This window comes from Garra rufa, chromosome 8 (genome assembly GCF_049309525.1).
Source record: "Garra rufa chromosome 8, GarRuf1.0, whole genome shotgun sequence".
Taxonomy (NCBI): domain Eukaryota; kingdom Metazoa; phylum Chordata; class Actinopteri; order Cypriniformes; family Cyprinidae; genus Garra; species Garra rufa.
In genome coordinates this window covers 37883747-37954345 of record NC_133368.1, presented here as the reverse complement: position 1 = coordinate 37954345, position 70599 = coordinate 37883747, and the positions used below count along the sequence as shown (strand labels likewise).

At 36.7% G+C, this 70599-nt stretch overlaps 8 protein-coding genes across 8 annotated transcripts; 1 reads left to right on the top strand and 7 right to left on the bottom strand.

Annotated features, from left to right (window-relative positions):
- Positions 1 to 10181: 10181 nt before the first annotated feature.
- On the bottom strand, positions 10182 to 15596 carry dnajb11 (DnaJ heat shock protein family (Hsp40) member B11). Its single transcript, XM_073845922.1, has 10 exons — positions 15447 to 15596; positions 14826 to 14982; positions 13987 to 14084; positions 13633 to 13765; positions 13312 to 13454; positions 13140 to 13222; positions 12016 to 12073; positions 11806 to 11917; positions 11375 to 11534; positions 10182 to 11255 (listed from the first exon to the last, which is right to left on the bottom strand). Exons 1-10 carry the CDS (start codon positions 15518 to 15520, stop codon positions 11191 to 11193), a joined length of 1083 nt encoding a protein of 360 aa, XP_073702023.1. The 5' UTR covers positions 15521 to 15596; the 3' UTR covers positions 10182 to 11190.
- A 411-nt stretch (positions 15597 to 16007) lies between these two features.
- Positions 16008 to 18752, top strand: rabl3 (RAB, member of RAS oncogene family-like 3). Its single transcript, XM_073846199.1, has 8 exons — positions 16008 to 16073; positions 16356 to 16447; positions 16949 to 17078; positions 17197 to 17311; positions 17416 to 17566; positions 17707 to 17778; positions 17888 to 17926; positions 18120 to 18752. Exons 1-8 carry the CDS (start codon positions 16028 to 16030, stop codon positions 18174 to 18176), a joined length of 702 nt encoding a protein of 233 aa, XP_073702300.1. The 5' UTR covers positions 16008 to 16027; the 3' UTR covers positions 18177 to 18752.
- Positions 18753 to 20365: 1613 nt separating this feature from the next.
- On the bottom strand, positions 20366 to 22653 carry LOC141340175 (granzyme B-like). Its single transcript, XM_073845101.1, has 5 exons — positions 22608 to 22653; positions 21581 to 21728; positions 21269 to 21437; positions 20930 to 21193; positions 20366 to 20800 (listed from the first exon to the last, which is right to left on the bottom strand). Exons 1-5 carry the CDS (start codon positions 22651 to 22653, stop codon positions 20642 to 20644), a joined length of 786 nt encoding a protein of 261 aa, XP_073701202.1. The 3' UTR covers positions 20366 to 20641.
- Positions 22654 to 26820: 4167 nt separating this feature from the next.
- On the bottom strand, positions 26821 to 28158 carry LOC141341022 (granzyme B-like). The gene is made up of 5 exons (XM_073846152.1): positions 28113 to 28158; positions 27781 to 27928; positions 27449 to 27617; positions 27115 to 27375; positions 26821 to 26993 (listed from the first exon to the last, which is right to left on the bottom strand). The coding sequence occupies exons 1-5, from the start codon at positions 28156 to 28158 to the stop codon at positions 26844 to 26846; spliced, it is 774 nt and encodes a 257-aa protein (XP_073702253.1). The 3' UTR covers positions 26821 to 26843.
- A 3782-nt stretch (positions 28159 to 31940) lies between these two features.
- LOC141340173 (granzyme B-like) lies at positions 31941 to 33362 on the bottom strand. The gene is made up of 5 exons (XM_073845100.1): positions 33317 to 33362; positions 32942 to 33095; positions 32610 to 32778; positions 32272 to 32532; positions 31941 to 32127 (listed from the first exon to the last, which is right to left on the bottom strand). Exons 1-5 carry the CDS (start codon positions 33360 to 33362, stop codon positions 31978 to 31980), a joined length of 780 nt encoding a protein of 259 aa, XP_073701201.1. The 3' UTR covers positions 31941 to 31977.
- A 625-nt stretch (positions 33363 to 33987) lies between these two features.
- LOC141340172 (granzyme B(G,H)-like) lies at positions 33988 to 36158 on the bottom strand. Its single transcript, XM_073845099.1, has 6 exons — positions 36128 to 36158; positions 35174 to 35233; positions 34881 to 35028; positions 34597 to 34741; positions 34242 to 34499; positions 33988 to 34140 (listed from the first exon to the last, which is right to left on the bottom strand). The coding sequence occupies exons 1-6, from the start codon at positions 36156 to 36158 to the stop codon at positions 33988 to 33990; spliced, it is 795 nt and encodes a 264-aa protein (XP_073701200.1).
- A 2168-nt stretch (positions 36159 to 38326) lies between these two features.
- Positions 38327 to 39647, bottom strand: LOC141340171 (granzyme B-like). Its single transcript, XM_073845098.1, has 5 exons — positions 39602 to 39647; positions 39280 to 39427; positions 38961 to 39126; positions 38623 to 38883; positions 38327 to 38485 (listed from the first exon to the last, which is right to left on the bottom strand). Exons 1-5 carry the CDS (start codon positions 39645 to 39647, stop codon positions 38327 to 38329), a joined length of 780 nt encoding a protein of 259 aa, XP_073701199.1.
- A 2731-nt stretch (positions 39648 to 42378) lies between these two features.
- Positions 42379 to 48815, bottom strand: ercc1 (excision repair cross-complementation group 1). The gene is made up of 9 exons (XM_073846036.1): positions 48680 to 48815; positions 46638 to 47015; positions 46304 to 46407; positions 44441 to 44540; positions 43913 to 43989; positions 43719 to 43818; positions 43533 to 43604; positions 42885 to 42953; positions 42379 to 42739 (listed from the first exon to the last, which is right to left on the bottom strand). Exons 1-9 carry the CDS (start codon positions 48740 to 48742, stop codon positions 42677 to 42679), a joined length of 1026 nt encoding a protein of 341 aa, XP_073702137.1. The 5' UTR covers positions 48743 to 48815; the 3' UTR covers positions 42379 to 42676.
- Between the last annotated feature and the right edge of the window lie 21784 nt (positions 48816 to 70599).

The following is a 70599-nucleotide window of genomic DNA, read 5'->3' as shown; positions in this document are numbered from 1 at the left end:
CTAAATATAATTTCTTTTCCATTTAGTACTTTCCGTCAGAACTACAGAAGATACTTACATGTTCCCCAGAAGACAAAATAAGTTAAATGTCCTTCAGAAGCATCAGTGAGCGTTTGAACCTTCTGTAATAGTTGCATATGAGTCCCTTAATTGCCCTCGGTGTGAAAAGATGGATCTCATACAATCATTGTTGGAGGTTCAAATACACAAAATGCTGAAAAACCAAAGAATTTGTGGGACCTGAAGGATTTTTCTGAAGAACAGCGGGCAGCTTAACTGTTGAGGACAAACAAGGAACTCATGAACAACTATCACTAAACAGAAAAAAACACAGCTGTGGATCTGTGGTAACAACACAGTATTAAGAATCCAGTGTAAGGAAACTTTTGAACAGAGTCATTTTAATAAATACAACTATTACTTTCTCTTGTGGGCTATATGTAAATTTCTTTTATGTGAAATATCTAATTCAGGTCAGTACTAAATAAAAAATAACATGCTTTTTGTATGATCCCTCTTATTTTGGTCAAATAATTAACATTTTGCAGATTCTGCAAGGTGTATGTAAACTTTTGACTTCAACTGTATAATAACTTTTAATTTTAATTTCTAGTTGCAAAATGTATCCAGTATCCATTTCACACGGGCTATTCAACAGACAAAACATCATGTTCTCATAACTTGGAGTTGTCGTAAATAATTGGCTATTTGTTAAACCGAGCTGGACCTTTTCCACGTTATAATTTTCACAGTGCAATTTTGACATCTCTGAAGTGATTTCCAAATAAAGCCTGTCGGTTTGAAACTGGAAAGCAAGAAATTGAAAAATCAAGTGGAAAGGTGATAGTGCAAATGATCCAAGTAGTGGGAAATGGCGTACCATATCCAGGGGTGAAAGGAGAAGAACAGTCAACACTATTTCAGCCTCTGTAGCACCTGGTTTCTCTCAGGAAGAGTGTGTGGGGAGAGGAGAGGGGAATGCTGGTGAGCTCAGGGGTCTTGTCAGGGACAAGGCCAAAGCTGTCTCTGCTTTGTGCAGCTCTAGGTGGAATCAGAGCTGCAAGGTGGCTTGTGTTTGCAGGCTTGGGGGTCTGGCTAGAAGCAGTGTTTGGGGCTTTCTAACTGATTGGGATCTAATTTGTTGGCCTGACTGCAGGGAACTTTTTCCAGCCTCCACCCAAGGGAGTCTGATACAGGAGCCCTGGAGCACGCTGACTGACAGCCTGTGCAGCATTAACCAATGAAGCGATCTGGGAAAAGGGGCTGCGAAAAGGTGTGCGAGGGATCAATGAGCTATGATCGATGAGACGAAAATATTACACTTTTCTTAGACCGATGAAATGGGCCAAAAGCTATTTAGGGAACACTTGCTCAATCACACACTTTTACTCATGCTAAATTCTATATTTAAATTCTGTTAAAAAGCAACACACTGTGGTATTGTGGGCACTGTTGACATGCTTTCCAAACCTCAGCAACTGTACAGATAAAGTCTAGCTTTTTTAACACAAAGAAGTCACCTTGTTATCTGTACCAGGATCAGATGCTATTAGGAACGGGACCGAGCAAACAGCTGAAGGCCAGGTATCCCTGTCTTCATGCATCTTTATCTAATCTACACACTTGAGGATGAGCTGGACTTTGAATCCTAAACAGACAGCAAATATATAGCTTGCTTTGCTTGACTACAAAATAAAAGCCATTTGAGTCAGGTTTTCCTCATCGGGAGGTCCTTGTAAATGTCGGCCAAAGTATCAGCTCACACTGGTGAGAAACGCAACAGAACAGCTAGTTAGCATTTTGCATTTTCTGCCATTATCTACTTTTTCTGTTTGCTTTAAATTGAAATGTACATATATACAGTTGAAGTCAAAAGTTTACATACACCTTGCGGAATCTGCAAATGCATACAAAATTCATGTTATTTTTTTATTTATGAATATGATATTTCACATAAAAGACGTTTACATATAGTCCACAAGAGAAAAATAAAATGCCCCAGTTCAAAACTTTACATACACTTAATTCTTAATACTGTGTTGTTACCTGAATGATCAACAGCTGTGTTTTTTTGTTTAGTGATAGTTGTTCACGAGTCTCTTGTTTGTCCTGAACAGTTAAACTGTCCACTGTTCTTCAGAAAAATCCTTTAGGTCCCACAAATCTTTTGGTTTTTCAGCATTTTTGTGTATTTGAACCCTTTCTAACAGTGGCTGTATGATTTTGAGATACATATTTTCACACAGAGGAAAACTGAGGGACTCATATGCAACTATTACAGAAGGTTCAAACACTCACTGATGCTTCAGAAGGTAACACAATGCATTATAAGCAAACTTTTTGAATTTGAAGATCAGGGTAAATTTAACTTATTTTGTCTTCTAGGAAACATTTAAGTATCTTCTGTAGCTTCTGAAGGGCAGTACTAAATGAAAAAATATGATATGATATTTAGGCAAAATAAGAAAAATGTATATCTTCATTCTGTTCAAAAGTTATTCTTATTGCATCATTTTCCTTCTGGAGCATCAGTGAGGATTTCAACCTTTAAAATATGGTAAAAATGATTTGGCTAGAGAATGACATTTTGTACCATATTATGTAGATACAGTAGCATTTTTACTATTTTCCCACAAAATTACAAAACATTTTTTTAATTCATATTCATATTTGTATCATAATGTTTAAAAGCAATCAGTAAAAGTAGCCTGTTGTAGAAAATGCTAAATGCTAGCATTAGCAAGACTCATCACAACTCATCCTAAACTCAAAAAGAAATTGTAAGATGGAAATAGAGCTATCATCTCAACACCTTCACATGCAATTTTTTTCTCCTCTGGTTTAAGGTCAAGATACTAGTGTATGCATGGGCACTCTCACACACACACACACACACACACACACACACACACACACACACACACACACACACACACACACACACACACACACACACACACACACACACACTCGGCTAGAGGAAGCTCTGTTCGTAGGTCCTGCCTGCCCAGCATCAGGCTAAGTGCTCTTGACAGCCAACCACACAGTTATTAACTGTGATCCGCCACCACAGGGCCCGGGCACCGCGGTTGCGGGGAGGGCGTAGGATGGGCTCCACACCCACACAAAGACTGCTTTCAGCACTCCAGTCCTAAAGCATCTCTAATACACACTTACTGTACTTTCACATACATACATTCGGCCTCATTTAAAAAAAATCCAGCTGAACTTGCTTTTTTGAAATTCGAAAGTGAGTTAATCCACCAACAACTCATGCACAGGCAACCGAATACCCTTACAAAAAAATACTGTGGCATACCATGGTACACTGATGGTATCAAACAGTGTTACCAATGGTCATTTTGTATATATCATGGTAAAGAACGATTAGCATATTCATGTACCATGGTATTTACATATTACTTCAAAAGCATGTCACTGGCGATAAAAGCTGAGGGAGGTAAAATGGGACAGAGTGCCTCACTCAGTTCCAGTTGAACGCAAACCATTATGGGATATTAGTACAACATGACCCTGTAAATTTCTGTACAGTAGCCCGTACGTGCCTGGAGGCAACAAATGCTTTGCTTAACTTTGCGTCAAACGCACTCAGAGCCCTTTTAATCAAGGACGGTGGTCTAAGCGCTGTTTGTGTCTCTGGCTTCACATGACTACCACCTCTTCCTGAGGATGTGGATGTCGAAGTCCAGTTTCAGCCCCCACAGCGTCACATTAGCCTGTGAAATAGGGATGCAGTATATTTGAGACATTCTGAGGAGAGCGTCCATAATGACAGTTGTCTATGTTTAGCCCTGAAAATATTTCAATAAACAGCATCTCGTCCTTACAAACAGAGGGACTGAAAAACCCCAAGCCACATTTTCCTGCCTGCGTTTCCCATAATTAGAGCCCACAACTCGCTGTTAAATAGTTGAGGTTTTTTGCCTTTGAATCGACAGTCTTTTATATAGTAGCACGGCGTACACAGGCTCCTCGCGCCGTGGGACGCTGCTGGCCGTCCATGGCCGCCTTCAAAGCAGCAGTGGGCTGAAGACAACTGACATGTATTATTCTACACAAGTGCTGCCTTTTGTTCATTTCAGGCTTCCGGCCACAAAATAGCCGGATTTGTCCATCAAGTACTGCTATTTTGGATACCCTGTGCTTCCCCACTATGTGTTTTCTATATGTTGTTGAAGTACTGATAACCACATGCAGCTAAACATGACACACATTGTTATAGCTGAGCCCATGGCCGTACTATGGTACCATATTCTATTCACCTTGCATAGTATGTACACTTTGCGTTATACTGTTTTTTTTTTTTTTTTTACTCAAATTTGGTTGTTTTTAATATTTTACCCAGGTACTGGGTAGTTGTTATGTACTCTAAAAAAAATGCTAGGTTATTTTTTTAAACCCAAATACTGCAGGTTTAGCCTGCTGGGTCATTTTATTGGGTTATTTTTAATTTTTTTTTTTTTATCCAGGTGTTGGGTAGTTTTTCTTTTACTAAGCTGCTGTGTCATTTTTAATGCTGGGTTATTTTTTCTACCCAACCGCTGGGTTAAGCCTGTCTTCGACAAAACAACCCAGCTGTTGAGTTATAGTCAGAGGGTAGGCTTTTTGTGTCCTCTACAAGCGAGAGTGGTTCTCAGCGCCACTGTGTACTACATCAGTGAAATAAAGGTTTGTATGCATTTTATTTAATTTAGTCTTTACTGTGCTATTATCAGTCAGCTGTGTTAGTAGCGGTCATTCCATTTGCATGATGGAAACGCCTTTGCCTTGCATAACACAAACTGAATTTATTTGTTATAATACTAAATTTAATTCAATTTAATGTTCAAATATGTTCTCTAATCTCAGTATTGTTCATTTATGGGCAGGTTATGGAATCGGTCACAGCATCTTTCACCTACGAGTTAAAAGCAAGGCGGTGGTCTAAGGTTCGCAGTTCCCCCGGTGAACAGCAGCCTATCACTGGCTTAGATTTCGGCTACACACTGGCATGAGAATTAGCAATATTTCAGTGAAAAGTGATTACAGAGAATGGTTTAATAAACTTAAATTAAAACGCTACTTTAAAATGTTAAATTTCTAAAATGATTGTTAAATGAGTTTAATGGTATGTATTTTGTAAACGATGCTGTATTCACTCAAATAAATTCAATTTGTCTTATATTTTTGTCTGTGGGTGTTCTTGCTTAATAATAAATGTTCATCGTTTGAGTATTGCTGTTGCCTCTATGATTTTGTGTGTGATTTTTAATTCCCTGCCCATTTTATGCCAGCAATGTAAACATTTTTAAACAATAGTTATCAATAGCTGATAAAACAGCATGTTGAGTAAAACATTTAACCCAACCAGCTGGGCCAAAATAACCCAGCATTTGTTCTGTCCAATATTTACCCAGCACTGGGTTGCCAAATAACCCATGTTGGGGTTCTTTTTAAGTATTCCAAGGTACTAAAAATACATAAAATAAAATGATATTACCATAATATGTGCAAAATTAAAAAGCATTAAAAAACTGAATTGGCAAATATATAAATTGTCTAAAGAATTCATGTTGTTCAAATCTAATAATAATAATAATAATAATAATAATAATAATAATAATAATAATTAACAACAATAAAGGTTTGTTATTAATAATATTATTATTATTAACAACAACAACAGTAATAATAGTAGTAGTAGTAACAGTAATAATAATAATAATAATAATAATAATAATAAACATGTATTTAACCTAGTTAAATGGGTTTTGTTCCGCTTAAACCATTAACTAAATAAAAACTTATTTAGTAAAGACTAATATGCATATTAGAGTTTGCTCCATTCAAATTAAAAACATATTTTTCCTAGTTTACACCAAAAAACAAAACAATAAAATTTGTCAAATTAAACCAATTATAAAAATAAAATTATTAAAATTATTAAAAGACATACAGCAAAGCCACAATAAGGGGAAGGGTTTTGATTCAGCACCACCAGGAAGCCTTTCTAATTGTGTGATTAAAATGATAGCTATAGATAGATAGCTAGATATTAATAAAAATCAAAGAAAACATGCCTTGTGACCGTCTTAATGAGTGATGTCCATCTCAAAACCCACTAGAGCCTCTACCAGAAAGATGGCGATATTGTCACCTCTGCGCTCAAACACTGGATACCTGGATAAGAAGAAATTTACATCACTCTTTGAGACAGAAAATAAGTAGAGGTGCTTTAACTTAAATGATATTAAACATACAGTACATAGATAGATAGATAGATAGATAGATAGATAGATAGATAGATAGATAGATAGATAGATAGATAGATAGATAGATAGATAGATAGATAGATAGATAGATAGATAGATAGATAGATAGATAATGTGTTAGCTCATTAAAATAGAACACGTCCTTATTCTGGTTCAGACTGAAAATTAAACATTTACAACAATAATTCATTAACTAGGCATACAGCAAACTCGGGGTAAGCAGAAGTGCTCAGTGGCTATGACCCAGCACAGCTAGGAAGTCTCTGCAATTGTGCCATTAAAATCTACGGCCTGACAGGATTGTTTTGAACCTCAAGGATCCGTTCAGAAAGTGTTCCCAAAATCAGTGTGTTCAGGCGTGTTCCCAGACCTCAACTCAGTGGCACACATCCCAACTATGTGTGACAGATGGTTTCTGCATTACCATTGTAAAGAGAACACTGCCCTCATGAGGAAACTATCGTACTTCTGTTACGAAAATATAAGGACAGACTAAACCAAGTATTCGATCATCAATTAATTAATAAAACTTCTCCAAACCTGTATGACTGCATATAGCCGTTTTTTTTTTTTTTTTTGTAAATGTGAAGGATTTCCGGTTCATTAGCCGCTGTAGGGAAATAAAGACACGAATAAAATGGAGTAAACGGTAAAACTGTTTGCACTGCAAACCAGTGTGTTCATAATTAAGACAATATATTAAAATAATATGGTAAAACACCAGTTTGCAATATAAAAATAGCTGGAAACAAATGACACCAGAAGCCCCATTCAATTTACAAAATGGCCGTGCGCGGGGAAAATAAGGTGAATAGACGGTGATGGTTGCTGTTTTCGTTCAACTGAATGAGGACGACAGTTTCAAGCTTCAAAATATTATATAATCCAATTTCACGTGTCACATACTCACCTAACTGGCTGTTAACGGTTGTGACCGGATCATTCTGAATCGTATTAGACCGATTCTAGTATGGTTCATTCACTCAAAAAGAATAATTTGTTAAGGAACCATGGTAGCACACATACATCTCAGAGACGTCTATTTGACGTCTGCATTTACATCTGCAAGACATCTGCAAGTTTGCTCATCTGCAATACATCTATTAGACGTTTCCCATCAGATGTCAAATAGACGTCTATTAGATGTCTTTAAGATGTTCTTGAATCAGAATGTAGGTAAAACTGACATCTTACAGACATCTGCCAGATGTTTGTACACAGCAGATGCTTTCCAGGTCAAGAGATCTTTAACAGACATCTTGCAGACGTACGTGTGCTATCTGGGCAGATATCGCTAAATTCTCCCATTATCGCACTGAGGAGAGACAGATTAGTAATATTTCCTTACAGTTAACACTTTAGCGTTCTTACTTAATACAGTGATACTTAAGAACACATATGGACCACTTTTATATTTTATAGGACTTTTGTGTCATTTTTAAAGCCAATGCCTCAGTCCCCATAATGACCAACCAGTAGAATTTTTCACTTTTTTGTGTGTGGAAGAAAGTAGCTTAGTCATACTGGTTTGGAACAACATCAGGAGGAGTAAATGATGACAGAATTGTATTTTTTTCTTTTACCGAGCTGCCAAGTAAAGTGTTTAATTTGTTTGTAGGTTCAGAGCATATTAGAATGGATGAATAACTTTGTCTGTTGCTGCACCTACGCCTTAAGTTATATTTGCTGAGGACAACAGCTAAATGACAAGAAAGTGAATAACATGAGCGGTTATTAAATCAGTCAGACTGAAACCAGACAGTCAATCCTGTGGTGGACCACCAGTAGAAACTCCCTCTCCTTAAGTATTAATATTTGTGGGAGAAACAAATACACTGTACATACAGTCAACCAAAAGGAATGCTGAAAATCTATTCTGGAGGCCATTTGAGAGGAAAAAGGGAGGAAGAGTGGCATAAGTCTTGGTTGAGATTTGAAGGAAACCTAAAAGCAGGGTAAATAGTAGGGTAAATGGAGAAGTTTGTGGCTTGGAGTTGTGGGGTGAGGGAATGACTCTCCAGAGCAGATGCTAAGGAGATGTTTGAGAGAGACCCCCCATATACTCCACACATACACATTTTATCCTGCTTACAAGACCCTCAAGGAAACGCCTTACTTCATCCCTTTAATTACAAATGCTCGTAACACTCATATACACATTTGGTTCGACTGTCCTTTGGATTCAAACAGATTCTCTTCATCCTTGTCACTTCATCTAACAAACATGTGTACAGTGTTCACACACAGTCTCACAGATACACAGAGGGAAATTCACAACATGTAAAACCACACTGTAAAACAGTCATTCAAACAGATGCCTCTAATAGTTCTAGGCTACACCCTGACAAACAACCTCCCCAAGAAGGGCGACCACCCGTCCTTTTTCCCCGGACACGCAGAGCGACGCTCAGGCCTGACTCAGCGCAACGGTACCTCCACTTTAGCTCAAGCGGCCTCCAACGCAGTGTAAGCAAAACCACCTGCAGTGCAGTCAGACGTCATAACCACTATGGTAATGGGTGAACTCAGTGTCAGACAAGCAGACACACAGTCAACTCTGAATGACACCACACACACTGTATTATCAGCAAACATGACAGTGATTATAGCTAACACACACGCATCAATCTCCATATGGGATGTTGAGATTATGGAGCTTATTTCTTACCAAAAGGTCACATGCACACAAGGCATTCACAAGCACAGTAGGTCTTATGAAGCTGGGTGGGATTCCACCGCATGATTAAAGACAGCAAACGCCTTTGATCTGTAATGAGCTGTAATTAATGCATCCTATAATGTGGGCATTAATAACTCTGTTCTAAATATGCTGGAGCTCTGAGAAACAAATGTGAGCTTGCCTTATGTCTTCATGTTATTCTATATGTTTTTATATATACATATGTACACTACCAGTCAAAAGTTTTTGAACAGTAAGATTTTTAATGTTTTTTAAATAAGTCTCTTCTGGTCACCAAGCCTGCATTTATTTAATCCAAAATACAGCAAAAGCAGTAATGTTGAGAAATATTTTTTACTATTTAAAATAACTGCGGTTAAAACAAATAAATAATACATTTGCTGTTAAAAAACATTTGTTGAAAATAGCTGAGTAGAATTTTTTTCAGGTTTCTTTAGTGAATAGAAAGTTCAGAAGAACAGCATTTATCTGAAATAAAAAGGAAAATTTGTATTATTATTATTATTATTTTGGGGAAGGAATTTATAGAAATAATACTTTTATTAAGCAAGGATGCTTTAAATTGATCAAAAGTGATGAGAAGGACATTTATATATATATATGTCACAAAAGATTTCTATTTCAGATAAATGCTGTTCTTCTGAACTTTCTATTCATCATAGAAACCTGAAAAAATTCTGCTCAGCTATTTTCAACATAATAAATGTTTTTTGTTTGTTTGTTTTTTTTTAACAGCAAATCAGAATATTAGAATGATTTCTGAAGGATCGTGTTACTGGAGTAATGCTGCTACAAATTCAGCTTTGAAATTACAGTAATAAATCACATTTTAAAATATATTCAAATAGCAAATAGTTATTTTAAATAATAAAAACATTTTTAAAAGTTTACTGTTTTTGCTGTACATTTAAACATTTGTATTCTAAATAATATATACTGCAAAATATAATGTAATATGTAATAGTTTATATATACACATTGATAAACTACTAGTTCCAAGAGGGCTAATGCTAGAGATCATCTATCATTTGCTGCCCTCTACTGGACAATTCAATTACTGCTTACCTAACAACTGCTTAAACTTCACCAAATTTTTACTGAAAATAATTCATATACATTTTCACTGCAACCATTAAAAGTTTAAATAAATCCAGTTAGGCACGGAAGTTAAAATGTGGTATGTGTCAGAAACCTCCAAAATAAACTCTTTTTTCATATCAGATCCATTTTTAACCATAATTAGAAACTTTAATTTTCAGTTGAAAATGACAAATGACATTTCCTTCACTTCTGCACAAGTTATCCTAAGAAGTTGTTCATTTTTCTTTCTGGTACAGTCCACAAATGAGTGAAGGAAACTTACTAACTAGGAGGAGACTCAGCGGGCTGAACATCAGGAGGGGTTGTGAAAGAAACAAGAACGTATCACATAAAAAAATTCACAGGAAAGAGTTGAACTATACAGTTTAAGAGGTCTTCTGTTTGAACTTCAAAACCCAAGTAAATGCCTCAAAGGAAACAGACTTGTAGCCAGACGGCAAATCTGAACAAGGCAATCACACACACACACACACACACACACACACACACACACACAGCAAACATCACTCAGTTCTTTAAAACAAGCAAACCAAAGACTGAAGTGTCTAAGTTGAGAACGCTCAATGGACATACATTCAACTGTTTCTTTTTTAAAAGACTTGAAGAAAAAGGTCTTGAAGTCATACAGTGCTGAGGCAGGTGTTTAAAGAGTCCTCTGGTTTGAAGTTTTAGTCCTCTTTCTGTTTTTGTGGTGCAGTAGGTCTCAGGTCAACTGGCACTAAACATTATTTTGATCCATGAGCGAATGGTGGTTGACTGGTCATAGCAGAAAATCAGCATCCAAACACATAAACTGATGACAAATGTCTTAAACTACTTACCAAAGAAATAAACCAGGGATCATATAAGGAAAACTAATAATTTGGAAAAAAACCATGCTGAGTCAAATAAAAAAATACTTTCAATGTGAAAAAAAAAAAGCCTTTAAAAATGTAAATTAAAGAAAATAATAAAAACATATCAATGTCAACCCTTCCTGAGAACAATCAGAAAAAAATAAATACACCCCATTGCTTGTTCCTCAGTGTGCATTTAAGTGTGTATGTGTGTGAAGGGCAGACAGGGACAGGGCAGACAGGGACAGGGCAATCAGTCCTGATTTACTTGGCTGGTTTGTCAGTATCCCTGCAGTCCGTTATAAACTTTTTGAGATGGTGCCTGTTTCAGAAGTTGCCTTATACCTGAGGAAAAATAAATTGTTGCATTTATTAACTCACAAATGCACAAGCAATCACATAGAAGAGGGACCATTTCTCTACTAAAATGTCCCAATGTCAATATTCGATAAATGTTCTCTTACCATCTTTCTGCTGGTCATCAAGCTGCTCCTTGGGGAAATCTACATCAAAGGTGACTATGAGCGATCCACGGATATTGTTGTTGTCAAAATTTGGTAAGCCCTCACCCTTTTTCCAAATACGAGCTCCTGGTTTAGTGATTTTATCTCTGACAATGTGCACCTACAAGACCACAAGATGAACCTGTGTGAGTTTGTGATGAGTCATATTTTACACAACAAATATGACAATAGGAAGATATTAGGGACCACAATATTTTTTCACCACAAAAAGAGATTTAAAAAATGAATTTAAACTCTGAATTGTAATAAGTCACAGCTTTTAGCTGCGCATGTGAAGAGATAGATAGAACGATAAATAGATAGATAGAACAATCAACAGACAGATATAACGATAGATAGATAAAACAATAGATAGATAGATAGAAACATGCCTTGTGACCATCTAAATGAGCGATGTCCATCTCAAAACCGACCAAAGCCTCTACCAGAGAGATGGTGACATTTGTATAAAGGTCATCACCTCTTCGCTCAAACACTGGATGCCTGAATAAGAAGAAATTATATTAAATTTATATTATATTAAACACACATTAAAAGTCCAATTCACTGTTTTAATTGCTGTAATTTAATACTAAACTCACTTCAAAACTTTGATGCGGAAACGCAGATCACCAGGCTCACCATCAATGTGAGGTTCACCTGTAGTCAGTCAAACAACAGATACAGTTGAGGTCAAAAGTTTACATACACGTTGCAGAATCTAAATATGTTAATTATTTTACCAAAATAAGAGGGCTCATACAAAATGCATGTTATTTTTATTTAGTAATGACCTGAATAAGATATTTCACATAAAAGACATTTATAATAGTGACTGTTCAAAAGTTTACATACACTTGATTCTTACTACTGTTTTGTTACCTGAATGATCCACAGCTGTATTTTTTTTTTTTGTTTAGTCCCTTGTTTGTCCTGAACAGTTAAACTGTCCTCTCTTCTTCAGAAAAATCCTTCAGGTCCCACAAGTTCTTTGATTTTTCAGCATTTTTTTGTTTTTAAACCCTTTACAATAATGACTGTATAATTTTGAAATCCATCTTTTCACACTGAGGACAACTTAGGAACTCACATACAACTATTAGAAGGTTCAAACGCTCACTGATGCTCCAGAAGGAAACATGATGCATTAAGAGCCGGGAGTGAAATGCTTTTTAATTTGTAGATCAGGGTAAATGTAACTTATTTTGTCTTCTGAGAAGCATGTAAGTATCTTCTTTGGATTCTGAGGGGCAGTACTAAATGGAAAAAAATATGATATTTAGGCAAAATAAGAAAAATGTACACATCTTTATTCTGTTCAAAAGTTACCCCTGGCTCTTAATGCATTGCTTTTCCTTCTGAAGCATCAGTGAGTGATTGAACCTTCTGTAATAGTTGCATATGAGTCCCTCAGTTGTCCTCAGTGTGAAAAGATGGATCTCAAAATTATACAGTCATTGTTGAAAAGGGTTCAATTACACAAAAATGCTGAAAAACTAAAGAATTTGTATGCATGGAAACGTATGCATGTTTGACTATATGTAAACACATTTCACGTGAAATATCTTATTCAGGTCAGTACTAAATAAAAAAAATAACATGCATTTTGTATCTTATTTGAATTCTGCAAGTCACATGTACATTCTATAAACAATGTTGCAACATCTAGCTAATTCATAAAATTTTATGTTACTGAATTAGTTATCTGTAGTATTATTTCTTTTACCTTCCCCAATGAAAGGATATTCCATTTCATCTCTCACACCCTGCTCGATCTCCACCTCTAGTGTTCTCTCTTCATTCACAAGCCTGAAAACAATGTCACACTGTTTAATAAAACAAAAAATCATAATATATCCTAGTGAGTCAAAGTGAGAGTGATTACTGTGCAAACCTACTTGATATTGGGGCATTCATCACAGACCACTTCTTGTGTCATCTGGAAGCGGCCTGGACCTAGTTGTGTGGTTCTCATTTCCTGCCGGCAGTTGCATTTTCTTTTGCCTGGGGCTTCTTTTGCTACAGGTTTGTTTCGCACAACCTACATGTTGAAGACAAGAGGAAACAAAAGGACAGGAAAAAGGAAAGGAGAGAGTTCATTTTCATGTGACTCGGCATGTACACTGCCAGACAAAGCCTACGGAAGTACACAAAGAGTCTGAATACTACAGTATATCAGGAAGGAAATGGAGAGGGATCAAGAAGAAGAAAAAGCTCACCTCTACAAAATTCCCTGAATACACTTCTTCTAGGGTTACTTCAAGGTCCAGTACTATATCATTACCCCTTGGAATATCCCGGCCGGCCGGCTGCCGATTTCCACCAAACATAAATCCAAAGTCGCCAAAGAAACTAGAATAAAACAAAACATACTTTATGAATGCACAGTGACAGTACCAACAGTTTTGTTTCAAATGCATGCATCTGAAATAAGAATAGCAACTATGCATCAGACATTTGCAAATCTATACTCAAATCTCTTACAACAAAAGACAACATTCATGGGAAATTTTACAATCATTTCAGTAGTTATGTGTTGAAGAAAACTCTTAATTAAGCTGAGGCTCGTTTACCTGGAGAATATATCACCGTGTGAACTTTGATGGCCTTCTTTTAACCCCTCTTCTCCATATGCATCATACTGTTTCCTTTTCTCCTCATCTGAGAGCACCTGTGATCAAAAATAACCTTCAGAAAACAGTCTTACCCTGAAAAACACAATTAACTCTTAAGGTACAATATTTGCATCCTAAGGTTGCAAATTTTTATAACATAAAACACACCAAGTCACTATAATTTTATGCCACCTAATTTTAAATATTGAGGAATATTTTTTTCTTGCTCAAAGCACCCTCTGATTAATCTCTAATTTCTGACATGGTTGTAAACAAATGAAAAATGCATTCTTTGAAAGTGGATACTTCTAAATCAAAAATTATATACTGAAATATAAAAATGTATTTAAATCTCATTGTTACAATTTTGCGTAACATTTAAAGCACTGAATGTATACTTACAGTTCCATTACAATATTGTTAATAATATAATGAAGCAAACCACTATTTACAAACAGAAAATAACTTATTATGTAATAAGAATTCCATTTTGTACACAGTGCACAATATTACAAGCTACACTAGAGGTCCACGTCATATTATCATGAATAACAATAAGCAGATGTTTCAACCAATCAGAGGCGGCCACACATTTCTTTCAACCAATCAAATCGCTCCATCGCTTCGTTTCTAACAACAACGCTCATGCTGGTCATTGGCTTTCTACTGATGTTTTGTTCAGAAAAAATATGATAAATCTGTAATGCAATGCTTTAGTAACACAAAGCATCACCAATTTAGATATTTGTATTAAAGATCCCACTTGAAAGGACTTGTTAAAACATAAATAATCATACCTCGTAAGCAGCTCCAAGGTCTGCAAATTTGTCTTGGGCATTTGGGTCATCTTGGTTTCTGTCTGGATGAAGCTGCAATGCCAGCTTTCTGTAGGCTTTCTTAATATCTTTAATTGAGGCTGATCTACTAACCCCCAGAATTTTGTAGAAATCCCTCCTGAAAATACACATTACTTTAGAACTTTTCAATCGTACACCAGTTCATTCATTCAAACTACTGATGAATAGATGCAGCCATATTGACAATACTGTCTAAATATGTAACATCTATACATCTTGATGAGTAAGTGATGAAGAAGCTTAAGATATTTCAGAAAGAAACGTGACATTTATATAAACATGTGGCAACAATGACAAGTAACCAAGACCTGTTACAGCCATTTTTGGTACTTTAAAAACACTGTCCTATTTTGTACAAAAAAAAAACATTCCTGGTTAAAAAAAAACATATTAGAGTACTATAAATAAAAGAGGTGATATTAATTAGTTTATGGCGAGCTACACCAGCATGATGCACGGACAGTGGCGTAGACCAATCACAGTGAAACATGTGTACCAGCCAGAGTACTGAGTTTTAATACACTAAACCTAAACCCTGAAAATAACACGACATTCACTTACCCAGCCAGTACTGCCAATATCAAATATAAAAGTAGAAAACAAACACTCGACAATTTCATTCCTCTAACAGCCATGGGTCCTTGTTTCTTTCAGAAGTCCAGTAAAATACACCGGCTTTCTGTGATGTCTATCAAAAAGCCTCTTCCTGCTCTGTCACAAGTCCCGCCTCATTTGAAAAAGGAAATGTTATAAAAGTTCAATCGAAACAAAAGTCTCGTAATAACTTTATTATATTATATTATATTATATTATATTATATTATATAATATAATATAATATAATATAATATAATATAATATAATATAATATAATATAATATAATATTATATTATATTATATTATATTTTTTTATTAGAACTGGTAACCCAAGTAACGTTGATATTAAACGCAAGCGAGGCTAATAACAATTCAAATGCATATCGCACAAGGGCTACTATTAAATAAGTTTATTTATTTTTTCCAATTTATACTTTACGCTATATTGACTGATTTTCACTAAACCCAACTATACGCAGTCTTCACGTATTTCCGCAACTTTTATTTTGTTCTCATACACGGACACAGAGCACTTCCGGAAAGAAATGGCATCTTTGGATAGGGTGAAAGTGTTGGTTTTGGGAGATTCCGGTAATAAACAGTATCTTGTTTTTCTATAACCTTCTCAAAGATATTGTGAATGTACATTTAAAATGTAACTTTAAGCATGTTGTCTAATATTCGAGTCAAGCTAGTTGCATTAGCCTGCTTGGAATTTGCCTGGCTATCTACAATATTGCTATTATATTTAATATTGTTTGAGAATATCTACCATGAGGAATTCCACTTTAGATGCTGTACTTTTGCTTTTACATAAATATTTTGTGAGCCTCAGTATTGCTGTTCTGATCAGTGTTTTGCGTGTGTTTACAGGAGTAGGGAAGTCCTCTCTTGTACATTTACTTTGCCAAAATCAAGTTTTGGGGAATCCGTCATGGACTGTGGGCTGCTCAGTGGATGTCAGGGTACAGTGACAATTCGCAGTGATTATTATTAATTTACTGTGTCATTATCATATAAACCTATGAAATATGTGACTCTGGACACAAAACCAGTCATAAGGGTCAATTTTTGAAATTAAAATTTTTAAGCTGAATAAATAAGCTTTTCACTGATGTGTGGTTTGCTAGGATAGGATAATATTTGGCCAGGACATTTGAAAATCTGGAGGGTGCAAAATAAAATCATAATACTGAGAAAATCACCTTTAAAATGGTAGTTCTTAGCAATGCATATTACTAATCAAAAATTAAGTTTTGATATATTTATGATAGTAAATGTACAAAACATCTTCATGGAACATGATCTTTACTTAATATACTAATTTTTGGCACTAAAAAAAAAACAATAATTTGGACCCATGCAATGTATTGTTGGCTATTGCTACAAATATACCTATGCTACTCAGGACTAGTTTTGTGGTCCAGGGTCACATATAGCAAATTTTGTCTTTATTTTTTGCACAGGTTCATGACTACAGAGAAGGCACTCCAGAAGAGAAGACATACTACATTGAACTCTGGGATGTTGGGGGATCTGTTGGCAGTGCCAGCAGTGTTAAAAGCACCAGAGCTGTGTTTTACAACTCTGTAAATGGTTAAGTATCAGACACAGCATTCAAAAGTTGTTCTTACATGTGTACAAAGTAAAAAGCATGGAATATTTGTAATCACTCTACTTTAATGCTAAATCACTTGTCTTTTTTCACTTCTAGGCATTATTTTAGTTCATGATTTGACTAATAAGAAATCCTTCCAGAATGTGTACCGCTGGTCATTGGAGGCGCTGAGCAAAGACTCCTCTCCAACTGGCATCATTGTATCAAATGGGTGAGTCAAGGTTCAGAATACAGTGAGAGAATAACATACTTGATTTTGTCTTAAAGTTCCCAGACACGTTAATAGGAAATAATTCTGATGTTTTGCACCTGCAGGGATTATGACAGAGAACAGTTTGCAGAGAACTCAGTTCCCCTCTTGCTAATTGGCACCAAGTTTGATCAGATCCCGGAAAACAAGAGGAATGATGTGCTGACCCGCACTGCCTTTCTGTCTGAAGACTTTAACGCAGAGGAGATTAATTTGGTGTGTTTTTAGTGCTGTTATAATCTCTTAACCCAAACAAATAACATGAAGCAAAAAACTTGTCTGTTTGTTGTATTAAATCTCTTTTGGGGATTTCAAACGCTGGAAATTTCTTCACTTTTTTCTGCTTTTCTTCTCAGGATTGTACAAATCCACGGTATCTTGCTGCTGGATCATCAAATGCTGTTAAACTGAGCCGATTTTTTGACAAGGTACAGACTTCAATGAAACTAAAATGTGTATTTCCACTCTGTCCTAGTGTGAGTAAATATCTCTGTGCAGTGTATTATGTCTGTGTAAATTATTATTTTGTCTCTTTAGGTAATAGAGAAGAGATACTTCACAAGAGATCCAAGCCAGGTGAGTGTATACTTCCTCTGTTTGCATGTGACCATATTTGTGACCATGTTTTGTTTTGTTAGACTTTTAGAGAATTACTTACAAGATTCTAAATCAAACTGATGTGATCAAACTGTAATTCATTTAGAATTTTAATTTAGAGTAATGCATTATTATTTTGTTATTTAATAACCTATCCTTTTTTTCTCCCTAGATGCAGAGTTTCACCGACAGGAGGCGCTTTAATTTCAAGAGTCTCCACAGTGATTGAGTGTGCTCATATACTTTGGGTTGGTGGGTTTAGTCATGTTTGTAACCTAGACAAACATATGAATATTCTATAGTCATCACGATCCATTTGCAAAGGCCAATCAGTTTTAGGGTTGTTTTTGAATGACTTTTAACCTTAACCTCCAGCTTACCATGACGGAATGATTTATGTGAATTGATCATCATCTGTATTCAGAGATATTTGTATTTTCATACGTAATAGTAAAAATAGGGACTCAAGGAAATACCCCTGTTGGTACTAATGGGGTGACATGGACCCTGTTTTTTTTTGGTGATAGGTAATGTAAACGGTTTCCCTGTTTGTAGTGTAACTGGAGATGTGACAGGGTTTTTTTTTTGTTAAATATAAACAATTTCTGCTTAATCTTAAGGATTAGTCACCAGTCATCTGAAGGAAGAAATTAATATTATCATAAATTTATCATTTTTTTGTTGATCTATGTAAATTAAAAATTATTCACAATTCTTTGCTATATTAGCAAGCTGTTAATATTGTGTATGTACAGAACTATTTACTTAAGATATCAACAAATAAATAAAGATTGACTTGAGTAAACTGTTTGGCTCTTTTTATACATACATATACACCGATCAGGCATAACATTATGACCACTGACAGGTAAAGTGAATAACACTGATTATCTCTTCATCTCACCCCCCTTTTAGAGGGTGGGATATATTAGGCTGTATATATTAGTCGAAGCAGGAAAAACATAAAGATTTGAGCGAGTTTGACAAGGGACAAATTGCGATAGCTAGACGACTGGGATAGAGCATCTTCAAAACTGCATCTCTTGTGAGGTGTTCCTGGTCTGCAGTGGTCAGGGAAGGAAGGAACAGTGGCGACAGGGTCATGAGCGGCCAAGGCTAGTTGATGCATGTGGTGAGTGAAGGCTGGCCCATGTGTTCCAGACAAACTAGCTCAAATTGCTAAAGAAGTTAATGCTGGTTCTGATGGAAAGGTGTCAGAATGCACTGTTCATCGCAGTTTGCATAGATGCAGATCAGTCAGGGTGGCTGTCCACCACCAACAGTAGGCAATGGCATATGAGCATCAAAACTGGACCACAGAGCAATGGAAGAAGAAGGTGGCCACATTTTCTTTTACAACAGGTGTGTGTACATTGCTTACCTAGGGAACACATGGCACCAGGATGCACTATGGGAAGAAGGCAAGCAGGCGGAGGCAGTGTGATGCTTTGGGAAATGTTCTGCTGGGAATCCTTGGGTCCTGACATCCATGTGGATGTTATTTTGACACATACCACCTGCCTAAGCGTTGTTGTACATCTGTTCATGGAAATGGTATTCCCTGGTGGCTGTGGCCTCTTTCAGCAGGATAATGTGCCCTGCCACAAAAGCAAAAATGGATCAGAAATGGGTCGAGGAGCACAACAATGAGTTTGAGGTGTTGATTTTACCTCCAAATTCCCCAGATCTCATCCATTTGAGCATCTGTGATATGTGCTGAACAAACAAGTCCAGGCCCCATCTCGCAACTTATAGGACTTAAAGGGTCAGCCTCGAGTCCATGCCTTGACGGGTCAGGGCTGTTTTGGCAGCAAAAGGGACACCAACACAATATTAGGAAGGTGGTCATGATGTTATGCCTGATCGGTGTGTATATATACATGTAAATAAATCAAATTCTTCAGTTGTATGGTATTACTGAAAAAAACATTTGTTTTTAGTAAGCTAGCAGATAAGGAAGAATGAGATGCAACTCTTATGATCTCTGGTATTAATCTGCCGGATAAAGAGCCCTGGTCACTGCCCAAACAGGATTTGAACGTGTATATTTCAAATACTAAAAAGCTTTTTTTTGAGTATTTACAAGTGTAATTGGTTGTCAATTAAAGGATCTACTTTAGATAAGACAGATAGCCTAGTAAACATATTAACACCTTAAGAATGTTCTCAACTTTAGCTCCTCTCTGCACCCCCTCTAATTTTCATACCTCTTGCCACAAGCTTGCTTACAAACTGAGGGGACTTTTCACTCAGAGAGCAAAGAGGTTTTTGCAGGAAAAGATTAATTAGATAAGTATCAAACAATCCCACATAAACCCCTGCACAGTTTAAGTAACCTTTTATTTAAAATAAAATCGTTAACACTTTACAATAAGGTTTATTAGTTTACATCAGTTAACAGTTAACATTAACTAAGAATTAACAACATCCACAGCATTTATTAATCTTAGTTAATGTCAATTTCAGCATTTAATAAGTTGTATTTGTTAACATTAGTTAATGCACTGTGAACTAACATGAACAAACAATAAACGACGGAGACTTACAGAACCTATTAGTTCTGTTCTGCCCATTTGAAAGCACTTTAAGCAATGAGTGTGAGAGTGTAAAGTGGTTCAAACATAAAAAGTGTAAAAGAAAAAAAAAACATTTAATGTAAAAAAAAAATATATATATATTTATTTATTTATTCATTCATTCATTCATTTTCATGTTCTTTTTAATCCAGGGGAGGAAGTAGGAGATTTTAACATAAACTTGAGGATATCTTGTATTTGTACAGTCACCAGGAAAGGTATATGAAGCAATTCCTTGTGGTTTATTCTTGCAGATAAGAGGACTTCCTGAATCACCCTAGTGGAAAGATAGATAGATAGATATAATATAATAAATATAATATAATACAATACAATATAATATAATATAATATAATATAATATAATATAATATAATATAATATAATATAATATAAAATAATAATACCTTACAAAAAGCATGTTTCCCATCTGAAACACCACAGAGCATTTTCTCAGAACTGAACCAATACTGCCACATTTTTTCACATTCTGAGTTCTCCTGCAGTTTGAGACTGACTTCCTGCATCACATCTGATCTCTGTATTTGTTTTGGTTTTTTTGACCCCCAACCAGCAATGGAGCATTTAACATTTAACGCTGGTGTTTTTTCATTTCTTTTAGGAAGAGGCATAACTTTCACAAATGCACTGAGCCTGGCTTTTGTCTTCAGCTGCAAATAACAGACAATAATTTAAAGAGAGCAAATTAATTGCATTATATAGACTTACAGTGAAGGTGAAAATACCTTTATTAACATGATATCATAGCTGTAGTCCGTCTTGTTGTTCCGTTCAAACATTTGGTGTGGGATGAATTTCATCACTGGGATTCTCTGCTGGCCTCCCTCCACCTTCCTGATGTTGTGAGCTCCCAGAACAACCTCAAACTGGTCTCGACTAGAGAAGTCACTGCGACTGTGGACGGACAAAAAAAAAAATAAAATAAAAATTGGTTAGTTGAGGTATTTTGGTCTTTATGCATTTGAATAACTAAAACATTTACACATAAATAAAAGTTTAAAAAGCATCATAAATAATGCAGCCAGAAACATACTTACTTCAAACAGTGGGCCGCTGTCAGTACATAATCCTGTCTGATCAGCATCCCTCCACATGTGTGATATTTATCCTTCAGAATAGATGCCATGTATGGCCTGGAATGAGGTATAGCCTCCTTTCCTCCAATAATACTACTCTCCATGCCACCTGTGACAAAAATCAAACTTACACCATTACCAGATCGTTTAATGGAGGAATTGGGTTTTTAGGTGCTGAAACCTGTATTTGTACAGTTTTGTTTTCTGCCTTGAAGGTATGTGGGTGTTTTTTTTTTTTTTCACTAAATACAAAATACATTTTTTTCTATAAGATTATTTTTCCACCTTTTTTAAATTTCCTAAAAGCCTACATTTTCGAAGACCTTCTTTGCTGCTGTTTCAATCATCACCAAAATAGGCACAGAAACTAGGAAAATATCAAACGAATTTTGATTTGTTTTGTATTGCGAAGATATAAGTTAATTATTTGGTGAGGCAATAAACAATTTTAGAAGCTGACCTACATCTGGTAAACGCAATGTTAAAACATTTAAACTTTGTCTAACAAAGTAAGTATTTAGTATTTGTCTTACAAACTGTTTTTAGTTATATGAAAATTTGTTCTGTGTAGTATTTTTGGACCACAGTATTGCTAGTATAAATATATGAATTAATAATTTTTACTGGCTGGAACAACATGCAAACATTTTTGCATTGTAAAAATGTTTAAAGTGTTTTTTCTCTCACTCTTTCACTTTGATGCCAGTGTGTTGCTGTATCCTGTTTCATCAAACCCTAACTATCAGTTAAAACTCAAAAACCACATTATATATGAAAGGAAATATTTCAGTTGCAACACTTAATCATCCGCAGGGGCCGTTGGTGCTTGGACCCCGATGATTTCCACTTTTGACTATATTTGAAAATTTTCCAACTCTACTAATTTTTATTTAAATCATATTCTAGCTTGCAAATAATGTTTGCTAAAAAACAAAAAAAAACAACGCACAATTCAAATTCAGAAAGAACAAAATGAATAACATCTTACCAGCCAAAGGGAGACCAATGAGGAGAAGAATAACGTAAGGAAACATGGTGCAATTGTTGATTGAGAAGTGCAGTCTGAGTTTAAGCATTATGTGTGAACGCTATTAAATTACTCAGATCCCCTCTCTGCACTCACTAGTTGTATCTCCTCCCCCTCCTACCTCAAACCATAAATGTATGTGTGAAATAGTAGCTAAAACCAAGGCGGCAGCAGTAGACTGATTAAAAAAGAGGTGTCACACATACGGTTTCACAGACAAGGCTTAAGCATAGTCCCAGACTAAAATGTAGGTCTGAGCTGTTTTATCTACAAGAAACTTGCACTGACTGACCTTAAAATATACTGTATCAGTGCCTTTGTTTTGTCTCAAGATGGACACCAGCAATGTTTTTTTCAAAGGCACATTCATTAAAATTACTTAAATGTCCTAATTGAACTATGGCCTAATCCTGGGACCAGTTGCATAAAAATAGCATAAAAATGTTAAGACAGTATCGTAAGAACTAGTCTGACCAACTAGCCAAGGAGTAATCAGTTTAACTTTTTGATTCAACTTATACGAATTTACATTTTTAATGTAACTTAATTTAAAAAAATGATGACCAGTCTTAAAGAAAAAAAAAAATTAGCTGACTAACTTTTAAGACTAGTCTTAATCTTTTATGCAACCGGGCCCTGGCTTAGACTATGCCATGTCTGTAAAACCAGGCCATCAAGTAGGAGAGAAGAAATAAAGAGAAAGGAAGAAGTACCTTAATTCCAAATCTCATGCTTATTAAAAATGATTTCATGTTAACTAATCAACATACTATTTTATTTGCAGTCAATGTGTGACATCAAAAAGTTACTGGCTGAAAAAAACAGGCCTTTTTTTTATTAAAGAGGAACTATTTGTAGCATACAAGAAATAAGTGAATAATTGTAAATGCTATTTTCAAAGTTGTTTCTGTCCTCGAATGACATTTATACTATGTTAATCTTTGCTATTTTCTGGCAGCACCACTTTCAGCATCAACAAGGAGCAATGTTTTGGAGGACCAAAGTTCTATAGCTGCTTTACGTTTTAACCAAAATCATTTTTTGCACTTTATTTGTTTGTCTCTATAATAGCATTGTTTTTGTGAGATGCATAGACATACTTTGAATAGTGAGCCAAAGTCAGCATGTAATCTTGTTGTCTTCTATACTGGAGAGGCCATATATGGTCTGGAATGAGGTTTAACCTCTATGCCACCTACAATACCACTCTCTAACCTTCCTGTCATCATGACACAAAAGGCTGTCATGATAAATATACAGTTAAAACTTGGGTACATTACAAACCATTCAGTATTTTTTTATATATTAAATAAATAAATAAATCACTCAAACAGATACAAAGACAGACACTGAACAGCATGATGTACGATTGTTCTGATGCAGGAGTGGAACATGAATAGGATTTGACCCTCAGTGAGGTCTACTTTTATATGTGACAGAGTATATAGGTCAGAGACTATTTTGTTGCATATGAAAGTGCACACCGGAAAGGTGAAGGGTAAAGATCTGACTTGCATTTATTAACAACACAATTAGTTCTCAGGGAAAGTCCACCCAAAAAAGTTCTGTCAAACATTATTTTCAAACTTTTTGTATTACTTTCTTTGTTCTGCAGAACACAAAAAATATATTTTGATGAATGTTGGTAATCAAATTCAACTATTGTTGAGAGGTAAGTGTTTTTGTGGGAATTTTTGCCCAATTATCAGTAAAGCATTTGTAAGGTCAGGCACTAATGTTGAACAAGAAGGCCTGGCTAGCAATCTCCAGTTTATCCCAAAGGTGTTTGATGGGGTTGAGCCCAACTCCTGAAAAACACTACTTGATCTCATGATGAAAATGTACCTGTGGGAACTTTTTCACAAGACGCGAAATACATACCAATAAGTACATATCACTGCAGTTTCCAACAGAAATAAACACTAGAGGCAGTAAAACAGCGAGCACTTGTAATCGATTTCGTACACAGTTATGATTACAGCTCCATATGTTTTGCTTTCCGGACATAATTACTGCTCTGTTCATTCATAAGTCTCCAGTTTGCGCTACCCTGGCCATATATTTGTGGTAACAAAAAGTCTCTTTACTAGACATAATGATTTCAGGAGAGATCAGATTAAATCAAATATAACATTTTATTTGTCAGGTAAAAATGTATCATGCCAATTACACAATTAAACAATGAGAATACAATTCAGTTTCAATTTAGATAAATATGTAACATCATTCGCTCAAAGATGAATCATAAGAGTGGGAGATGCATACCTGACTATCAGAGAGACACACAGTAGTCTGAGTACAGAATCCCGAAGTAGTGTTTCGTCACTTGCCTTATATACTCCAGACCAGAACAAACAAATCTTCTAATCAGTTGTAAAAACACAAAGACCTTTTGGTTTGTCGGGAAATCTCGCGACCCAGGGTTACACCTGGTTGGAGATTCTCATCTGACCATAAGGGGAAAACACACCCCTTAGCAGAAAATCAATTCTATAAAAGTTTTCAATCTTTCTCACAATATAAGTGACTGCTGTGAAATCGAGAACATTTTACCAATCGCACAGAGACCTTTAGAACGATACCAAACATGAAGGGGAAAAACGATATATTCACAAGATATAACACGTGGTGTATGGATCTTCTTAGTGGAACTTTTTTAGGGGGAAGAGTGTGAGAATGAGAGGCGGAGAAGCCAGAGGGGAGAAAGGGGTGGTAAATGAGCAAGGGGGCAGTGTTGCTTGCTATCTTTGAAGATCTCTTCTCCAGATTAGTTTTATTCTTTTGTTTCATTGCATCTGTTTGTAAGAGTTCCTGGACTTTAACTTCAGGAGGCAATAATTTTACCCCTTACACAGTCAGGCAGGTAACGTTGGCCTAACTCCAGGTAACTGACTTCCAAAGAGAGACACGTGATTTGTTGTTTCCACTGCTTCAGACTCCAGTGGTGCCAATAATTGTGACCACAATTGTATATTTTTGAACTGTAGTATCGCTGCCACATGATTCTAGATTCTGAGGTGAGCAGCAAATAGAGAGTGACTTCCTGCAGCCACCTTGATGCACTTTCTCCTTGTTATTTAGAACTCAGTGAGCGACAGTCACAGCTAGAATTTTTTTTCATCTGTTTAAGGACAATAAAGTAGTTCATGTAATTTTCCCAAATCTGAAACATATTTAGTCATATTTATGTTTATTAACAAATGGTACTATTTTTAATTTCTTATTCTTCGGTGTTATTAAATTATCAACCTCAAAATGGTTTGGAATTTGTAATTCACTTAACTTTTAATAAATAAAACGTGAGATGCGTTTTACTTCATGTGAGTACCCAAATTATGAACTCTTATCAACTCTGATATTTATTTGACAGATAAATAAAGAGGCGCCAGAGACCTGGTCATTGCTCAAATAGGATTTGACCTTACGTATTTTAAATACTTATGTAGAAACAAATAGCATCAGCTTTACATATTCACATACGTAATAGATTGTTGTCAACAAATGTATCCACTTTTGCTAAGACAGACCAAGATGTCAAAATGCATTTTCTGAGAGACAGTATAGTAGACATATTGACACCTTCAAGAATGTTCTCAGCTTTGTCTCAAATGCACCTCTAGCTCACACTCTTACCACATGCTTGCATGCTTCATAGGGGGACTTTTTACAAGGTCACTCAGAGAGCAAAAGGGTGTGAAATCACATGAGCAACAATCATTATTTAAAACTAGTTTGCCCATTTAAAAACAAAAAGTGTGAAAGTGTGAAGTAGGTGAAATTGCAATCAGGCTACATGTTTGAATTGAATCTCCTATCTGATTAGCCCTTGAGGGCACATACTGTACATGGAGCCTATATTTAACAAAAGATTATATTCTAACTAATAATTATTTATGAATTAATGTTTTGTTTTGATCTACATGCGGTCTTCTAATGCATTAACAAATATTGCAGTGAATTTTATTTCTGCAGTGTTTCAATGAATTAATACTTTACATAATTTCAATAAATAATTTTAATAATCTCAACTAGCTAAAACCAAATGCAGATTTTGACTGTTGCAGCAGGGACAAGCAATTAGCAGACTTAGATGCAGAAAAAAACCCTTAAGTCTAAAAGTGAACAACAACAACAACAAAAAATCACCTTTAATGTAAGACCCCAATTTATTTATTTCATTGATTTATTCATCTTAATTTAACCAATGTTCTTTTTAATCCAGGGGAGGAAGAATGAGATTTTTACATAAATTTGAGGAAATGTTGCATTTGTACAGTCATTGTCAATGGTATATGAAGCAATTGCTTGTGGTTTAGTATTGCAGATCAGAGGACTCCCTGAATCCCCCTAGTGAAAAGATGAATAGAGAAATAATATAATATAATATAATATAATATAATATAATATAATATAATATAATATAATATAATATAATATAATATAATATAATATAATATAATATAAGTACCAGACAAAAAGCATGTTTTCCATCTGAAACACTGCAGATCATTGTCTTAGAGTTGAAGTGCTGCTTCCACTTGTTTTTACATTCAAAGCTGAACTGCAGTTTAAGGTTGACTTCCCGCATCACATCTGATGCCTGGTTTCCTTTTGGGGTTTTCAACCCCCAACCCGCAATGGAGCAGTCAACATTAGCTGGTGTTTTTCCATTTTTCTTAGGAAGAGTCATAACTTTTACAAATTTGTTCAGCTTGGCTTTCTTCTTCAGCTGCAAATAGTAAAATAATTTAAAGAGAGCAAACAAAGCACATAAGAGTAACAGTAGGTGAAAGTGAAAATACCTTCAGTAACATGATATCATAGCTGTAGTTCGGCTCGTTGTTCTTTTCGAACATAGGATGTCGAATGAATTTCATCACTGGGATTCTCTGCTGGCTCTTCTCCTCCTTGTTAATGTTGTGGGCTCCCAGAACAACCTCAGCATGGTGCCGATCAGGGTATTCTGTGCGACTGCAGAAACAAATCAAAAACTGTAATTAAGTTATTTTCGTTATTTAGTATTTGAATAACTAAAGGATACATTTACAGATAAACTAAAAGTCCTGAGGCTACCACAGTCCTTTTTAAAACCCATCATAAACAATCCTTTACACGCAGCCAGAGACATACTCACTTTAAACAGTGGGCCGCTGTCAGTACATAATCCTCTCTGATCAGCATCCCTCCACATGTGTGCTTTTTTTTGTATTGAATTGATGCCATGTATGGCCTGGAATGAGATTTAGCCTCTTTTCCTCCAATAATATCACTCTCCATCCCACCTGTGTTTAAAAACACAAATAACTTGCACCATTACAAGACTATTTAATTAGGCACTGAATGAAAAAGGGACATGGACTTCATACAAACTTTGTATTCTAGCTTTAACTATTTTCAGACGTTTTTGCTTTTGAAAAAAAAAGATGCACAATACAAACTCATGAAAGAAAGGAATGAATATCTTACCAGCCAAAGAGATACCAAAGAGAAGAAGAAAAGAATAAAGAACCATGGTGGACCCGCCTGCGTTCAAGCATTAGGTGTGAATATGCTGCAGAAATACTCAAACCCACTCTCTACTCTCGCTAGGTGTAACTCCTCCTACTCTTACCTCAAACCACAAATGTGTGCTCAAAATAACAAGTAGCCATTATCCAACAAACAACTGAGAGTCACAGGAACAAACAGTAATAAAATAATATACTCATTTAAGGTCAGAAAATACATTTTTAGGTTTTACAGTTTTAACTTAAATTTACAGTTAAATACCATAATTTCAGTAACTGATATAATGTTAATATACCAACCCACTGAAGTACTGAAATCTGTTTTGTACCATTGTAATACACTGATAACCACCAAATGCAGGTGGTGATGAGAAAATCACATGATGAACCAAAGCAAATCACAAGCAGCTTTTGAATAATAGCATATATAGAATGTGCACAGTGTCATTCACACAAACACTAAACACCATCATGGTAACACACATGAAACTACAACATAACAACATTAAGTGTAACACACAACCCTAATGTTCAAAACTGATAAAAAAAAAGATAAGACAGTAATTTACTGTTAAATTCACGGTAATTTTTACAGTGTAGTACTTTAAAAAGCACCTTAATTCTAAAAGTAATATTTATTTTAAAAAAAGACCAATTACGAACTGACCAACGTAGGCTACATAGTATTTTATTTGCAGCCAATGACTGGACATTGCTTGTGGCAAACATAAACACATAAAAAATTGTAGAAAAGAGGAGGGGGGGGGGGCATTCATTTTTTTCACATTTTGTTATGTTGCTGCCTTATGTTAAACTACTTTAAATTACTTTTTTCCCACATCAATCCACACTGCATAAGTATTCATACCCTTTTCTGGGACACTCAAAATTTAGCTCAGGAGAGTTCATATTGCTTCTAGATGTTACTACACTTCGAGTGGAGTTAAACTGTGGCAAATTAATTTGAATGAGTATGATTTAGAAAGGCATATGCATATCAGAGCAAAAACCAAGTCCTCAAGATAACTGCCTGTAGAGCGCAGTGACAGACTTGCGTTAAGGCAATGATCTAGGGAAGAGTTCAGAAAAAAAATCTGCTGCATTGAAGGTTCACAGAAGCATGTAGCCTCCATTATCCATAATGGAAGACGATTGGAACAACTAGGACTCTAGAAAATGTCTGCCAGCCCCCATCCAAGCTGACAGAGCTTGAGAGGTGAAAAGGTGAGACAAAGAATGGCAGATAATTGCCAAATGCAGATGTGCAAAGCTTGTCACATCATACCCAAAAAGACTTGAGGCTGTAAAGGTGCTTCAACTATGTACTGAGTTAAGGGTATGAATACTTATGCAATGTACTTATTTCAGTGTTTTATTTTTAATAAATTTGTAAAACTTGCAAATCTGGTTTTTGCTTTGTCATTATTATGGTGTATGGAGTGTAAATTGTTGTGGGGAAAAACTAATTTAAAGCAGTTTAACATAAGGCTGCAACAAAACAAAATGTGAACAAAATGAAGGGGTATGAATACTTTTGCAAGGCACTGTATACCTTTCGACATCAAAAATGAATAATATTCTGTAGCTTCCTGTGGACCAAAGTTGGACAGCTAGCGGATTTTATTTTTGGCTTAGTTTTTCTATCACATAGAAATGTGATAAATAAAAAAAAAGTACTTTTATTTGTTTTTCTCTATAATAACAATGATTTAGAGATATATGTTGCAATTCATACACAGTCTATACCTTTTGACATATGAATGACAAGAATGAATAATGTTCTGTAGCTTCTTGTGGACCAAAGCTGATTTAATTTTTGTTTTAAGATTGTACAATATTTGCTTTATAAATCAGTTTTTTGTTGTTGTTGTTGTTTTAAACTAGTTATTTTTGTTGTAAACTAGCTTTTGTATATGCAATTTAAGAAGGCTAGTACAATATGTAAGTTAATGAACAAGTAAAAAAAAAAAAAACATTCTTAAACATTTTTATGACGTTTCCAATGGAAATGGTAACAGGGAGTACCCGACAAACAGATACAGAGACAGACACCGAGCATGATGATGTACGATTGTTCTGATGCCGAAGTAGAATATGAACAGGATTTGACCCTCAGTGAGGTCTACTTTTATATGTGACAGGGTGTAGAGGTCAGAGATTATTCTCACCTACATACTCTCACATATGAAAGGACACAACGGAAAGGTGTAGGGGAAAGATCTCACTCGCATGTATTAATAACATAGTGAGTTATCTGGAAAAAAAAAAATGTATTTTTTGGCACGATGCGAAATACGTACCAATACATATCACTGCAGTTTCCAAACAGAAATGATCACTAGTAAAACAGCGAGCACTTGTAATCGTTTTCATACACAGTTATGATTACAGCTCCATATGTTTTGCTTTCCAGATGTAACTAGCTTGCTCGGTAGCTCAGCCGGCATGGAATTGGACTTAGGATGCAGAATCCTTGGGTACAAATCCTGTGAAAAACATGACTCACGAAAGAGTTGAAAGATAATAGATCGGAAAACAAGCTAAAATCTAAAAGCTAAAAGCTGATTTGTCACTTCACAGAATGTTTCCACTGCTCCAGAGTCCAGTGGTGCCAATAATTCTGACCACAATTGTATATTTTTGAACTGAAGTATCGCTGCCACATGATTCTAGATTCTGAGGTGAGCAGCAAATAGAGTCTTTCTGCAGCAACCTTGATGCACTTTCTCCTTGTTATTTAGAACTCAGTGAGTGACAGTCACAGCTAAAATTTTTTCCTCTGTTTAAGGACAATAATGTATTTCATGTAATTTTCCCAAATCTGAAATATATTTAGTCAGATTTTTGTTTTTTAACAAATGGTGATATATTTAAATTCATGTTATTAAATTATCAACCACGAAATGTGTTGGAATTTGTAATTCCGTCAACAAAATGTGAGATGCGTTTTACTTCATGTGAGTACCAAAAGTACGAACTCTTATTATCTCTGATATTCATCTGATATTTAAATAAAGAAGCGTCAGAGACCTGGTCATTGCCCAAATAAGATTTGAACTTATGTATCTCAAATACTGAAGTTTAAATTAATAGTATCAGCTTTACATATTCATATGTGTAATAGTTTTTCGTCAACAAATGTATCCACTTTTTCTAAGACAGACCAAGATGTCAAAATGCATTTTCTGAGAGACAGTGTAGTAGACATATTGACAACTTAAGGATGTTCTCAACTTTGGCTCAAATACACCTCACACTCTCACCACATGCTTGCATGCAAACAAAGAGGCTTTATAGGGGGACTTTTCACAAGGTCACTCAGAGAGCAAAAGAGTGTGAAATCACATGAGCAACAACCATTATTTAAAACTAGTTTGCCCATTTAAAAACAAAAAGTGTGAAGTATGTAAAACTGGAATCAGGCTACATGTTTGAATTGAATCTCTTATCTGATTGGCCCTTGACAGCACATACTGTACATGGAGCCTATACTTAACAAAAGATTATATTCTAACTAATAATTATTTATGAATGTTTAATTTTGATCTACATGCGGTCATCTAATGCATTTATGAATACCACAGTGAATTTTATTTCTGCAATCTTTTAATAAATTAATACTTTACGTAATTTCAGAGTTATTAATAATCTCAACTGGCTAAAACCAAAGGCACTGAGATTTTGACTGTTGCAGCAGGGACAAGCAATTAGCAGACTTAGATGCGGAAAAACAACCCTTAAGTCTAAAAGTGAACAACAACAAACAATCACCTTTAATTTAAGACCCTTTAATTTATTTATTTAATTTATTCATTCATCTTAATTTAACCAATGTTCTTTTTAATCCAGGGGAGGAAGAATGAGATTTTTACATAAACTTGAGGAAATGTTGCATTTGTACAGTCATTGTCAATGGTATATGAAGCAATTGCTTGTGGTTTAGTATTGCAGATCAGAGGACTCCCTGAATCCCCCTAGTGAAAAAGATGGATAGAGAAATATAATATAATATGATATAATATAATATGATATAATATAATATAATATAATATAATATAATATAATATAATATAATATAATATAATATAATATAATATAATATAATATAATATAAGTACCAGACAAAAAGCATGTCTTCCATCTGAAACACTGCAGATCATTGTCTCAGAGTTGAAGTGCTGCTGCCACTTTTCTTTACATTTTGAGTTCTCCTGCAGTTTAAGTTTGACTTCCCGCATCACATCTGATGCCTGGTTTCCTTTTGGGGTTTTCAACCCCCAACCCGCAATGGAGCAGTCAACATTAGCTGGTGTTTTTCCATTTTTCTTAGGAAGGGACATAACTTTTACAAATTTGTTCAGCTTGGCTTTCTTCTTCAGCTGCAAATAGTAAAATAATTTAAAGAGAGCAAACAAAGCACATAATATAGAGTTACAGTAGGTGACGGTGAAAATACCTTCAGTAACATGATATCATAGCTGTAGTTCGGCTCGTTGTTCTTTTCAAACATAGGATGTCGAATGAATTTCATCACTGGGATTCTCTGCTGGCTCTTCTCCTCCTTGTTAATGTTGTGGGCTCCCAGAACAACCTCAGCATGGTGCTGATCAGGGTATTCTGTGCGACTGCGGAAAAAAATCAAAAACTGCAATTAAGTTATTTTCGTTATTTAGTATTTGAATAACTAAAGCACACATTTACAGATAAACTAAAAGTCTTGAGGCTACCACAGTCCTTTTTAAAACGCATCATAAACAATCCTTTTCATGCAGCCAAAAACATACTCACTTTAAACAGTGGGCCGCTGTCAGTACATAATCCTCTCTGATCAGCATCCCTCCACATGTGTGCCGTTTTTTGTATTGAATAGATACCATGTATGGCCTGGAATGAGGTTTAGCCTCTTTTCCTCCAATAATATCACTCTCCATCCCACCTGTGACTAAAAACACAAATAACTTGCACCATTAACAGACTATTGAATTAGGCATTTAATATAGTGACATTGACTTTTTACAATTTGTATTATGTACATTTTGCACATGTGCATTAGTTGATTTTAAATTTAATTAATTCTAGCTTTAAATATTTTCAGATGTTTTTGCTTCTGGAAAAAAAAAAAAGATGCACAATACAAATGATAGAAAGGAATGAATATCTTACCAGACAAAGAGATTCCAAAGAGAAGAAGAAAAGAATAAAGAACCATGGTGGACCCGTCTGCGTTCAAGCAGATGTGAATATGCTGCAGAAATGCTCAAACCCACTCTGTAACCTCTCTAGGTTTAACTCCTCCTACTCTTACCTCAAACCACAAATGTGTGCTCCAAAAAACAATTAGTCATTGCCCAACAAACAACTAAAAGTCACAGGAACAAAGAGTAATGAAATACTATTTTCAGTTAAAGTTATCAGAAAAGAAAATGACCTTAATTCTAAATCTAATTATTCGGTTGAAGTTGTGGTGTCCTGTAGAGATCAAACACTGGCTGATCAACGTACATAGTATTTTATTTGCAATAAATAATTTTTTTTTGCACTTTAAACTGTCTTGTTGTAAACTAGGTTTTTTTTATTCATATGCAATTTACAAAGACTAGTCCAATAAGTAGGTTAGATTATAGAGGACCTTAGCCCGAGTTTTTCCTGAACACAGCATTGGAAGCAATAAAGACAAAAATGTAAAAAACAAACAAACAAACAAAAAAACATTCTTAATCATTTTATGACGTTTCATATGGAAATGGTAACAGGGAGTATCCAAGAAATAGTAAAAGAGCTTTTTAGGCTTCACAATTATACACGAGAATTTTCCATGTATAAATGATGTTATTTCAATCACTTAATGTTTTTTTAATCCATGGAAGGAAAGCAGATATTTTTATATAGACTTGAGGGTATTCTTTGAATGTACAGTCATTGTGATATGTGTATGCAGCCATTCCTTTAAGTTCGGAGTCGCAAAGAAGAGGACTGCCAGAATCACCCTAAAGAAACAAATCAAAGAATTAAAATGTAGTTTGCCACTATGTGAAATATCAGAGGGCATCATTTTTTTTGCTCATTATCAAAAGTGATTTTGCAGTACCTGACAGAATGCCCTTTTCCCATCTGAGACACTACAGATCATTTTCTCAGTTTTGAAATGGTATTTCCACTTATTTTTGCACTTAAAGGTTAACTCCAGTTTGAGGCTGACTTCCCGCAGAATATTTGATACTCTTCCACCAGGTTTTGTCATGCCCCAGCCAGCAATGGAGCATTGCACATGAGCAGAAATATTCTCATTGTTCTTAGGTAGTTTAATAACACTCACAAACTCATTCCGCACGGCTTTGGTCTTCAGCTGTAACATATTAGTAGATCAAAACCTCTATGAGTTTTACTTTAAAAAAAAAATCAAGATCCATCCACAAAAAAGACAATTTGAGGACCAATAATACCTTTAGCAACATGATATCATAGCTCAAGGGTTCATTCTCATACTTAGGATGTTTGATGTACTTTTCTACTTGGATAATCTGCTGGCTGTCCTCATTCTGGCTAATATTGTGTGCTCCCAAAACAACTTCTAAGGTGTCAGTGTTGCTGTGAAAACATTTAATGTTGAAATAATTTTAAGTGTTGATAACTGCAGAGCATCATGTTATATATTGTTTTAAAAAAAACAGGATAAAGACTACAATACCTCATCATGCTCGAATATGTTCAAATTGTATATACTCACTTCAAACAGTGGGCCGAAGTCAGTACATAATCATTCCTAATCAGCATCCCTCCACATATATGTTGTCTTCTATACTGGAGAGATGCCATGTATGGTTTGGAATGAGGTTTAACCTCGTGGCCTCCTACAATACCACTCTCGAACCCTCCTGTGATCATGATACAAGAGGTTATCATGGTAAATATAGAGTTAAAACATGGATACAGTACAAGCTAGCCAATTATTGCAAACCATTGAAATATGTAAATTAACTGCATTTAATTAAAACATTCGCGCACAAAAGAATGTCTTACCGGACAGAGAGAAGATCGACAGCAGGAGACAGATGCTGAGCACCATGATGTACGACTGTGCTGAATGGAATATGAACAGGATTTGGAATATGAACAGGTATACTTTTATATGTGACAGGGTATAGAGGTCAGAGATTATTCTCACCTACATACTTTCACATATGAAAGGACACGACGGAAAGGTGTAGGGGAAAGATCTCACTCGCATGTATTAATAACACAGTGAGTTATCGGGGAAAAAGTATTTTTGGCAAGATGCGGAATACATACTAATAAGTACATATCACTGCACTTTCCAACAGAAATTAACACTAGAGGCGGTAAAACAGCGAGCACTTGTAATCGTTTTCATACACAGTTATGATTACAGCTCCATATGTTTGGCTTTCCGGACATAACTAGCTTGCTTGATAGCTCAGCCGGCACGAAATTAGACTTAGGATACAGAATCCTTGGGTACAAATCCTGTGAAAAACATGACTCACAATTAAAGAGCTGAAAGACGATAGATCGTAAAACAAGCTAAACACGAGATTGCATTTTTACATCACATTCGCTTTTGTTCGTACTATCGGGTAGGTTTCGGTGTAGTGCAGATGGTGCGTTATTTTAAAACATCACAGAGCATTAGCGTTATAGTGTCACTCAATGGACATTTCAAGTCAGAACTGCAGTGACGTACAAAACCAACTTCACATAAAACGTACCATATGTACGTTTATCTCTTCGGGGGCAAAAAAAACGAACACTCTTTTAGCGACCACTCAGTGGATAGTTCTCATCAAATATGTCACGAAACATACATGGTCGTGCGTATTTCGCATCTTGTGAAAAAGTTCCCACAGATATGTTTTCGTCATGAGATCAGGTTGGAAAAACAGCCTCATATCATTATCCCTCCTCTACCAAACTTTACAGTTGGCATAATGCAGTCAGGCAGGTAATGTTAGTTACTTAGGTCTTCAAAGTGAGAGGGGTTGGCCATGGTACCCTGTCCACATTGAATGCTGTGTTTAACATTTTGTTTGGGTTTTCACAAGTGTGTCATGGTTACTGAGTGTGGGGTAGAAATCTTAGGGTCTTTGCCAGCCACCTCTCTCTTTCTTTACTAATTTATTTTATTTTTATTGTACTGTTGTACTGTATTTGTATGTTACTGGTATTGTGTTTGTGATCCGAGTCGACACCTTGTGTGACACTGTATTGATTCTGTTTTTATTAATTGTATGTTTGAATAAGGTGAAATTTGTTTATATTTGTCTACATCTCAATGCTCACCCTGCCTTTGGCAGCCAACCTGTGTACCCTTGTATAGGGCTGTTATTCCCGGTGTGTGCCGGGTGGCGTAGTCAACATATAGTTAATTGGTTCTTTATTGGTAAGCTATGTACAACTGACCCCTCATGCCACATTGGCATAACTCCAGGTAACTGATTGCTAAAGAGAGACGTGTGATTTGTCACTCCACAAAACATTTCCACTGCTCCTGACCAGAATTGTATACTTCTAAACTAAAGTATCACTGCCGCATGATTCTATATTCTGAGGTGAGCAGCAAATAGAGACTTCCTGCAGCAACCTTGATGCACTTTCTCCTTGTAATTTAGAACCCTGTGAGCGACAGTCACAGCTAGAATTTTTTTCTATCTGTCAATGCAATAATATAGTTCATGTAATTTTCTCAAATCTGAAACATATTTAGTCATATTTATGATTATTAATATATTTATATATTATTAATACGTAATATATTTCATTTCTTGTTCTTCTGTGTTTTTAAATGATCAAACTCGAAATGATCAGATGAGATAGCGTGAGATGCGTTTTACTTCATGTGAGTACCAAAATTACAAACTCTTATTATCTCTGATATTCATCTGACAGATGAATAAAGAGGCGTCAGAGACCTGGTCATTGCCCGAATAAGATTTGAACTTATGTATTTCAAATACTGAAGTTTAAATGAATAGTTTCAGCTTTACATATTCACATGTGTAATAGTTTGTTGTCAACAAATGTATCCACTTTTGCTAAGACAGACCAAGATGTCAAAATGCATTTTCTGTGAGAAAGTATAGTAGACATATTGACGCCCCACATAGCAAATGTTTTCTGGCCCAGCTTCGGGTCACACAATTACATTTCCCTCGGCCCAAGTACCGCAAAAAATGACGGCCCTGAAGTGGTGCAAAACTGGATTAAAGGGCCACACATGGGCCATAACCGGCCCGAATCTCAGCCAGTTAATCACCCTTAACCGGGCCTGAGCTGGGCCAAAACAGGTTTTATTATTGGTACCAATTCTCAGCCTTAAGAAAACCAGAATCCCCAAATCTGAGCCACACCTGAGCCTTATATAACCCAGACCCATGGAGACATGGAGCCTACACTCTTAAAAATAAAGGTGCTTCTAAAGGTTTTTCACAGCGATGCCATGGAAGAACCATTTTTGGTTCCACAAAGAACCATTCGGTCAAAGGTTCTTTAAAGAACCATCTCTTTCTTACCTTATAATAATTCGAAGAACCTTATTTTGCCACAACGAACCTTTTGTGAAACAGAAAGGTTCTTCAGATTTTAAAGGTTCTTTATGGAACCATTTAGACAAAAAGGTTCTTCTATGGCATCATGAAGCACCTTTATTTTAGAGTGTATATTTAACAAAATATTATATTCTAACTAATAATTATGAATTAATGTTTCATTTGTGATATACATGCAGCCTTCGAATGAAATAATGAATACTGCAGTGAGTTTTATTTTTATGTGTTTCAATAAATTGATACTTTACATAATTTTAGAGTTATTGCCTGTTTATTAGTAATCTCAAATTAAAAACAAAAATGCACTGAGATTTTGACTGCAGCAGGGACAAGCAATTAGCAGACTTAGGTGCAGAAATAAAAAACCTTAAGTCGAATAGTGAACAACAACAGCAACAACAAAAATCACCTTTAATGTAAGACCCCAATTTATTTATTTGATTTATGTATTTATCACATTTATTTCACTTAAAAATGTAAAATAAAATTTCCATCTTAATTTAACCAATGTTCTCCAATGTCTTTAACCAAAAAAGTATTACAAGCCTAAAAAGTCTAAACGAGAAAAAACATATTTAATGTAAAAAGAAAAAAAATTTTTTTTATTTATTTATTCATTCATTTTCATTTTCTTTTTAATCCAGGGGAGGAAGAATGAGATTTTTACATAAACTTGAGGATATGTTGTATTTGTACAGTTATCATGAATGGTATATGAAGCAATTCCTTGTGGTTTAGTATTGCAGATCAGAGGACTCCCTGAATCCCCCTAGTGAAAAGATGGATAGAGAAATTAATATAATATAATATAATATAATATAATATAATATAATATAATATAATATAATATAATATAATATAATATAATATAATATAATATAATATAATATAATATAATATAAGTACCAGACAAAAAGCATGTCTTCCATCTGAAACACTGCAGATCATTGTCTCAGAGTTGAAGTGCTGCTGCCACTTTTCTTTACATTTTGAGTTCTCCTGCAGTTTAAGTTTGACTTCCCGCATCACATCTGATGCCTGGTTTCCTTTTGGGGTTTTCAACCCCCAACCCGCAATGGAGCAGTCAACATTAGCTGGTGTTTTCCCATTTTTCTTAGGAAGGGACATGACTTTTACAAATTTGTTCAGCTCGGCTTTCTTTTTCAGCTGCAAATAGTAAAATAATTTAAAGAGAGCAAAGAAAGCACATAATATAGAGTTACAGTAGGTGACGGTGAAAATACCTTCAGTAACATGATATCATAGCTGTAGTTCGGCTCGTTGCTCTGTTCAAACATAGGATGTCGGATGAATTTCATCACTTGGATTCTCTGCTGGCTCGTCTCCACCTCGGTAATGTTGTGGGCTCCCAGAACAACCTCAACATGATGCCGATTATGGGAGACTTGGCTTCTGCTGAAAAAATCAAAAACTGTAATTTTAGTTATTTAGTAATTGAACTAAAGCACACATTTAAAGATAAACTAAAAGTCTTGAGGCTACCACAGTCCTTTTAAAAAGCATCATAAATAATCCTTCATAAGCAGCCAGAGACATACTCACTTTAAACAATGGGCCGCCGTCAGTACATAATCATTCCTAATCAGCATCCCTCCACATATATGTTGTCTTCTATACTGGAGAGATGCCATGTATGGTTTGGAATGAGGTTTAACCTCGTGGCCTCCTACAATACCACTCTCGAACCCTCCTGTGATCATGATACAAGAGGTTGTCATGGTAAATATAGAGTTAAAACATGGATACAGTACAAGCTAGCCAATTATTGCAAGCCATTGATATGTAAATGTAGATACAAACAGAAATATGTCTAGTAAATTAATTGTATTCAATTAAAGCATTCCCTCACAAAAGAATGTCTTACCGGACAGAGAGAAGATCGATAGCAGGAGACAGATGCTGAGCAGCATGATGTACGACTGTGCTGATGTAGGAATAGAATATGAACAGGATTTGACCCTCAGTGAGGTTTACTTTTATATGTGACAGGGTATAGAGGTCAGAGATTATTTTTACCCACATACTCTCACGTATGAAAGGACACGACAGAAAGGTGTAGGGGAAAGATCTCACTTGCATATATTAATAACACGTAGTTCTCGGGAATGTTTTTTTTTTTTTTTTTTTTAAAGGTATTGTGAACTTCATCTAAAGGGATAGTCCACCTAAAATATTCAGTTGTCATTTACAGTTGCAATCGAAATTATTCAACCCCTTTGACCTGCAAGATATTTTTCTGTAGAGAACAAACTTTTGCGAAAACAATTCAACAAAGGCATGAATGCACTATTAGAGAAAGTTTGTTAATACACATTTGAGTAATTCTGAGAATGTAAGTAGATGAATGATAAAAAAAAAAAAAAAAATCTTAAAAATCTTTTATTCTTTAAAACCACCAATAAATGCTGCTTGAAAATGTTTAGATGCTTCTGTCACCTCTCTACTGCAATCTTTGCCCATTCCTTGCCTGAAAAAGCTTTCAGATCACTGATTTCAGATCTTTGGTTTTTACTTTGCCACTGCTTTCTTCCAATTCAACCAAATATTTTCTATGAGAATTAAATCTGGAGACTGAACAGGCCACTCAAGAAGATTCTATGATTGATCCCTGAACCACGCATAAGCTTTGTTTTTTTTTTTTGCACCAGACATACCGCTGATCCATGAGTCCAAAAAGTTCCAGTTTGGTCACATCACTCCATAAAACACTCTTTCAGAACTCCACAGGTGTATCCAAATAAATTTGAGCATGTTTTAAGTCGGCCTTTTTGATCTTCTTGGTCAAAAGTGGTTTTCGGCAAGATGCCTCAACATGAAGGCCATACTTGTCTAGTGTTCTTCTTATACACTGCATTAAAATGTTGTTCCTCCTTTTGTCAAGTCATCTTCCAAGTCTTTGGCTGTACATTGCAGGTTTTTCTCAGTTGCTCTGATCAAGCAATTTATGATATTGTGCTTTTTTTGTTCAACACCCTTTGGTACAACACACTTAAAACTAAGGAATAAGGCTGGCAGCTGTGTCAGCTTTTGATGTCTTGGAAGTCGTCATGTAGCCTTAGACTTTCTAACGTAATAAATCAATTTCTTCTCAATAGCTTTTGTCAGAGCTCTGTTGACTTTACCATATTTAATACTCAACTTCAGCACATGTATGGGCTAAATGTATGTATGTGGAACACTCCAAGCGAATTCTGTTTTTTTTTTTAGTTTCTAAAGGCTTTATTTTGGTTCAAGACAACTTGGTTCCCTACCATAAAAATAAATGACTTAAAACAGCAATGTTGAATAGGGGTTGAATAATTGTGACATAGCTGTTATTAAAAAATCTTTATATTATATTATTATTATACATTATATATTGATATTTACACTTTTAATATGCCAGTAAACTGTTGTAGATGCAATTCTTATGAAGTCCTCGATCTTCAGAAAAGCTATTTGTAAAGTACTGCAGTCTCTTGGGGGTTTGAATAATTTTGATTGCAATTGTATATCATTCTAAACCTGCATTACTTGCAGAACACAGAAGAGGATATTTTGAGGAATGTTGGAAATTTTAGTGAACAATTTAGTGAGCAATTGACTTCCATTATATGTGCCAAAAAGCTGCCATGTTTTTTTCTTTTTTTCCCTTTTTTTCAAAATATCTCCTCGTTTCGCCTTTCATTTCACAGAAGTCATGCAGGTTTGAAGCAACATGAGGGTGAATAAATAACAACATTTATAACATATAACCTCCACATTAAAGGGTTAGTGCACCCAAAAATGAAAATTGTGTCATTAATTACTCACCCTTATGTCGTTTCAAACCCGTAGGACCTTGTTTATCTTTATAACACAAATTGAGAAATTTTTTAAGAAATCAGAGAGCAACACAACTGACATGTTCAAGGCCCAGAAATCTAGTAAGGACATGAAATAATCCATATCAGATCAGATGTTCGAGAATGTACGAGAATACTTTTTGTGCATGTCTTCGCTTCTCTTTCGCGCATATGTGTGATGCTGCTGGCGCAGGAGCCGGCATTCTGAAGTACAACTCGTGGAACACGCATCGAAGACTGACAAGGAAGAGAAGAATTTTTTAAATAAAGTCGTTTTTTTGTTTTCTTAGCACACAAAAAGTATTCTTCTAGCTTCATAAAATTGCAGTTAAACCACTGATGTCACATGACATGGACTGTTTTAACGATGTCCTTACTAGCTTTCTGGGCCTTGGACATGGTAGTTCCATTGCCGTCTATGCAGGGTCCGAAAGCGCTCGAATTTAATTTGTGTTTCGAATATGAATGAAGGTCTTGGATTTGGAAAGACACGAGGGTGAGTAATTAATGACAATGTCACTGTCTGTAGTATAAAACCTCCCACCTGGCTTGTTGCTTGTTGTGTGTTAGTCAGTGAGATTAAGGCTGTTGCAATTGTGATGCCATGAACTTTTAGCCCACAAACACATTCATACTCTGAGTCAGTTTACCCTTGTAGTCTAATTCTGATGCATCATTTGAGTCTGTTCTTAAGTTTCCATCATTTTTGACAACCGTATATGACAAGTGGTTTCTACAGGTTTTGTTCCAGTTGCACTAAGAATCATGGAGTTATAACAGAATCTCCCCTCCCACTCTAAAAAAACAATACAATTACTACTGAATATTATTGACATTTATTGAATTTTTTATAAACACACACATGAAATAGTTTTTATATGTTATTTTGACTAAACTCTTAACCTTGCCTCATCCTACTTAGATGGAATTTACAAAATTACAAAAGCAGGTTACAGTTTGCACAAAAAAAAATTAAATACCCAATGCATTTATAGCGGATTTTGCCACAATTAAAGGCAGAGATCATCATAGGTCAAAGACCATGAAGCCTCCAGATGCTGTATGGCCCCAGATCCTTATTCTAGGCACTCTGTTCGAAGACAGTTGGTCATTTGTCAGCTTTCCTTCTTCTTGGTCTTTATGAAAGGCTGGTGCAGTACATCATAAAGCCTTCTTGCCTAAATGAAGCACAAACAGACAATTTGGACAAGTTTAAATTGTCAAATGCACTTAGTGTTAAAATTCATGAACAATATGTAAACTGATATCAGATGCTACGTATAAAGCCAACTGCTCAAAACATATCAAATTGTCTCTACTCACCTTTTGTGGACCAAGTCCAGGACACAAAACTAGTTCTTCTTTAGAGGCCTTAATGATGCCCTCCAAAGACTGAAGAGATAAGATTGCATCAATATAAATGGACATAAAAGTATTTCAAGATTATTGGCAATGGGCTTTATATACACAAACTCAAAAGTTTGAGGTTGGTAATATTGATTTATTAACTGGAAAAGTCTCATAAGCTCAGAAAATTTGCATAATTATTTGATCAAAGATATGAATTTAAAATAACAGTTTTCTGTTTTTATATATACTTTAAATGCATGATTGTGATATAATACTGAATTTTCAGCAGCCATCACGCCAGTCTCCGGTGTCACATGGCAGAAATCAATCAAATATGCTGATTTTGTAACATTTCTTATTATTATCAATGTTGAAAACAGTTTTGCTGCTTAAAATCTTTGTGAAAACTGTGATAACATGACTAGAAAGTTCAGCAGAATAGCATATTTGACCAAGAAATTTTATGTAACAAATTCTTTACTGTCACTTTTGATGTGTCCTTGCTGAATAAAACCAATTCCTTTTTAAAAAAAAAAAAAAATCTTACTAATCTCAAACATTTCAACAGTAGTGTAAATAATACAGTAAATGTGCAACATATGAAGGAAAAGTATTCCTTACAGAAAAAGTAGACAGGAGAGTCATGGCATCTGTCTTATTGACAGACTTTACTGTGGTTAAACAATCTGTAACCTGTCAAACAAAAAGGAAGTATTAAAAATGACAAAAAATTATCAGGAGTGTTTTTTTATAGAAGTGATGTCAACATAACCAATTAGATTTATTAATAGGTTTTTGTGCTCTAACCTGGGACAGGTAATTTTTTTCCACTTGTTCTTTCAGAACATCTGCTGGTTTCTTCTCATAGGATTTATATGTCTCAAGGTAACGGCCTGCTTCTTCAGGACTTACACACACACACAAACAAGTAAATTAGTTACAGGAACTGAGTCATTAAGACAATTCCCCTCCCACTTGATTATTTTGAACCACCCCCTTACCTCCAGGCCAAAATGAGGGTACAGTCAGCCATGATGCATATTCGAGCAAGCTCTTTCAGTGCATGATGTGGGTCTTTCTGATAAATGAAGAGAGAAATTGGACATGAACATCAAAAAACTCTAACTGAATGAGAGCTTCTTAAAAGTTCAAAAGCTGGCACTAAGAGGCTATATTTGGTCCCACTTTATATTAAGTGGCATTAGTTACATTTAAATGAATCATTTGATACAATGCATTTATTGTGTACATACGTTTTTACATTGTGCATATATTTTAAAAAACACCTGCATGTAATTACATCTGTAATTATATTTATAGTTACACTGGTTCATCTTAAGCAACCCGTAAAACTACCCATACCAGTCCCTAAACTTACCCATATGCCACCTCAATAGCAGCAAGTGTTTATAATATGAACAAAATTAGTATGATGTAAGTACACCTAAATGTAAAGCCACCTAATATAAAGTAGGACCCTATATTTTACAGACTATCATAATGTGAATTAGTGAGTGATACAGACTCACCACGTCAACCTGGGCGAGCAACACTCTGAGGGTAAAACTCTGTCCCAGTTGTTTCAGACGCTCATGGATGTAGTTTGGGTTCAAATTATGGTAACGCACACTGCAGAGTCATGGAGAGAAAGGAAAACTAAAACATCACACACTGTACTTATAAATGGCTGGTGAATATAACATTATAGAAAGTGAATTTCATTTTTCCATTTGCAGTTTAGTAAAATTAAACCATTGGTTAAGGGACTAAAAACCTTTGCAATGATTCAGATTCAGTCCTCACCCACAAGTTGTTCCAAACCTGTATGAATGTTGGTAACCAAAGAGTTGATAGTAGCCAAAAATAGTATGGGTCAATGGCTACCGTTAACCGTTTAGCTAACAACATTCTTCAAAATACCCTCATTTGTGCTCAACAGAAGTAAGAAACTCAAAAGTTTGAAACAATTTTTAACACATAATAAACACACATAAAATAAATTACACTATTATATACAGAAACAAGCAATTCCAAATACAATATGCTTTTGTTCATTTAGATTTCTCAATTGTTTCTACATTGTCTACGATGTATTGTCATACCAGTCATGCTTGTCAGCCACATCATGTCTGCTACCTTGAATTCTCACTTATTTTCTTTGCAAACACAGGATGATGTGGTTTCACACCTGACTGAGACCATTCCATTCTCACATAACACTTACAAAGAGTTTCAAGTCTACATACACATGCATGCACACATTTCTAAGTTTTAACACTCAATAATTAATTGCAGTATATATTAATAATGTATTATTTATGGTGTCTTGGGATTTGGATCTGCACAAACATTCAGTAATTGCTTTAATAACAAATGTGCAAAACAGCACTGCTTACATTTTTATCTAGGTTCTCAATGTGTAGATTTGGATAACTGTTTTAAAATTTTTTAAGAGGGGCATACAACATGAAACACTGACAACTGTAGTATTAGAAATAATGATTTTAAAGCTGGTGTAATATACAGTTAAAGTCAAAAGTTTACATAAACCTTGTGGAATCTGCAAAATGTTGATTAGTTGTTCATGAACAGTGAAATTGCCCACTGTTCTTCAGAAATCCTTCAGGTCCCACAAATTCTGTGTTTTTTCAGATTTTTTTTTTGTGTTTGAAGCCTTTCCAACAATGACTGTATGATTTTGAGATCCATCTTTTCACACTGAGGACAACTGAGGGACTCATATGCAACTATTACAGAAGGTTCAAATGCTCACTGATGCTTCAGAAGGAAACACAATGCATTAAGAGTCAGGGGTGTAAACTTCTGAACAGAAGGCTACAGAAGATTCTTACATGTTTCCCAGAAGACAAAAGTCATGACTAGTCATGTTTACCCTGATCTTCTAATTCAAAATGTTTTTCAAAGCTAAATGCATTGTTTCCTTCTGGAGCATCAGTGAGCATTTGAACCTTCTGTAATAGTTGAATCTGAGTCCCTCAATGGTCCTCAGCGTAAAAAGATGGATCTCAAAATCATACAGTCATTGTTGAAAAGTGTTCAAATGCACAAAAATGCTTAAAAAACACAGAATTTGTGGGACCTACGAACAAGGGAACCATCACTAAACAAACAAACAAACAAACAAAAAAAACATAGCTGTGGATCATTCAGGTAACAACACAGTATTAAGAATGAAGTGTATGTAAACTTTTGAATGGGGTCATTTTTTTTTTTAATTCAACTCATTTTCTCTTGTGGATTAGATAACATACATTTTGTATTGTCCCTCTTATTTTGGTAAAATAATTAACATTTTGCAGATTCTGCAAGGTGTATGTTTTGACTTCAACTGTATGTTCTCTCCTGTATTATGCATATACCCAAAAACCAACCTGAGATAAAGAGCACAGGTTGTCCGCCCCAAGACATAGTCTGGCACAACTTCTCCAAACTCCCAAGGAACATTTCTCACAAACTTTAGGATGGGGTTGCCTCTCTGTAGATAGATAAATACATATAATGATGTCTATGTTTCCATGTCATATAGTGGAAATCAACTAAAAGATGCAGTTAGTACAATTTGATTTGTGTTTGGATGTTTGTACTGACACATATTTAAATGAATGCATAAAATCCATTTATTATATTCTGCTACTTTACAGAATTACACAAAAAAAATCCCAAGCATAGCTTTAAAGCAGAAAAATGAACATACAACATACAGACCTGTCGGGGACTGACAATAATACTGTTTCCGGATCCTAAGAGATGAGGAGGAATGATACAACTCTCCGAACTCTGACCTTCCTCTTTCGTTTGATCTTCTGTTGTTACTTTTGCTGGTCCCTGCTGCTCAGTCTCGGGTTTTCCAGAGTCTGTGGAGGATGTACTAACTGATCCGCTATCAGCTGTGTTTACACTGCTTTGCCCTGCAGCATCGTTCCTACTTTGTTTCTCTTGTCCATGGGCTGCTCCCTGAAGTACCCTGTTTTTGGTCTGAACAACAAACTCTGCATAAGACAGTGGTTGACCAGGAGGTGGAGGAGCGGTCTGAGCAGATGTGGTCTCTACTTGACCATCTTTGGCCTTAAATAAAGATGTCACCTGTGTGAACAAAAGAAACTGAGTTAGTTGAGTCATTGAAAGGGGTCATGACATTAGAAATCAAATTTGCGTTGATCTTTTGGCATATAAGAGGTCTTTGGACCATTAAAACATTCTGCAAGTTTCAAAGCTTAAAACGTCCTCCTTATTATAATTACGGCTCAGTTTGATCTGAGGTGCAAAGTGACATCAACCGGTCACAAACATTTGCATAAACATAAACACTGCCTCCAGAGCAAGGCATCGACAAATAGTTATCTTCTCACCATAGGCCCTGCCCACATTGGCGTTCTGTAGCTTAATGGCTGACTTGATTGTTGTGGCGCTTCAAAAGCAAAGGATCTCAGCGTAAGGAGAGGATAGTTTCTTTTTAATGGCATCCCAGATCGTGTTTGAGGATTGATCGGAGCATTTTGTTTTGTAAATGAGGCACAATGTCATGGACAGTTCACAAAGAAACATTTGTTAAAAGATGAAGTGGCACTAGATCTGGCTGCATCGCAAACTATAAATTAAATTATTTGATAATGTTTTGTCTGGAAATTACCTTTTTTGTTTTTTTTATCATGTTATCAAAACACCAATAGCAAGGGGGCGTTGATACTGTTTCCTATGCAATGACGTTAGCCAATCATAACAGTGGCTGATTAATGGCAAGCCTTAAAGGATCCACCCCTAAAACAGGTCGCTTTTAGACAAAGGGTCATAAAGAGGGTTTAAAACAATTTTTTTGTAAACAGTTTTATAAGTAAACCTAAGAAACATATTTAAATAATAAAAAAAAAAATCCATGCCATGAACCCCTTTAAAACACAATGTCTTTTGAATGTTTTAATGGAATCTTAAAGGGGCCATGTGCACTTTTGATCATTCTTTTTTCCCCACTTATGATGTTAGACAATTTTTTTTACAACTTACTATTTTTTATATGAAGGTCACATATAAACAATCTCGGACACTTTTTACTACATTTTTATTGAACATCAGATTTTTATTGTTTTAGCCTAATCCAAACCTCATGTTCAATGTGAAATGAGAAAATTCTTCTTTTTTATATTACTCTCCACAGTTTTGGACTAACGGGTTTGTATTAACATGAGGACATGAGGGTTTGTTAACGACAGAATCGTCATTTTTCGATTAACTTTTAAACGAGAACGAGATATGTGTCTTGGTTTTAAACCTAACGTTAGAGAACGACATGGAACAAATGTATTAATCTAGTTTCAATTTTGGAGGTTTTGCAAGTATAGGTCGGGCGTAGTGCATGTGTTGACCTGTTCCTGTTGTGGTGGGCAACGTGATGCATTAGCATGTTTTGAGTCATCAACACCTATGTTATGTTACGGGCACACTTGCAAAGAGAGTGTGAAAGTTGCACATGAAGTTGGCAGATCGCCGTTGTGATTTTATACATTTACTCAGTCGATGACAAACCTCACTTTACATAATAGTCTTTATTAGCATCTTTCACTAGAGCTGATTGACGCTGTTTGTTGTCTTACAGTACATGCATTACAGGTTCAGTCCTACTGATTAGAATCATGGCAGTAGTTTATGTATGATGTTTTGTGGGATTCGAACCTACATCCTTAAAGTTAGCAGCCACTACAACACACCATAGCAACATAGCAACATAATCATAATAAGGAAACAAAACCAACCGGACTTCTTTCCTTTGTGAACGCAGAGTCGTCCAAATTGATATTGAATCTCTTTTTTTCCATGTATTAATTAATCAGTAAAAGCACATACTAGAGAAACCAAACACATTACTCCATCTGCCGCCATAGCAGCTAAACAAACAAAGTGTCAGACAAACGTGTCAAACACAGAAACATCGATCCACACTGAGACGCCTAATCATACTCACCGACAGATGGCGACATTGCAACAGATTTGAATACTTTTCACAAAGGGATCCCTTTTCCCCCCTCTTACTCAGAGCGTATTCTTAAACAATTTTATTGTATTACCGTAATTTTTCAACATCTACGAAAATAATACGACATATGAATATGGTAATTTACAGTTCAGACTGAAGTAAGTTTGCACACGAAAAAGCCATTAAACATTTCCACCATTAGAGAGAGAGAGATAGTTTATTTAAAAATAATTAAAATAATAATAGCTAAACTAAAAATATAGTTTAGTTTAGTTTAGTTTAGTTTAGTTTAGTTTGGTTAAGTTTATTTAAAAATAACAATGATACAGATATAGGGAAACCAGACCTTTGATTTAAAACTTTAGAGTTTCTGAAATATATTCTTGTGACAACTTTTCCATGTGACAACAATTCTAACTATTACCAGAGCTGGAGCTGGGCAGATTACTTAAAAATTGCAATCTGTTACTGATTCCAAATTACATGAAAAAAATTGTAGTTAGTAACGTAATCCACTACATTACACATTTTATTTAATCGGATTACTTTTAGATTACTTTTGACCTAACATGTTTATCACATTGATTTAAATAGAATAATCTTGTACCATATTGACATAAAAATATAAAGTGTAAGAAAATATATTTCATTTGTTGTTATTAACAACATTTAGTGCATTAAGCATTATATTACATCAAGTTTGTGAAGGAACTGCAGGGGGTTTATGAGTTTAACGAACAGCTAATAATTAATTAAATCATGAAGATATATTAAATTAAAATAAATCATTTTAAAATCAATAAAAAAGCGACTATAACCAATGTCAGAGAACCAAATGCAAATTTGATACTTAATTATTAAATAATAATAATTAAAATATTTATTTTAAAATCTCAGGGATACTTCAAGTAAATATAAGAGGATCAGATGACAAAAAAGTTGTGCATGGTCAAATAACCTACAGACTGATAATTCAAATAAAAATCAATGTGTTCATCAGTAGTTGATGCGATTTTGAAACACTTCTTAAACCTGAAATCAAGTGGTCAAATGCTGTGACTAAGACTGTTTTTTTTGTGTGTCCACAAATCTCGATGACTTGTTGAATGTATAAGCAGTATAGGTTATTTCAGAAAGGAAAGTGTAAAAGATAAGGGATTAGGGAGCATCAATAAATTATGAACAATTTATTGCTATTGGGTAAATAATTTGTTATCATATAATCCATAAAAACATACATGCAGTCTGAGTATTTTAAAAAGTAATTTAATCTAATTACAAGTACTTAATTGTTGGAATCTGATTATGTAATCCAGATTACAGTTACTACCCAGTTCTGAAAGTTACCATGATCTGATCATTCTACCATGGTATTTCCAAATAATTTTTTATGCGTCTTTATTTTTAATAATGTCAAAATTGTTCTTATTCACGTCATTCATGGCTTCATCCTTTTCTCTCTGTGTTAAATTAGAGGTTATCCAATTAAGAAACCCAAAGTCTGACAGACATCTGTGTATTGCCCATTTAACCCTGTTTGTGTGTGTATGTGGATGGTGTTTCGGGACATCCTGCCACTGTGCCATAGCATCGTGGGTCCCACAGACAGATGGTGCCAGCTTCCTTCTGAGATTGTGTTCATGCCCTCCAAGAGATGCTATGCATGTACACAACACACACAAACCTTTGGCATCTTACCAATGTATGTCAGTCACTGTTCAGGTCCAAACAGACAATATTATAAGCTGAAAGACAGTATGGATGCACAGACTCTAACACACACATGTGTGAGCTTACCATGAAAGATTTGTCTGGTTAACCACAGTATGACAAGGACACAGTTAGAGTTTTAAGGTGAGCAGGACTGTAGGCCCTATATCTAGCCTGTGGAGAAAAGGACTCTGGGTAAAGGTGTTAAGCCAATTAGGTACTCCATGGGTATAACCTTAATGTGTGTCCCCATAATGAAATTATAATTATTTTTAGGATATTCAGAAAAACTACATCCCAGACCTGAATAAGCTGTTCTTAGAGTTTGTCTTGGCTGAAAAAGTACAGGATCTATCCAGGCTAGTGCTAAATGTCATATGCAGCAGGACAGTTACTGATGCATTAAAGAGCATTTTAACACTTGGCTGGTATATCTGGACACTGTTTTGTGTTTCTCCGTCCTCTGCCACTCTTTCTTACTTTCTCTCCCTTTCTATGTTGGCAGTGAGCCTGGCTTTGGCTGCAGTAACGGCCACCTCCAGACCTCCGGCCCCTCCCTCAGGTCTCTTCTCCCCTCCCCTCGCAGACCCCATGCTGAGCCGGCTGTGTCGAGCTGTCAGCCCCCGGCTGCGGGCTGCTCCTGGGCTCCCGGTGTGGGTGTGTGCGCGTGTGTTGGGGCAGAGGGGTAACGGTCGGGTCCGTGGTGGCCGCTTATCTGCCCTGCCATCGCTGGGCAAGCGAGAGGACAGATTGGCCCTCCAGCTGTCCGACTGAAGGACTCGCAAGACCCCTTACTGAGGAAACCACATGCCCTGATACACAACACGCACATACACACACATATCTTATTGAGATCGCCACATTCCCTGATACGTACACACACCAAGTCACCCTCAGCTGTAACATATGCGTTTCAGCAGCACACTGACTGTACCATCCTGTGCCAAATGTGCCAAAGTACCCTCTTACCCATGAGGTTCAGAAAAACTGCTTTTTTTTGTATGAAAGCACACAGCATACATAATTTTTCAGCACTGCTTTACACTGTAAAAAAGTTTTCATCAATTTCAACTTAAAAACTTAAGTTTGGCAGCTGCCTTAAAACTTTAAGCTAAACCAACTTAATTCATTTAAACGCACAAGTTAAATCAACTCATTATTATTGTAATAAGTTAAAATTACTTGTAGTTTTAAGCTGATTTAACTTAAAAAACTGAAGGCAGCTGATGAACTTAGATTTTTAAGTTGAATCTGGTGAAAACTTTTTACAGTGTAGTGTTCAATCATACTGAGCTGGCAGTAGCCAATGTCATAACTAAAGCTGGCTTAAACCAGCTTAAAACAACTTAAACAAGCCTAAACTGACCAGGTTGTGAGACCATCTTAGACTGGTTTAATTTTCTTTTTCAGCAGGTTTCTGAGTTGGCCCAGCATTTTCTTTTTGCCATTACAATATCATTTCACCTTATCGCAAACAATGTTATGTGATGTGATTCTTTGATGGAAATTAATTTTATTTTTTATTTATTTCATATTTTAAGAAAATTGCCATTAAAGTGTCATTTTCGCTTTATCTCAAATGATGTGATGAAAACTTTTAGTAGGCTATATATATATATATATATATTTTTTTTTTTTTTTGCCAAATGCTCTTTTATATTTATTTTTCAGATTTTAATTATTTTTTTTTATATTTTCTTTTTGCATAATTTAACAAATTAACTGCTTATTCAGAGTTTTAAAAACAATACAAAGCCTTCTGCTCACAAGTGATTTGCCTAGATTTTTCTTTGTTTTCTTCAGGCAAAAAAAGGTGCAATAATGACACTGTGGGACTTTTTTTTTCCTTTTTAGAAATTGGTAAATTTCTTTCTCGGTATTTGAAATGTATCTTATGTTAGATAACAGAATAAAGGTAGACATTTTGCCCTCACATGTTACGTATATAAAATATTTTTTATTTTATTTTGTTTTATTGTAGTTTTTAATTTTATTTTTTGAATTTAATATTTTTGAAAAATGCCTTTTCATATTATATTTTTTACATATTTTATATATATATATATATATATATATATATATATATATATATTTTTTTTTTTAGAAAATTGGCTAATTACTTTCTCAAAATAAAAATTGAATAAATATTCACTGTATTTCAAATAAATATTTCAATCATTTAAATGTTTTTAACTGATTTTCTGTTAGATAGCAGAATAAAGGTGGACATTACATATGGCCCTTTTCTTTTAACTGGTACCATAGTTGGCCATTATTTTATTTTATTTTAGGTCTGAGTCTGTGACAAAGACAAAACAATAGAATCTGTACATGAAAGGCATTTGAGAAATAAACAATGAAGACAAATTTAATTTGATCTTCATATGTCATGAAGAAAAAGTTGAAGTCTCTTATGTGAATTAAAAAATAATCCCCTGGTGCACAAAAATTAAAGAAATACCCTAATGTAATTCATATTAGTTGTGTTCTTTAATATATTGTTTATAGATTTTTTTCTTCTGGTCGTGCTAAATAAATGTATATTTTGTAGTCGAAACCTTTAAAGGGATAGTTCACCCAAAAATGAAAATTTGATGTTTATCTGCTTACCCCCAGGGCATCCGAGATGTAGGTGACTTTGTTTCCTCAGCAGAACACAAACGAAGATTTTTAACAAAAAACAGTGCAGTCTGCCAGCCAAATAATAGAGATGGATGGGCACCAAACCTTTAAAAGTAAACAAAAACATGCACAGAAAAATTCAAATTACACCCTGCGGCTCGTGACGATACATTGATGTCCTAAGACATGAAACGATCGGTTTTTGTGAGAAACTGAACAGTATTTATATCATTTTTTACCTTTGATACACAGCCACGTCCATCTGTCCTGAGCACGAGTTTAGCATCCGGCTCGTGACATGTGTATGCGATCTGGCATAGTATACGCAAACGCCGTAAGGGGAAATCGGTTAAAAGTCCCGGATGAGTTTGCGCAAGCAAATGTAATCTTTTAGCTTTAAATCGGTTTGAACAATCAGGATAAGCACAAGTAATTACCATTTTGAATAGCCGCTATACCCACAGTCTGTGTGCACTGTGTAAACAATGAGTGTCGTATACAGTCGTGGCCAAAAGTTTTGAGAATTACATAAATATTGGAAATTGGAAAAGTTGCTGCTTAAGTTTTTATAAAAGCAATTTGCATATACTCCAGAATGTTATGAAGAGTGATAAGATGAATTGCATAGTCCTTCTTTGCCATGAAAATTAACTTAATCCCGAAAAAAACTTTCCACTGCATTTCATTGCTGTCTTTAAAGGACCTGCTGAGATCATTTCAGTAATCGTCTTGTTAACTCAGGTGAGAATGTTGACGAGCACAAGGCTGGAGATCCTTATGTCAGGCTGATTGGGTTAGAATGGCAGACTTGACATGTTAAAAGGAGGGTGATGCTTGAAATCATTGTTCTTCCATTGTTAACCATGGTGACCTGCAAAGAAACGCGTGCAACCATCATTGCGTTGCATAAAAATGGCTTCACAGGCAAGGATATTGTGGCTACTAAGATTGCACCTAAATCAACAATTTATAGGATCATCAAGAACTTCAAGGAAAGAGGTTCAATTCTTGTTAAGAAGGCTTCAGGGCGTCCAAGAAAGTCCAGCAAGCGCCAGGATCGTCTCCTAAAGAGGATTCAGCTGCGGGATCGGAGTGCCACCAGTGCAGAGCTTGCTCAGGAATGGCAGCAGGCAGGTGTGAGCGCATCTGCACGCACAGTGAGGCCAAGACTTTTGGAAGATGGCCTGGTGTCAAGAAGGACAGCAAAGAAGCCACTTCTCTCCAAAAAAAAACATCAGGGACAGATTGATCTTCTGCAAAAAGTATGGCGAATGGACTGCTGAGGACTGAGGCAAAGTCATATTCTCTGATGAAGCCTCTTTCCGATTGTTTGGGGCATCTGGAAAAAGGCTTGTCTGGAGAAGAAAAGGTGAGCGCTACCATCAGTCCTGTGTCATGCCAACAGTAAAGCATCCTGAGACCATTCATGTGTGGGGTTGCTTCTCATCCAAGGGAGTGGGCTCACAATTTTGCCCAAAAACACAGCCATGAATAAAGAATGGTACCAAAACACCCTCTAACAGCAACTTCTTCCAACAACAGTTTGGTGAAGAACAATGCATTTTCCAGCACGATGGAGCACCGTGCCATAAGGCAAAAGTGATAACTAAGTGGCTCGGGACCAAAACGTTGACATTTTGGGTCCATGGCCTGGAAACTCCCCAGATCTTAATCCCATTGAGAACTTGTGGTCAATCCACAAGAGCCGGGTGGACAAGCAAAAACCCACTAATTCTGACAAACTCCAAGAAGTGATTATGAAAGAATGGGTTGCTATCAGTCAGGATTTGGCCCAGAAGTTGATTGAGAGCATGCCCAGTCGAATTGCAGAGGTCCTGAAAAAGAAGGGCCAACACTGCAAATACTGACTCTTTGCATAAATGTCATGTAATTGTCGATAAAAGCCTTTGAAACATATGAAGTGCTTGTAATTATATTTCAGTACATCACAGAAACAACTGAAACAATGATCTAAAAGCAGTTTAGCAGCAAACTTTGTGAAAACTAATATTTGTGTCATTCTCAAAACTTTTGGCCACGACTGTACATGCGACAGATAGCTTCCGGCGTTTGCGTATACTATGTCAGAGCGCGTTCACATGTAACGAGCCGAAAGCTAAACTCGTGCTCAGGAGAGATGGACGTGGCTGTGTATCAAAGGTAAAAAATGATATAAATACTGTTCAGTTTCTCACAAAAAACGATTGTTTCGTGTCTTAGGACATCAGTGTTTTGTCACGAGCCGCAGGGTGTAATTTGGATTTGTCTGTGTATGTTTTTCTTTCCTCTAAAGATTTGGTAACCATTGACTGCCATTATTTGACTGACAGACTGCACCGGTTTTGTTAAAAATCTTTGTTTGTGTTCTGCTGAGGAAACAAAGTCACCTACATCTTGGATGCCCTGGGGGTAAGCAAATAAACATCAAATTATCATTGCAGCATGATAAGTAATTACAGTGCAGTTTTTTTTTTACCAAGACAACTTCACTTCTGGTTTGTCATACCCTGACTTGATGCAGGCAGAAACATATTTTCTTTTTCTTCCACAGTTTCTGTCACATATATCATGGCATTTGTCACCATTTGCAGCAGACACACTAGTTCAGGAAGCCTGTTGTTGTCCACAACATTAATAACCTCCCCTCTTAGCACATAGACACATAATGAAGTGTGTTTTCTCAGTCCGGTTACAATACATTGGTCCCTACGTCCCAGTGCCACATATTATGAGAATTCCCAGTTAGGCTTCGTTACTCTATCTTACATCCCCCACCCTCCAATCCTGGGATCAGCAATTCCCAAAACTGCCTGTTAGCTACAATATCAATGCACAGTTTTTCATTGGCCCCTGGTGACTCTGTCTTGCGTATGTGTGCATCTGTACACTCACACATCGGAAGAGAGAGCAAGAGATGAAATTAAGGCGATTATGTGTGCTGTATAAGACAATATAGGATAACTTACAAAGTAAAGACATACAGTAAGAAGGGTTAAATGAGATAAAGATGTGTTCGTATGTACATGTGCACTTGTGTTTGTGGGTGTGGCCCTCGGGACAGCCCAGGCCGTCTTGCAGGCCTCCAGGGGCCGATAGTAGCAGGCTGCATGCTGTCTGTGTACGGTCTGTTCTCCAGTTGTGACAGGGAGCAAATCCTTATGAGCACAATTAAGCAGAGAAAGGGTGCGACCAAGACAACGAAGTCAATGATGTACCTTTAGAAAGTACAAGACATACTGAAAGTTTCTGAAAGAAGATACAACCTTAAGTTGGCTAAAATTAAGATGTATTTTGGGAAATACTGGATGAGAGAGATATGTGCGGCCAGGTGTAGAGAGAACCAAGACTCAATTAAGAAAGACACTGAAAATGCCCACTAATGAGAATACAACTGAATCCCAAGTGGGATGGAGCGAGGGCAAACACTGCCCACTGGATTTGAGAGGTCGTCAAGGTGAATACCTTGGGAATACTTCCTCACCAGCCACTAAGACTCAAATATACATGATATTCCATAACCTTCAAAAAACACAGCGCACTAAATGTCCTCGTCTACCCACAACGCATCTCCATCCAGATCCAGGGCTTCTTCCCATGACCTACTTCCCCCCTCGTGTGGTGCATTGTTGTGTGTTTGCGGCTGCTGAATGCGCCCTTCTTTTGTGGCTATTTGTGAGACCAGGGGGTTAAGACCCTTGTGTTCTCCCCAGTCTCCAAAACAGGCCTCTAAACAACCGCAGCAACAATAACAACAAAAAAAGCAAACGTTGATGGCAGCCGAACTAGGAAGCGGGCCGTGACGGCATTGCGCCAACACAGTGCCGCCTTTGTCAACGCTCACATGCCGTATTGTGTGGCACGACATCATCGCCTCCCAGCAGCTGTTGCCGATGGAAACGAGCATGACTGTCAGCCGTGCTGGATTGTGTAATGCTTGGGCATCAGGCACGATGACTCAATGCGTGTGTGAGTTTAGACTTGGTGACCATTTTTGCCAGGGTTTCGTCTGGTTTTGGTTTCAGGACGTATGCTGATATTCATTCACATTTTTGTCTTTGTTCAGAAACATACTTCATGGAGGCATCTGGAGACATGTCCCTGTTGAAAAAGACAGCATATGCTGGTTATGTAGGTTTTGATGCTGGAATGCTGGTTTATGCTGGTCCTAAACTGGTTCATGCTGGTCCTAAGCTGGTCCTTAGCTGGTCCTAAGCTGGTCCCTCCTGCTCAGGACCAGCGCATAACCAGCTAAGGACCAGCGTAAACCAACTAAGGACCAGCAAAAAACTGTTTAGGACCAGCTAAAACCAGCATCCCAGCATCAAAACCTACCTAACCAGCATATGCTGTTTTTATTTTTATTTTTTTAACAGGGTATAAGTTTTCTATGCAATGGAAGTCAATGGCAACTAGGGCTGCCCTCGAATAAAGATTTTTCTGGTCGACTAGTAGTCGTTCATATTAAGCAAGTTTATTAATAAACCATAAAATCATAATAATCAGACTTTAATCACCTGCATAGCTTAATAAACGAGAATATTTATACTTGAATTTGCTCACTTATAAGTAGACATTTCACTCTCTATAGATATATATTTCATGTCTGTAAGGAAAGTGTATATGCTAGTCGACTAATAGGGGGAAGCTCCAATTAATATTCTTCAAAGTATCTTAGCTGTCATGATTCCTCAATTCAATTTAAGTACTCAGTTTTAAAAAATCCTTGACTGCAATTTGTCCGGCAAAATACTGGAAGGGCCGCATTCCACAGACAAGGATCCATGACACCCATTTTTAGACCATTTTCCAGTGGCTGCATGATATAATAAACCCATAAGCATAATGCTATCGAGAGTTCATTAACGCTATGATTCAATTAAAAAAATATATGTGATGCAGGTTTAATGAATGCTGCTCCACACGAATTATGATTTTCATGTGTGGAGTGTCTCAAACTCCATCTCTGGATATTGCTGTAAGTTTGGGTTTATCATAACACTCATCTGGGAATGCCATCAGATTTGTGAGGTAAATCATTTATAAACCTACATAAACACAGGAGAATACATCAGTATCTTTCTCAATATGCCAATTGTTCATTGCGCTAAAAAAAAGGCTTAACCCCTCACTAGTTTACACATTTTGATGTCCACATATTTAAGAAATTACAGTGGCTGCAGCATTTCTGTCATATATATAAATGGCCAAAAATTAACGATTAAGTGGACAATTTAATAAATGTTGTTTAGTCAATATTAAACAAGGAGTAGATCTTGCTTTAAATTGTAGAAACAATTGTCAGGCCGTTGGCACCCTTGCAGTCATTTGTTATAATGCATATTGGTCTAATGGTCTATTGTTTATAATACCTTATATATTTCAAAAGTTTTGTTCAATAAAACCACATGATCTCTTGCTTTTGATACTTTATTTGAACTAATTATTATTGTCGTATTGCTTAATTATTATTGCTTATATGTATTTTAAGTCATTTTAAAAGCTATCATTCGCAAATCAATTATAATTATCCGATTACTTGATTAATCGGCATAATAATCGACCGATTACCAAAATAATTGTTAGTGACAGCTCTATATCTTAGACATCCCCATGATGTATGTGTGCTATATGTGAATGCAGATGCAAACATTTGGCCAACAAACAGTCCAGTTTAACATATTTGTACTTGGTTGATCTGGCAGTAATAAATCTTAGTACTCAAGATTTATCTTCAAATATCTGTGGCATTAACAATAGGTGTTATTCAGTTATGTAGCTATAGCTTTACATGAATTGCTTTTCTTCAAACTGTTGCTCTGCCATGACAGAAATTAAGAGAAAACCTTTTAATACCCGAAAGAGAAAACTGACCAAAAAAAAGACATTTATGCTAATAACTGCTAAATCACCCCCTTTTGACTAAATCAGGCTTGCGTAGCAAGACAAGTTTGTATTCATATGCTTATAGAGTATGTTTCAGGCCCTAGACTTTAGCTGTTAGTCTGAAAAAATAAAACCGCTTCTACACTAACTCTAGTACTGGATATGTGTATCCTCAGCATTGCCACAGGGGTTCCTTGCCATGTCTTACAGTAAATTGGTTTTCTGTTTCAGGTTAATTACTGTCATGACAGAGCAACAATTTGAAGACAATCTTTCTGAGCAAGTCAGTGTTTATGCTAGCTAAAGAAAAGTCATCCAGTTAAATTGTAACGCCAGGCCAGCAGAGGGAGCCCTTACCCATGAACTGACTGTTGCTGCTCCCTCTGCTGCCTCGTTGGTTACTTCCTGTTTGTCCTCCATAAAAGCCAGCTTCACACACACTCACACCGCGAAGTATTGTTTTGCTGTTGCGGACTCTACCAAGCGTTTATCCTGTTTCATTGCCCTGTTTTGTAATTTCCACGGTTTTGTTTCATAGCCATAGTTATTTTGCCATTGTTTTGTTCTGTTTCTTAGCTATAGTTTTTGCCTTGTTTCACTGTTTTGTTATTTTGCTACTTTGGACTGCTCACTTGGATTTTGACCCACGCCTGTATTTCTGGATTACGCTTTTGTCTTGCCCTGGATATTACTGTTTGCTGGTGTTCGACCCTGCTTGTCTTGACTACGATCTGCAATAAAGCTTGCGTTTGGATCTTACACGCTTCCCAGAGTCATCGCCTTACAGAAATACTTCGCCTACCAAAGATCTAGCGGCTTTTCATCACAGATCGCCATGGACCAAGCAGCTTCTCGTCTCTTCAACCTACGTCAAGGTAATCGGGCAATAGAGGAATATGTGCAAGACTTTTGTGCACTGTGCCACTTAGTGGGATTTAATGATGTTGCCCTCAAGGACATTTTTCGTTTTGGCCTCACTGAGGAAATTTCAAGGTTAATGCCACGCTATACTCCTCACTGGACTCTAGAAACATATATTGACTTTGCTCTCAGATTGAGTGGTTCCTCGTTTACTGTGGGGATAGCTGATGAGGAACCCTGCTATTCCCCAGTATCTGCCACCCATCATTCTCCACATTTAACCGCCATGTCTGGAATTATTCACGTGTCCCAGCCTGCTCACGTCATGTCTGCCGCTTCAAAGCCTGCTCACGTCATGCCTGCCGCTTCAGGGCCTGCTCACGTCATGTCTGCCGCTCCAGGGCCTGCTCACGCCATGCCTGCCACCCCACAGTCTGTTCACAAGATGGCCGCCATCCCAAAGCCTGTTCACAAGATGGCCGCCATTCCAGAGTCTGTTCACAAGATGGCCGCCCTTCCAGAGCCACTTCACAAGATGGCCGTCATTCCAGAGTCTGCTCACAAGATGGCCGCCCTTCCAGAGCCACTGCACAAGATGGCCGCCACGCCAGAGCCTGTCGCCAAGATGGCCGCCACGCCACAGCCTGCACCCAAGATGGCCGCCACGCCACAGCCTGCACCCAAAATGCCTGCCACGCCACAGCCTGCACCCAAGATGGCCACCATGCCAGACCCACGCCAAGCCACGCTCCTGATGTCAGAACCAGCCCACATCAAGTCTGCTGCTCCAGAATCAGATCACGCCATGTCTGTCAAGCCACAGCCACTTTATGTCACAGCATCATCCAAGCCAGCGTCTGCTTACCCCCCAGCCACCAAGTCAGCTTTCGCTAACATCACATCTAATCATCACAGTCTGATATCCAGCGTGAGAGATACGCCGCTGATGTCTGCACGTGCAACTGGTCTCCCTAAACTCACATCAGCCAAGCCAGCACCAGCTTATGCCACTCCAGTCAAGCTACAGCCTGTTCACATCATGTCTCCTGCTCCAGAGTCTGCATCTATCATGGCTGCCCTTCCAGATGAGGTTCCTCAGTCAAATCACATCTCTCCTGACCTGCCAAAGCCAAGTCACGTCACAGCTGTTGTTCTTCACGAATCAAGCCAAGATACAGCTGTTGTTCTCCATGTGTCAAGCCAAGATACAGCTGTTGTTCCCCATGTGTCAAGCCAAGATACAGCTGTTGAGTCAAGCCAAGTCACAGCTGTGCCCCACGAGTCAAGCCAAGATACAGCTGTCCTCCATGAGTCAAGCCAAGTTACAGCAGATCTCCATGAGCCAAGTCAAGTTGCTGCTGTTGTCCATGAGCCAAGCCAAGCCACAGTTGATTTTCATGAGTCAAGCCAAGTTACAGCAGATCTCCATGAGCCAAGTCAAGTTGCTGCTGTTGTCCATGAGCCAAGCCATGCCACAGTTGTTTTTCATGAACCAAGCCAAGTTACAGCAGATCTCCATGAGCCAAGTCAAGTTGCTGCTGTTATTCCAGAGCCAAGTCACGTCTCGCCCGAGCGTCCAGAGCCAAGTCACGTCTCGCCCGAGCATCCAGAGCCAAGTCACGTCTCTCCTGACCTGCCAGAGCCACGCCATGTCTCGTCTGACCTGTCAGAGCCACGCCATGTCTCGTCTGACCAGCCAGAGCCACGCCATGTCTCGTCTGACCAGCCAGAGCCACGCCATGGCTCGTTTGACCTGCCAGAGCCACGCCATGTTTCGTCTGACCTGCCAGAGCCTCGCCATATCTCGTCTGATCTGCCAGAGCCTCGCCATGTCTCGTCTGATCTGCCAGAGCCTCGCCATGTCTCGTCGGATCTGCCAGAGCCTCGCCATGTCTTGATTACCTGTGTCAAGGACCCTCCTCTAATGTCAGTGCGGGCTACAGGCATCACACTGCCTGTGATGGTATTCACCATTTTGAGTGTGTGGGCTGCACACTACACTCCAGAGGCCTCGTCTGTCCATGAATCTGTCCACGAGCCTGCTCCAGAGTCCTCTTCTGTCCATGAGTCTATCCACGTGTCCGCTGCACCAATGCCTCTTATGGAGGCGGCGTCCACGGCGGAACCCCCTGAGGAGTCAGCTCCCGCTGTAGATCCTCAAAAGGGGGTAGTACCCAAGCTCCCTGTGCCACCATGGCCTCCTGAACTGACTGCTTTGCCATGGCTACCCAGGCTCACTGCTCTGCCTGCTCCACCATGGCTTCCTGCTCTGCCTGCACCGCCAAGACTTCCTGCTCTACCTGCTCCGCCATGGCTTCCTGCTCTGCCTGCACCGCCAAGGCTCCCTGCTCTACCTGCACCACCAAGGCTCCCTGCTCTGCCTGCACCGCTATGGCTTCCTGCTCTGCCTGCAACGCCAAAGCTTCCTGCTCTACCTGCTCCACCATGGCTTCCTGTTCTGCCTGCGCCGCCTAGGCCTCCTGCTGTGCCAGCTCCGTCAAAACTTCTCTGTCTGCCATTGCTCCTTGATCCAGGCCCACCTCTGCTCCACGATCCAGGCCTGCCATTGCTCCATTGCCCTGGACCTCCAGAGCTTCACCGTATGCCATTGATCCACGCTCCAGGCCGACCTCTGCTCCATGATCCAGGTCTGCCATTGCTACATGCCCCAGGTCCTCCACTGTTCCACGGCCCAGGTCCTCCATTACCTCACTGTCTGTCACTGCTCCACGGCCCAGGTTCTCCATTGCGCCACTGTCTGTCACTGCTCCACGGCCCAGGTCCTCCAGTGCTCCACTGTTTGCCTCTGCTCCAAGGACCAGGCCCAGACTCTGTACCTGTTCCCCTTCATGGACCTGGCCCACCGCCCCAACCCCTATCTTGCCTCTATTCCCCCACCCTCTTGGACTGTTGTGTTTTGAGCGCCAGGAGTCGCTCCTAGGTGGGGGGATTCTGTAACGCCAGGCCAGCAGAGGGAGCCCTTACCCATGAACTGACTGTTGCTGCTCCCTCTGCTGCCTCGTTGGTTACTTCCTGTTTGTCCTCCATAAAAGCCAGCTTCACACACACTCACACCGCGAAGTATTGTTTTGCTGTTGCGGACTCTACCAAGCGTTTATCCTGTTTCATTGCCCTGTTTTGTAATTTCCACGGTTTTGTTTCATAGCCATAGTTATTTTGCCATTGTTTTGTTCTGTTTCTTAGCTATAGTTTTTGCCTTGTTTCACTGTTTTGTTATTTTGCTACTTTGGACTGCTCACTTGGATTTTGACCCACGCCTGTATTTCTGGATTACGCTTTTGTCTTGCCCTGGATATTACTGTTTGCTGGTGTTCGACCCTGCTTGTCTTGACTACGATCTGCAATAAAGCTTGCGTTTGGATCTTACACGCTTCCCAGAGTCATCGCCTTACAGAAATCAAGAAGGTGTTCAATGGGCTTCCTTCGCTGTTGCCACATAGATAAAAACATACAATTTCTTAGAATGTCACTGTATGCTATTAATTAGAAGGGAGTGTTCACACACTTTTTTTGTGAACATCACAGTTCATCTAAAACAATATGTGCTTTTAACATCACTGATCTACTGATGACCTTTCATAGATGATACCATTCTTGAAAAACAATCCGGTAAGTTGTAGTGTGTCGGCTATCCTTAAACAGTGATTTGATTTGGATACTGACATGTCATGAAATTGCATAAACACAAACACATACCATACTTTCCTCTCTCCTTTCCATATACCATGTTTTTTGTCCTCCTTCCTCCATCCTTAATTGCCCATAAATGTCAGAGTCACTGAATCTCCAATGTTCTTCTACTAAATTAACCCATGTTCCCCCTACACACACATAAACACACACACACACAATTAGCTCTCTTGCGCTGACTCAGAGTTGTTCATTAGTGCGGATAAACACCCGGAATTAGAGTTAAAGCACAAAACACACCTGACAACATTTATTTGAGCAGATCATCCTCCCCCTGCCTTCCGCCGTGTGTGTGCTGAGAGAGGAACAGGGAGTCACTTGGGAAATTAACCCCAATGCATTCACTGTCTCACCTTGTTATTGTTGCTGTTGCTTGCATGCACAGTGGCAACCTGACTGTTTTTCTGAACTTAGCTTTCCAAATATTGCCCTACTCAACATTTGGTGACCTCCCATGTTGGCAGTCTCATGTAACAGCCACAGTTTACTCCTGAAGCAACTTATACACATTCACAATCAAGAAAAACTATTTTAGCAAGTTGTTTAAATTGATATGAGGAACGAACTGAATTACGTTGTGTTTGTACTGCAATTGAGTGATGTGGCAAGTCAAAGCAAGATGTTCTATTTAGCTACTCTGCAACATTTTAATTTGAAAAGCACAGTTTTCTGTTGTGTAATGTAGTGTTTCTTATCAAAACAGAAGGCTTGGACAGGACATATCAAATAGGACCAACTACCTCACAATACACTATATAAAGCAATACATCCGCCATGATTCAGCACACTACAATGGATCACAATATCACAACTGGATTGCAAATGTAGGTGTTCCATTGCAGTGTCAGTTTCAACCTCTGCTTTGTGGTTTGCTTCACTTTTGTGTGGTATCATGTCTCATAGAAGTGGCTCTGGTTAACTCCAGTTTTAGAGTTTACACTTATTTTGGTGACTTGCTTCTTCGTTAATCGAAGTTAAATTAACTCATAAATAGGTTAAGGTTAATAGGTTAATGGGTTAAATTTTCACTCAAAAATTCTGATTATTTACTCACCACCATGTCATCCAAGATGTTAATGTCTTTCTTTCTTTTGTAGCAAAAAAATTAAGGTTTTTGAGGAAAATATTCCAGGAGTTTTCTCCATATAGTGGACTTGAAGGGTTGAAGGTCCAAATTGCAGTTTCAGTGCAGCTTCAAAGGGCTCTACATGATCCCAGCAAAGAAATAAGGGTCTTATTTTAGTGAGACAGCATCACTCACTATCTTATCTAACAATCAACCATTTTCGAGAGAAAAAATAAATAAAATTATATACTTTTTAACTACAAATGCTCCTTTTGCACTAGCTCAACCTCACACATTACATAATCACTCATAGTCAGACAGTGTTTACAAAGCGAACGTGCAAAGAAAAAATTACCTTTACAAAAAAAGGTAAAACAACGATGTTGGATGATTTTTAAGTTGGTGGAGAAAATGAGAGTTTTTCACTTTTTGGACCTTCAACCTGTTGGCTCCCATTCAAGTCCACTATATGTAGAAAAATCCTGACATTCTTTCCTCAGAAACCTTAATTTCTTTTCTGAAGAAAGAAAGACAACATCTTGGATGACATGGGGTTGAGTTAAATTATAGAGAAATTGTTATTCTGGAATTGAACTAATCCTTTAACCCATAAGAACCCGGACCTATTTCTCCTTATAGGAAAATTATGAGGCATATAATACAGACCAAATGGACCACTTATAACATGTTTCTGCAGTTGTTTTTGAAATGCAACCCTTCTTTGTGAAAGATCTGTAATGTTACATATATGTCACATTGGGCGTTTATAATAATTTTTTCATGTTACACATATGTCACATTGGGCATTTATTTCAGAATTGAAAAAAGTATATTTTGTCAGTTTTATTTGCTACATAACATTTTTTTTCTTTTTATTTGCTTTTCCATAACATATTTCAAAGCTACATAACTGTGACCATTACATTTTACAACAACTCTCTCGAAACATCAGAATTCTACCTTTTTTGGTATATGGTTGTTCATGTTTTTTTTTTCATAACTTGAACTAAATAAAAATAAATAACTACCTCACACTGGAGGTCAACATGTTAAACATGCACATAACATTGCAATAATTTGTATATTGTGCAATAAAACTGTAACTATAAAAAAAGTTTCAAAATACATTTCATTAACAATTTATTTAATGTGACATTATTTTAAATGTTCTTTTTGTTAATATATTCTTTGAAATGAGCAGTAGAAAATATATAACACTAAAAAACTTTAATGAGTTAAATTAATTGAGCAGTTTATTAGCATTTTTCTTAATGTGACAAATATGTCACATCAAAATTCCACCTATTGTTTTAAGGGTAACAGCCCGATGTGACGTATATGTCACCACAATATCTTTGTAACTTGTTTTATATCAGTTTGTTCAAGAAATGTATTAAAATCAGGGTAAGTGTAATCCAGGATGTGTTATTAAAACATTAGAATAGTTGAATGGGTTGAAACATACCTTTAGTAACAAAAAAAAGCATCTTTAAAAATTGCTGACACTGCAACATGTGCTCACCATACAGTCCACCATTTTGGAAATGTTGCCATGACAACAAAAAATGCACACATTTTCACGTGACTGAACCTGGATGTTACTTATGTGTCACTTTGGGATTTCCTGAGTTGAAAATAAGGGATAATGCTTTAAAAAGACCTTTCCAGATAATTACAATTGTTTGTGACACCCGCGTCACAGTGGGTCCTTATGGGTTAAGTCCATGAGTAAATTAATAGAAAAAGTATGCTGCCATGATTGATTGATCTTCAACAGAAACTTGTGGAAATAAAGTATGAAAGAAAGAAAGATGCAGGTGGTATCTTGTTGCCTAGGTGATGGCTAGTGCAGTCTGGGGGTTTCTTTCCCTTTACACCCTGTTCACAGCTGTGTGTGTGAGAGAACCTGCTGGAAAAGACACACACACACACAAACACAGCAATAATGAGCATCTTAGTGAAAGATGGCTCCATAAGCTGTAAGGACTGACAAACACGCTCTCTCTTCTTCTCACTCATGCTGTCTCTTCTCTGTCCTCTGTCACACAGTGGCGTCTCTCTTCTCCAATAGCGTTTCAATACTCTACTGTCACGCTTGCTGTATGGGGACCAGATCTTATTGTGCCGGCTTAAGACGCACACATTGAGAAAGAGGGTTTGTGTCAGAGGGAGAAACAGAGCGAGAGAGTGAGTTCGAAAGGAGAAAAGAGCCCAGCGGGTTCTCTATGATATCATTGCACAGGGACGAGATGCGTTCCATTGTGATAAACTCTTGGCAGGAGTACAATCTGAGATGTAATGCTTTGGGCCGGTCAGGTGTGCGTGTGCCGGCGTGTGTGCGTGCAAGTCAGTCCGTCCTATAAACACAATGTTTGTACTGTGGGGGTTTGTTGACAGATGGTCAGGCTACTCGTAGCTGCTGTGGAACAGACCCGTCTTTGTATCAAAAGAAAGAGAGCGATTGTCATTCTGTAACACTTTTGCATCCATCCATCCATCTATCTCTCCATCCATCAACACTCAAGTCCTCTTTGCAAAGTTTTATGGCGACGGGACTTTTAAGTGTGAATTTGAAATATTGGTTTTGAATGATCAGGTGAACAGACCCAAATCATGATTAAGATCTCTTTACCATCTTATTGTTTCTCATAGATAGCAATGAGATCAATTGGAGACTACAGATTAAGTCTCCTGAGGGGAAAAAAAAGTAACCTTACACGTGTCTCTTAGAGTTTCAGAAGATACATACCATTTAAAAGTATGGGATCGGTAAGATTTTTTCAATGATTTTAAAAAAAGGCATCAAGTCTGCATTTATTTGACACAAATATAGTCAAAAGCTGGATTTTTTTCAGCAGTCATCATTACTTCAGTTTTCTGTGTCACATCTTTCATAAATCATTATAATATGCAGATTTGCTGCTCATTTGACATTTCTTACTACAATTAATTTTTCTTTTATGCCAAAAATCATTAGGATATTAAGTACAGATCATGTTCCACAAAGATATTTTGTAAGTTTCTACCATAAATATATCAAAACGTAATTTTTGATTAGTAATATGCATTGCTAAGAACTTAATTTGGACAACTTTAAAGGTGATTTTCTCAATATTGGAGATTTTTTGCACCCTCAGATTCCAGATTTTCAAATAGTTGCATTTAGGCCAAATATTGTCCTATCCTAAAAAAGCTTATTTATTCTGCTTTCAGATGATATAAAAATCTCAATTTTTTTTTTTAAAAATTGACCTTTATGACTGGTTTTGTGGTCCAGGGTCACATTTATTTATTTTTTTACTGTAATTTTTATCAGTTGAATGCATCTTTGCGTTAGTTAAAAAAAAGCTTTGAAAACAGTATCTCAGAATTGCTCAGATACCATCTTGTCAACATACAGAAATCTGCAATTATTATTCTTAAATATAAATATATAAAGATAATTATGAAATATTTTTTTCAGTGCCCCAACAAGAAATTATTTCTATATTTTTTTATTTCGTTTTTTTTCTGTTATTTCTGTTTTTATTATTTGTATTTTTATAAATATGAAATCTGAATACATTTTAATAACATAAAATATGAATCATTCTAAAACAATAATAAAATTTCCAAAAATCTTCATCAAATCAAACCCCACACTGTGCAGAAACGTTTCCTCACTCACTTTGTAATATTTAGTGTTTGCGTGTGTTTCACGCCTGTGTGAGACTCATGCTGCGCTACAAGCCTCCCTGTCCAGAGACACCGCGGCAGTAAACAAGCATCAGTGTCCCTCAGCAGGAGAGGACAAACTGAGAGAGAAGGTGAGAAGGGGAGGGCAGAGATTCATTTTAGACAGCAATATGTTAAACTAGTACATCCTGAAAGAAGAAAATCAAATAGATATAGTTGGCATCTGCTCTCTCTCACTCCCAAATGTACAGTGGTGGCCAAAATCATTAGAACATTAGTATTTTCACCAGCTAAAAAGTGGTTTTAAGTCAGTTATTTTTATCTTTGTGTCAGTAGGAAATATCAGTTTGCATTCCCAAACATTAATTTTGCCATTTAATTGTAAAATGATTTTTGTTGGCACAACAGCCAGTGCTCCACACAGAGATCTGATCACATCATAATGCAGTCTGTCTGGAATGACATGAAGAAACAGAACAAACTGAGACAGACTAAATCCAGAAGAACTGTGGCAACGTCTCCAAGATGCTTCAAGAGACCTACCTGCAAAGCTACCTGAAAAAGTATGCACAAGTGCACCTAGGGCAAAAGCTGCTTTAAACGCAAAGGATTTAATTTAGTTAATAGAAATTCATTGATAAAGAAAATCTATTTATGACAGCATCCTCATTTTACAGCATTTTTACATAAGTGCCTAAAACTTTGAACAGTACTGTAGCTTTGCAGATAGGTTTCTTAAAGCATCTTGGAGAGATGTGGTAACCACAGTTCTTCTGGATTTAGTCTGTCTCAGTTTGTTCTGATTATTCATGAATGTTTGGAAATTTGATATTTATAACTGATATTTCCTACTGACACACTATAGCAAAAGATATAAATTGATGTAATGATTTTAAGTCAGAAATAACTGACTTAAATCCGTATTTAGCTGCTGAAAATACTAGTGTTCTTAGAATTTTGGCCACAACTGTATGTACTTTTGTTCATCATTTTGTTAAAAGCCGAGAGCTTTCTGACCCTGCATAGACAGCAAAGTAACTACTTTCAAAGCCAAGAAAGGTAGTAACCTAAGGTCATTGTTAAAATAGTCCATGTGACATCAGTGGTTCGACCTTAATTTTATGAAGCTATGAGAAATAAATAACGACTTTATTAAACAATTCCAGCTCGTTTTCTCATAGCTTCATAACATTAGGGTTGAACCAACAATGTCCTTGAGCTACCTTTCTGGGCCTTGAATGTAGTTGCGTTGCTGTCTATGCAGGGTCAGAAAGCTCTCAGATTTCATCAAAAATATCTTAATCTCTGTCCTGAAGATGAATGAAGGTCTTGCGGGTTTGGAACAACATGAAGATGAGTAATTAATGACAGAATTTTCACTTTTGGGTGAACTATACCTTTAAAACAGGACATTTTCATTTTCTTTTCATCAGCCTGTCTCTTCTCTGTATTTAGAGTTAAACTAGCAGCATCTCTCTCTGTCTCTCTCTCTTTCTCTCTCTGGTTTTGGGTTAACTCCAACTCTCTGACGCTGTCTGACAGTATGCAAATATATGCAAACGAGGTTGCAGTCAAGCCAAGCAGCACCTGCGGACCTGACCAGTCGAGACCAGTAGTGACCTGTGCATGTGTGTGTGTGTGTGTGTGTGTGTGTGTGTGTGTGTGTGTGTGTGTGTGTGTGTGTGTGTGTGTGTGTGTGTGTGACCGTGCCCTTCCAACAGAGTGCATTTTTACACCACCCACTTTTCTCACTGCCCTCCGTAAGCATAAGGACATTTGTACACAGGCTGAATGAAATGACTTTATAATCAGCATGAGATATGTACTGTACAAAATAATAAAATTATCTGGGATTGATATCTATTGAGCTGAAACTGAAGTTGACTTTGTTATCAGCTGGATTCTGAATTTCTTCATGTACCTGGTGCTTTCCCTAACATTCACATATATAAAAAAAAAGGAATAAATTTAAGAAATGAATATTTTTTTCAGCAGGGATACATTGCATTGATCAAAGTTGATAGTAAAGACTTTTGTATTGTTAAAAAATTCAGTTTCAAATAAATGCTGTTCAACTGCTCTTTCTATTCATTAAAGAGTTCTGAAAAAAGCATCACATCACATTTTGCACAAACATATTAAGTAACATAACTATGTTTCTTGATCACCAA

Coding starts and splice junctions, on each gene's coding strand:
- dnajb11 (XM_073845922.1), bottom strand. CDS start 15,520: ATGGCTGTTAGAGGAATGAAATTGTCGAGTGTTTGTTTTCTACTTTTA. Junction 11,918..12,015: donor TTCCGCATCAAAGTTTTGAA/GTGAGTTTAGTA, acceptor CTTCTTATTCAG/GCATCCAGTGTTTGAGCGAA. Junction 11,535..11,805: donor CTCATTTAGATGGTCACAAG/GCATGTTTCTAT, acceptor GTGGTCTTGTAG/GTGCACATTGTCAGAGATAA.
- rabl3 (XM_073846199.1), top strand. CDS start 16,028: ATGGCATCTTTGGATAGGGTGAAAGTGTTGGTTTTGGGAGATTCCG. Junction 16,448..16,948: donor GCTGCTCAGTGGATGTCAGG/GTACAGTGACAA, acceptor TTTTTTGCACAG/GTTCATGACTACAGAGAAGG. Junction 17,567..17,706: donor ACGCAGAGGAGATTAATTTG/GTGTGTTTTTAG, acceptor TTTTCTTCTCAG/GATTGTACAAATCCACGGTA.
- LOC141340175 (XM_073845101.1), bottom strand. CDS start 22,653: ATGTTTCCTTACGTTATTCTTCTCCTCATTGGTCTCCCTTTGGCTG. Junction 21,729..22,607: donor CATTGGTCTCCCTTTGGCTG/GTAAGATGTTAT, acceptor TTTTTGTCACAG/GTGGCATGGAGAGTAGTATT. Junction 21,194..21,268: donor ATGATATCATGTTAATAAAG/GTATTTTCACCT, acceptor TGTTATTTGCAG/CTGAAGACAAAAGCCAGGCT.
- LOC141341022 (XM_073846152.1), bottom strand. CDS start 28,158: ATGGTTCTTTATTCTTTTCTTCTTCTCTTTGGTATCTCTTTGGCTG. Junction 27,929..28,112: donor CTTTGGTATCTCTTTGGCTG/GTAAGATATTCA, acceptor TTTTAAACACAG/GTGGGATGGAGAGTGATATT. Junction 27,376..27,448: donor ATGATATCATGTTACTGAAG/GTATTTTCACTT, acceptor TACTATTTGCAG/CTGAAGAAGAAAGCCAAGCT.
- LOC141340173 (XM_073845100.1), bottom strand. CDS start 33,362: ATGGTTCTTTATTCTTTTCTTCTTCTCTTTGGAATCTCTTTGTCTG. Junction 33,096..33,316: donor CTTTGGAATCTCTTTGTCTG/GTAAGATATTCA, acceptor TTGTGTTTTTAG/TCACAGGTGGGATGGAGAGT. Junction 32,128..32,271: donor GAAGACATGCTTTTTGTCTG/GTACTTATATTA, acceptor CTTTTTCACTAG/GGGGATTCAGGGAGTCCTCT.
- LOC141340172 (XM_073845099.1), bottom strand. CDS start 36,158: ATGGCCAACCCCTCTCACTTTGAAGACCTAA. Junction 34,742..34,880: donor ACTTCGGCCCACTGTTTGAA/GTGAGTATATAC, acceptor ATGTTTTCACAG/CAACACTGACACCTTAGAAG. Junction 34,500..34,596: donor ATGATATCATGTTGCTAAAG/GTATTATTGGTC, acceptor AATATGTTACAG/CTGAAGACCAAAGCCGTGCG.
- LOC141340171 (XM_073845098.1), bottom strand. CDS start 39,647: ATGCTGCTCAGCATCTGTCTCCTGCTATCGATCTTCTCTCTGTCCG. Junction 39,127..39,279: donor ACGGCGGCCCATTGTTTAAA/GTGAGTATGTCT, acceptor TTTCAGCAGAAG/CCAAGTCTCCCATAATCGGC. Junction 38,884..38,960: donor ATGATATCATGTTACTGAAG/GTATTTTCACCG, acceptor TACTATTTGCAG/CTGAAAAAGAAAGCCGAGCT.
- ercc1 (XM_073846036.1), bottom strand. CDS start 48,742: ATGGAAAAAAAGAGATTCAATATCAATTTGGACGACTCTGCGTTCACA. Junction 44,541..46,303: donor ACCTGTGCTCTTTATCTCAG/GTTGGTTTTTGG, acceptor ATGACTCTGCAG/TGTGCGTTACCATAATTTGA. Junction 42,954..43,532: donor CTCTCCTGTCTACTTTTTCT/GTAAGGAATACT, acceptor TTATCTCTTCAG/TCTTTGGAGGGCATCATTAA.